At 35.8% G+C, this 69,903-nt stretch overlaps 5 protein-coding genes across 5 annotated transcripts; 1 reads left to right on the top strand and 4 right to left on the bottom strand.

Moving 5' to 3' along the window:
- Positions 1–25,619: 25,619 nt before the first annotated feature.
- Positions 25,620–32,701, bottom strand: LOC115994996 (beta-glucuronosyltransferase GlcAT14A). Its single transcript, XM_031119380.1, has 4 exons — positions 31,781–32,701; positions 31,448–31,523; positions 31,226–31,341; positions 25,620–26,519 (listed from the first exon to the last, which is right to left on the bottom strand). The coding sequence occupies exons 1-4, from the start codon at positions 32,391–32,393 to the stop codon at positions 26,005–26,007; spliced, it is 1,320 nt and encodes a 439-aa protein (XP_030975240.1). The 5' UTR covers positions 32,394–32,701; the 3' UTR covers positions 25,620–26,004.
- Positions 32,702–38,568: 5,867 nt separating this feature from the next.
- On the top strand, positions 38,569–39,935 carry LOC115995100 (hydroxyethylthiazole kinase). The gene is made up of 2 exons (XM_031119533.1): positions 38,569–39,054; positions 39,242–39,935. The coding sequence occupies exons 1-2, from the start codon at positions 38,602–38,604 to the stop codon at positions 39,632–39,634; spliced, it is 846 nt and encodes a 281-aa protein (XP_030975393.1). The 5' UTR covers positions 38,569–38,601; the 3' UTR covers positions 39,635–39,935.
- A 1,591-nt stretch (positions 39,936–41,526) lies between these two features.
- LOC115993660 (dirigent protein 16-like) lies at positions 41,527–42,500 on the bottom strand. The gene has a single exon (XM_031117605.1). It carries the CDS (start codon positions 42,325–42,327, stop codon positions 41,584–41,586), a length of 744 nt encoding a protein of 247 aa, XP_030973465.1. The 5' UTR covers positions 42,328–42,500; the 3' UTR covers positions 41,527–41,583.
- Positions 42,501–44,759: 2,259 nt separating this feature from the next.
- LOC115949997 (dirigent protein 16-like) lies at positions 44,760–45,518 on the bottom strand (the record flags this gene model as incomplete). Its single annotated transcript, XM_031067252.1, has 1 exon — positions 44,760–45,518. A coding segment is annotated over one exon (759 nt), but the record flags the coding sequence as incomplete, so codon positions are not given.
- A 2,254-nt stretch (positions 45,519–47,772) lies between these two features.
- LOC115950752 (probable serine incorporator) lies at positions 47,773–56,101 on the bottom strand. Its single transcript, XM_031067990.1, has 13 exons — positions 56,016–56,101; positions 55,023–55,264; positions 54,857–54,933; positions 54,173–54,332; positions 53,827–53,851; positions 52,947–53,036; positions 51,909–52,080; positions 51,395–51,468; positions 49,996–50,065; positions 49,266–49,337; positions 48,566–48,699; positions 48,386–48,459; positions 47,773–47,894 (listed from the first exon to the last, which is right to left on the bottom strand). The coding sequence occupies exons 2-13, from the start codon at positions 55,261–55,263 to the stop codon at positions 47,803–47,805; spliced, it is 1,281 nt and encodes a 426-aa protein (XP_030923850.1). The 5' UTR covers position 55,264; positions 56,016–56,101; the 3' UTR covers positions 47,773–47,802.
- Positions 56,102–69,903: the final 13,802 nt, after the last annotated feature.

Here is a 69,903-nt window from a genome sequence, read left to right as displayed (position 1 = left end):
TCATTTATCTTTACGCATCAAATATGAATGCCCGTGAAAAAGAACTAATCTTTGATGAGATTCAAAATCAGGTTACTGAACCATTGCTATCTGCAGAAAAATTATCATGATTTTCACAAGTTACGGATACAGAAAATTGTTTACAAAAATTTTCAGATATTACTATGTAAAACAAACTAAAACTACATAGGAGCAAGATACGATATCATATGTACATACAGTTGTAACAAAGCCATAAGTAAGTTTGCAGGGTTCACAGCAATGTCACGATTTAGAAACACTGAAGCATATCTGAGACCATGGGTACCTGTACCTGTCGGATTGCTGAGTGCTTACTGGGAATTTTTTAACGAAATCAACCAAAATTGCAGTATAGGAAAACATACTGACCATAACATCAACCAATGTAGATTGGTTCCTTCCTAACCACTTCCCAGAACACCTAACAGCCCTCTCACAGTAATGGATATGGTGAGAAAAGGTTTTTGTAAAAAGACCTCTCAAGGGTTTAACAATGGAGAGGAAAAGAGTTGAGAAATTTGAAGAGTCTCTTATGTTAAGATTGTGGATGAATCAATCTTGTTTTACTCTAAGGTTTCTCTCTCAAAATTCTCTCTGGAAGCTCTCTTTCTTTTGTGGGTATAAGGGGTATTTATACTGAGGTGAGAATGGAATGTGAAGAGTCAGGTTTTTCAAAACAGGGCTGGCTCGCGGCTTGGCCTTGCGACTTGACTGAGTCGCGAGATCCAGCCGCAAGATAACAGAATGGCCAGTTGTCCTATTTTGTCCTGTAGTACTCCAGCTAGCATGACGCTTCAACTTCTGGCATGCTTGGCACGTGTGCTGCTTCTGGCAGCTTGAAGCCACGAGTCACCCGCGAGATCCAGTTGCGAGTCTCTATTTTCTTGCACACTCTTGAGCATTTCAACACTCTATCTCACTCACTACCCTTACAACAATCCCACCTAAATACAGAGTTACTAAATGCTGAAATACAAGCAAATTTAGCATGGAATAAAGCCAACAAGATGGTTGATTAAATTCAACCTTACAGAAAGGAAGAAAAGAGAGAGAAAGAAAGCGAATTAGGAGAGCTAGGGAAGAGAGTAGCACGGAGAGGAAAGCAAGGGCGTTTACTAGGGTTACGGGAAGTTAAAGTGTCACTCAGAGTAGAACTACCCTTAGTAGGAAACACTAGGCCCACTCTATAAGTAAATTGTGAGCCCAATTCTAGGCCTTGTCCCTGAGCTAGAGGTTGGGTGCCTACAATTGGCGCTATCCATGGAAATCTCCTACGTAGCTGTGGTTCTGCTGAGACTCTTACGGGGAAAATGTCCAAAGGTCAATTAGGGAGCTATGCTGAAAATGGTTCTGGGAGATCTTTTTGAGGATCTACTTGGCGGGAAAGGAGGCAGAAGAGACGCGAAGATAAAGAGTATGAATAGGAGGAAAGGCAATCTGGCCTCGGAGAAAGGTTATTTCAAACGCACCGAGCATTGTCAGGCACTTCGGGGTGTGAGCGTTTTGATAGGAGGGATGAGGAACTCGAACACTTGCGTAAATTGGTAAGGGATTTGGAGTTGGAGGCAAGAGGTAGACGTTGCAGAAGAGATTGCGAAGAGCGAGCAGAGGGATTTGCTAGTGTGGGAGGGGCTATGGAGAAACTTCCCACCAGTCCGGTTTCCATCGACACTAGGATCGATCTTGGGAGTATGCGGACTGGGACTCAATCTGCCTGGAGGGGTGATGACCCCAGAATGCTGCCATGGATGCCATGAGCTGAGCATTGCGAAGAGCTGCTCGATCACCATTCTCAGGAGACATAGAACAGGCACCGATGCCGAGTAGATTTACTAGACCCCCATTTAGCTTTTATGACAGGAAAACGGATCCGGTAAAACATGTAAGCCATTATATCCAGATGATGTCCTTGCACACTCATAATGATGCACTAATGTGTAAGGTATTTCCTTCGAGCCTCGGGCCCACCGCTTCGAGGTGGTTCAATGGATTGAGGAAAGGTTCGATTCATAGTTTTGCCGAGCTGATTCAGAAGTTTGGTGTCCAATTTATGACCTGCAGCTAGGTGCCACAACTGGTGGACGCGTTGCTATCTATGAAGATGGAAGCTGGGAAACCCTTCGTAGCTACACTAGCCGGTACAGGGAACTATATAACGAGATCGGTTAGGGTAATGAAAAAATCGCAATGAGCACCTTTCGATTAGGATTTCCCAAGGATTCTGAGCTGCAAGACTCATTGACCAGGAGGCCTCCTAAGGATATGAGGCAGTTGATGAGACGTATCGAAGAGTATAAAATATTGGAGGATGATCGGCAGCAGAATAAAGGCAAGGCTCTGGTCACGAGTCAGCCTCGGTAAGGGGGTTTTCAGTCAAGGCCCCGAAAGGACTTGAGAATCCAGGAACTGAGCGCACAGGTAGGGGAAGTGAACGTGACGTTCAAGGAGTTGGTGCACAGGATTGTGGATCGAATTACGAACGAGCCATACTTTCTGTGGCCAAACAAGATGAGGGTGACATGTCGAGAAGAAATCAGAATTTGTACTACACTTATTATAGAGATAAGGGGCATACCACTGAACAATATAGGGTGTTAAAAGATCATTTAGAGTAGTTGGTAAATGCGGGGTATTTGAAAGAATTTGTGGTGGACTTAAGAAATCAAGAAGCTGGGCAGGGTATCCGACCTCGGGGGAATCCTCTCCCGCCTTTATTGGGAGTGCTAGAGGTCATCCATGCAACTTCAAGGGGTACCCTGGTGACCAAGAAGAGAGGGGTATTGGTCGTGGTTCCCGTAGAGAGTTGTCTGGATAAGTAACCCTCCAAGAAGAAGTTGAAGTTCACTCAGGAGCCCATTGCCTTCAGTGATGACGACCTAGAAGGGACGATCCAGCCGCACGACAATGCTTTGGTGGTCACAGCTCGGATAAATGGTTTTATAGTGAAAAGGGTATTGATAGATCAGGAGAGTGGTGCTGAAGTGATGTATCTCGACTTGTTTAGGGGGCTTGTCTTGAAGAAAGAGGATCTCTTTAAGTACGACACACCCTTGGTGGGGTTTGATGGTCAGATGGTGATCCTGAAGGGGTAGATTTCCCTCCCTATAAATATGGAAGGCAAGGAAGTAATGGTGACGTTTATAGTAGTTGCTTCATTTTCTCTGTATACGGCGATTCTTCGAAGGCCATGGATCCACGCAATGGGGGTAGTTCCATCTACCCTGCACGTTAAGGTCAAGTTCTGCACTGAGCATGGTACTGCCATAGTAAGAGGAAACCAGCAAGTGGCCAAGCAATGCTTGGTGGCCATTGTTAACCAGGAGATGAAGTAAAAGGAATCAACTGAGGGGGTTCCCTTATAGCAATTAAAGGAACCCCAACCGATTGGGGGCTAGCTACTCCGGAGACTTAATAATGGTGAAGATACTGCCAGACAAGGATAGAAGTTTTCAGATAGGAGTAGGCATGAAGGACGAGGATAGTGTGGAGATGTTGTTATTACTGATACAGAACGTCGATGTGTTTGCCTGAAGCCTATATGAAGTGCTTAGGTTGGACCCTGAATTTATAGTTCATAAACTTAATGTAGACCTGTTATTTCCTCCTAGGAAGCAGAAGTTGAGGAGATTGACCAAGGAGCACGTCAAGGCAGTCAAGATGGAAGTCCAGAAGTTGAGAGAAGCAGGGGCGAAAAGGGAGGTTTTCATTCTGAAATGACTTGCAAATATTGTGGTAATGAAAAAGAAGAACGAGAAGTGGAGGGTTTGTGTAGATTTTACTGATTTGAACTGGGCATGTCCGAAAAACCCCTTCCCTATGTTGAAGATTGATCAGCTGGTAAATGCTACATACGGGCACCTGAGGATGAGTTTTCTAGATACTTTTCAGGGTTATCACCAAATTGCCTTGGCTGCCGAGGATCAGGAGAAGACAACGTTCATTTCCCCTAATGCCAATTACCACTATATCGTGATGCCATTTGGCCTGAAGAATGCTGGAGCCACTTATGACAAGGATGTTCAAGGATATGATTGGGTGTACGGTGGAAATATATATTGACGACATGATGGTTAAAAGCAAACAAGAGAAAGGGCACGTCAGTGATCTCGAGGAAGTGTTCGAAGTGCTCCAGTGGCACAAGCTGCGCCTTAATGCTAACAAGTGCGTTTTTGGAGTGGAGACTGGCAAGTTCCTTGGGTATATGATCACTTACCATGGAATAGAGGTCGATCATGATCAGATTAAAGCTATGGAGAGCCTCAAGCCACTAGGTAATCCGAAGGAAGTCTAAGTGCTGACTGGCATGCTAGCCACCCTAAATCGGTTTATTTCAAAGTTTGTAGACTGATACCATCCATTTTACCAACTTCTAAAAAAATGGAAGGGATTCCAATGGAATGAAAAATGTGAAAGGGCTTTTCAGGATTTGAAAGATTATTTGGTACGGGCACCTGTGTTGTCAGCCCTAGAGCCCGTTGAGAATTTATTTATGTATCTTTCGGTATCCGAGCATGCCGTGAGTGTCATAAGACTAAGGGATCAAGGTGTGTAACAACCCATATACTATGTTATCAAAACTTTGGACGATGCCGAGACGAGGTATTTGCCCCTAGCGAAATTGGTGTTAGCACTAGTACATGCTACCAGGAAGTTGCCCCATTACTTTCAAGCCCATACCATTTATGTATTGACTGAGTATCCCTTACAGTCATTATTAAAGAGGTCTGATTTCACGGGTACGATAGCCAAGTGGGGGACTCAATTGGGCTCTTTTGACATTAGGTACAGACCTAGGAATTTGGTGAAGGGTCAGGTTCTCATAGATTTTGTTGCAGAGTTTTCTCCGAGGAAGGAAATGGAGGTGGTTTGTCATGTGGAGGTTCACCCGTGGAAGGTATTTGTGGACAGTGCATCTAGTGCAACGGGGGCTCGAGCTGGAATTGTCATCATTACCTCGAAAGGAATAAGATTGGAACATTCTTTTAGGTTGGGGTTTAGAGCTTCCAACAACGAAGCCGAGTATGAAGCCTTGCTTGCCGGATTGAGAGCTGTTTTGGATTTGGGTGCTCGGGAAGTTAAGGTTTACTCGAATTCCCAGTTGGTGGTTAATCAAGTGCAGAGTAGTTTTGAAGCTAGGGACTCCTGAATGATGGAGTACTTGCGGTTGATAAGGTAGATTATGAACCAGTTTCTGAAGGCAAAGGTGGTTCAAGTGGCCAGGGGGCAGAACCGGCATGTTGACTCTCTGGCCAATTTGGCGTCATCACTAACTGAAGAGGTACCTTAGTTAATCAAGGTGGAGCTAGTGGCGGAATCGAGTATTAACGCAGGGGTAGGTGTTTCAGTGGCAACAATGTTCAAGTTGTGCTGGATGGATCCAAACATTGACTTTTTGGTCGAGGATCAAGTGCCAGATGATGAAAATGAAGCAGGTAAGGTGCATAGGGTAGCTACTCGATACTAGTTACCAACAGACCGTAAGCTGTACCGAAGGTCTTTTGGGGGGCCGTATCTTCAGTGCTTGCGCCCTAATAAAGTTGATAAGCTCTTGACCTAACTCCACGAGGGGGTGTACGGTAGTCATGTTGAAGGACGTTCATAATCACACCAAGCAATGACCTAGGGATTTTGGTGGCCACAAATGCAGAAGGATGTTGTTGAGTATGTGCGGAAGTGCGAGCAGTGTCAAAAGCACACCCTGTTGATCCATCAACCAGCAGGAAGTCTGAATCCTATCAGTAGCCCATGGCCCTTTGTGCAGTGGGGGCTAGACATTATTGGTCCATTCCCCCGAGCTACAGGAAATCGCAGGTTTGTTCTAGTGGGCGGAGGTTGAGGCATTGGCTAATATCCAGGACGTAGATGTCAAGAAGTTTGTCCCTATCGAGAATGATGAATTAATGGTGAAGTAGCTGGACCTGTTCGAAGAATGTTGGGAATCGGCAACCATACAGCTAGCTGAGTATCAACAAAAGCTTGCTTGGTGGTACAACAGGGATGTGAAGAGGAGGGAATTTAGTGTTGGGGACTTGGTGCTACGGAAAGTAGTAGGAAACGCAAGGGACGTCAGTGCAGGAAAGTTAGCCCCGACCTGGGTTGGGCCGTACAGAGTTACTGCCATTGTTGGAGCAAGAGCATACTATCTGGACGATTTGCATGCAAGACCACTTCCCTAACCATGGAATATGCATAATTTGAAAAAAATTTACCACTGATCGTTGGAATGCAGTAACTCAGGTTGAATTCATTGTCATATGTGCACAATGTATATGCATGCATATATATTCACACTCCTGGCATCGTCATTATTGATTTATTGACTAGTTAAGGACAAAAACCTGTCCCCGGTTTGATCCTTATCACCGGACAAGTGGAAACCTAATTCCTATTTTATCTAAGGACAGAAACCTGTCCCTGGTTCGATTCCCCAGTTCGATTCTTATCACCGGACAGGTGGAAGCCTCATCCTTATTTTATCTAAGGACAGAAACCTATCCCCGATTCGATCCTTATCACCGGACAAGTGGAAACCTCATCCCTATTTTATCTAAGGACAGAAACCTGTCCCCGATTCGATCCTTATCACCGAACAGGTGGAAACCTAATCCCTATTTTATCTAAGGACAGAAACCTAACCCCAGTTTGATCCTTATCATCGGAAAGGTGGAAACCTCATCCCTATTTTATCTAAGGATAGAAACCTGTCCCCGGTTTGATCCTTATCATCGAATAGTTGGAAACCTAGTCCCTATTTTATCTAAGGACAAAAACCTGTCCCCGGTTCGATCCTTACCACCGGACAAGTGGAAACCTAATCCCTATTTTATCTGATAGAAACCTGTTCTCGGTTCAATCCCTATCATCGGACAGGTGGAAAATTAATCTTGACCTCTATTTAATCCGAAAGTAGAAGCCCTTTTGATCTTGATTGTCAGACAAAAGAGCATCCTAATTCAGTTAAGCAAAGAAAAACGTGGCCGAAGTAATTCAACTCCAAATATATTACTAAAAATTGTTCACGAAGGCAAATATCTATAAAACTTGTCCACGGATTTAAACAAAGCTAATGTTTTGTCACCATATGCTGGTGACTATAAGTATACTAAATAAACAAGGCAGAAGATAAAATAAAACAAGTGTTTGGTCACCACATCCTAGTGACCATAGGAAATCAAACAAAATGAATTTAAAAGTAGACAAAAGAAGGAATAAGTAAAATCTTTTAAATGGCTGGATCATCAAGCTGACTAGGAGTAGTGTCGGCAGCGTGCTTGGCTTGGGCATCCCCGGTGGGCTGAGTAATAGGATCTGGATTGGAGGACGGGGCGTTGTGTAGCAGGGCATCTGGGTTGCTAGTGATCTCGAGATCAACTAACTCCACGTGAGAGTCAATTGCCTCCACCAGCGCCCTCAGTCTGGGGGTGTCTCCTTCCTCAGCATCTATAGGATTTTGAACTGGAGGGAGAGGAGGCTCGGGGTAAGGTATTTGCTCGGGGTTTCTTAATAGTGAATCATGTGGTACCCCCATTACTTGTAGAGCAGCCACCTACCCCTCGCCGAACCTATGGCGCCTCAATTGGTAAATGATAGGCTCCACAGAATTTTCGGCATCCGTGAAGCCTGTATTGTACCATTCGTCCTCGGCTGCTACAAGGGCTGTCTTTAGCTCCTCGATCTTGGTGGCCTGCGCCAGATTTAAGCTCTTCATCTCGGTCAGCTTAAGCTTTATCTCCCCTAGTTTTTCACCCGTCTCTACCAAGCTCTGCCCAGCCAATGCTTGGGCTCTCTCATATTCTTGTGCTTTTCTTTCGGCATCCTTGGCAGCCTTATCCTTGTCCTTTGCTGTGACCACTGCTACGTCCTTCAAAGCTTGCTCTTGGTCAGCGTCCTTGGCGGCCTCTTTTAGCCGGTCCTCGAGCATGTAAGCCAGTTGCGCTGCCTGTAATAACAATGTCAACAAGCGTGAAGGAAGAGTATAAACACTTACCCATAAACAAAAGAAAAGTAAAGTGCATTACTGCTATGGTGTGCCACTAAAGCCGGGAGGATAAGGATTCATCTGCACCACTCGAGAAGAAGTGCACGTCTTCCTAAAGCTGCAGGCCCTGGCCCAGGCTTTGCGCGACCTGTGCACCTTTGCCCTAAGCCTAGGTTCTCACACTAGCCGTCATAGGGAGGGGCTCGTTCCCAAGCCTAAAAATAGTCTGCCATTCCACGACTGAGTGTGTAGAGGAAGACGCCACATTGGATCCGAGTTACCGGGTAGGGCGAGCTCCACCAGTGGGCTCCCGAATAACTAAACCGCCTGTCACAGCAACTGGGGGAGTCCTCAAGGGGGCTTCTTTTTGTACTCGAGGAGGATCTGTAATGCGCTACCTTTTCTGAGTTCGGGTGGTTGGAGGATGTTGATCTCTACCCGGGGCCTGCTGCTGTTGAGCTGATGGGCGTGCACTGGGAATGAACCTTTCCATCGTCATTGTCTTTCTAGTCACCATATTGCCCTCTTCCTGTTCGGCTTTTACTTCAGAAGAATTTATCGACTTGACCTTTGCTTGTTCAGTTGGTTGAACCACGGCACCAGCCTCCTCAACGGGTATATGGGCAGCACGACCTTGGAAAATGGAGTTGGCCGATGCGTCTCTCACGGGAACTAATGACTCCGCTCTTGTCAGTAGGGGGCCGAGGTCCCGAGCTTTGCCTATGGTTAGGTTGGGAAGGAGGAAGTTCGGATGGCGTACATCAATGTAAAATAGTAGTGGGCTATCTACTAATAGAGCTTGTCTGAACGGTTGCCAGGTGGAGTAAACTAGAGTGCAACCGAATATGAGGTGAGACACTCAGAGCTGCCCGTTAAAATTCACGAAGATTTTTTATTGGAGAACAAAATTTAAGTCCCTTACATGTACAACTCTGATGTCCAACTTGAATCTCTTACTGTCTGCATTTAAAAATAAATAAAAAAAACAACAACAACAACAAACAAACAACACATTTTTAGACAGTAACAAAGATAAACAAAATACAAGTACGAATAGTTAGTTATGCACGGTATCGACCAACTTCCTGGGGCGAGGTTGGGTAGGTGAGCTCGTTGGCATGCCAATTTCCGCTCCTCCAGAAGTATTCTCCTACTGAATTTTTGTTAGAATTGGGCAGGAATGATATGAGCTGTACTCGTACATCCTTAACTTTCAAGTAATAATCTGTCCAAATGTTACCACATAGACTATACATGAAATTGATGTCATGGTGATCTAGCTGCAATCTGTATAACTGGGTTAAATGGCTGACGCAACTCACTACTCGGTAAAAATTGGCAGGGAGTTGGTTGGGACTCAACCCTTAAAATTTAAGCGTCCTAAGTATCAAAGAGTCCACAGGAAACCTGATCCCTCCTTCTAAGATGGCCATTAAGGGGAAAAACACTACCTGAGGGCGCCACTCAAAAGCGATGTTACCCTTATGACAGTAAGCTACTTCTACATCCTTAAGAACACCATAGGTCACTCTAAAGTTAGTTAGAGACGCCTCAATGTTAAGAAGGTGAGAGTACCCCAATTCTGAATCTAGAATCAGAGAAGAAAAAAACAAAAACTTTGAAAGAGAAGAAGGATGGGCGAAGGAACTTACTGTAGGCTCTAGAAATTGGAGATCCTAGTTGAAAATCTATGCTCGGAAGAAGTATGCTTGGCAGAGGAAGAAATTTGAAGAGTAAGGGTAAAGAGTGGTGTGATGGGTCAAAAGGTACTATTTATAATGGGAAGGAATTTAATGGGAAGAAGCGGAAAAAATCCTTTAAGCTTCTTTTTGTAACTCCCACACGTGTGGCCTTGGTTCACAAACCACCAAGCCATGATTACGCTCACACTTGACAAGCCGTCATAGTGCTGCTTTCGAAAGGGCATTAATAATCGTCCTGCTCATTTAATGAATGACGGTTGAACTTCCCGAGGAGTCTTTGGCACCTTTTGGGTTGTTCTTGATTCGTTCCCAGTGACCGAACATGAATCAAAAGGGGGCTAATGTACGGTGTACGGCCTCAGGCCCAATGGGCCTCGGCCCAAACATTTTCAAGAATTAAAGTTGAGCCCAAACCTCATAGTAAGTCCATATCAGTTTTGAGTGCGTGATAGATAAGCCTATGTCCGATCGTTTTCAATCTGTTCGGGATTGCGTATGCCCGGAACGACATACCTCCCCTATGGCTTGGTATGGCCTTAGCGAGTATTGCTGCCAGGTGATCTTTTGGAGGCGGAAATCAGTTCCAAAGCCACTACCACCATTTCCAAAGAGATATATTTCATGTCAGGAATAATCACATCGAACCCCACCGACACGAGTGAGACCAGAATGCAATCATGAAACCCCCACAAATCTCAAGCTATAAATAGAAGAATTGAGTAAAGAAAGGGGGTTGGGAACTCTGGAAAAGAAAGGGAGAAAAGAGAGAGAAAGAAAGCGAATTAGGAGAGCTGGGGAAGAGAGTAGCATGGAGAGGAAAGTAAGGGTGTTTACTGGGGTTAAGGGAAGTTAAAGTGTCACTTGGAGTGGAACTATCCTTAGTAGGAAACACTAGGCCCACTCCATAAGTAAATTGTGAGCCCAATTCTAGGCCCAGTCCTTAAGGCAGAGGTTGGGTGCCCACAGGTTCATTGTAACATAGATTATTGTACTACACTCTTATACAATAAAGATATAGCCCTTAAGGGATTCCTCTGTGGATGTAGGCCGACAAGGCTGAACCGAACCACGTAACTCTCGTGTTCTCGGTGTTTCTATTTTATGCTTCCCCTTTCGCATCCACTCTAGCATATACAACATGGTATAACACATCTCGTTGCTAATATATTTAATAGGTCAGTTTTTTGTAGAGCCAGTTTAACAGTTGCATCACCAATTGAGCCACTGACTTTCTTACTATAACAAATATCTATTATTATTACATAAACCATAATTATTAATATAGGTTAAAATTAAAAAGTATAAAAAGATAGCATATCTTACTAAAGCGGCTCTTATGACTTAGAGATACAGCCTCTTCTCATTCAAACTATAGGTTTCCAAGTCAAATCACCATGATAATTGCTTACTGCAATTTGCCCACTTCAAGTAGAGCATAAGATAGAGGATACCTTTGCTCTATATGCTTTATTCTTGTCAGATTTTCAAGCCTACACTATTTGACTTTCCTATTCACCAAATCCTCACTTCGGAACAACGCATTAGCAATGGGGATTGTAAAAAAGTTCTATTTTATCATCCAAAAACCTGCTTTATCTATTATACCAACTCACATTATAATACACCTTACATTCCAGTTTTTATTTTCTATACTACTATGGCCTTTCCCTGTTTGGGATTCTCATTGTTTTGGTTCAAAAATGCCCCTAGACCCTTATGTTTAAGTAGAGACAAACTAAAGGACAATCCGGGAAAAATACAACTTTAACTCCCACTAAAACATTGCCTAGAAAATAAGATCACTCTCCTGTAGTTCTATTGATTTTCAAATTGCTTTATCCACTTGTATATTAAATTCTTAAAATAAAAATTATATATATATATATAATAAAAACACAGTTTTATTTTTTTTCTACAAAATAAACGTGTAGTATTTGTTCATTTTTTGAAGCTAGCCTCATGATACTCTGGTTGTATTAATAGTTTTAAAAATAGTAATGAAAAAATGTGTAAACCTCAAATTAGAATGAATGAAAAATTATGACACTAAAAAAAATAAAAAATAAAAAAGTTTCATCGCACAGGCAAAGAGCTTGTGATGAGGCTAGTTACATATAATCGATTAAAATAATATAAACTACCCATCAAATAATATAAATATAAAGCTACTCATCTCTCTCCCCTTCCATCTCTCCTCTCTATCTTTCTCTTTCTCAACCACTCCCATCACCCAAACCTAGCTCCTCCATCGCCCACCAGCTAAACCCAAACCAACGCAACCATTAAAACTACCAACAACAACCACACCACCACCACGCCACAATCAACAAACACCACCCAAACCACAAACCCAGGGGAATGTGCAAAATAGCACAGTGAAGAGGGAGAATATTGCAAGTTAAGATGCGTTAGAAAGAAAGTTGGAAACTAGCATCTCAAGTTTCATAGACTCGATTTCAATCTACAGATCTCGAGTCTTATAGACTAGAGTTCCAAAAAGCAAAACCTCAAGATCTGAAGCAAAACAAAGGAAGAACGATTCAGAAAAATAGAGGAAGAACGATTTGAGGCACGATTTGAAGAGGAAGATCTGATTTGAAGAGGCACGATCTGGTCTTCAGATCTGCTGTTGAAGAACAAAGAAGAAGAACGAAGAACGATCTGACACTTCGAAGAACGTAAGGAAGAAGAAGAGAAACTCGAGTCTTAAAAACTCGATTTCCACAAATTTTTATCTTGGGACTCGATTTTTAGACAGCTGAGATGCTTTGAAACTCGAGTTTTAGACACTCGAGATGCTAGTTTTCAACATTGTTTTGAAACGTGACAACTAACTAAATTTTTTAATATTTAATGTTATTTGAAAATAAAATTCCCACAAACCCAAAATAACAAACCCATCCACCACCCACCACTCACCACAAACACGCCACAATCAACAAACACCACCAACCACAAACCCAAAACAACAAACCCATCCACCACTCCACCACTCACCACAAACAACAACTACATCACACATATACAATTAAAAAAAACTAAAACCCAATAAAATAAATGAATAGATAAGTGAAAAATCAACTGGTAGTCAAAAGTTGTGTTCTCTGTAAGTGTTTTCTTAGCTAAACACAGTCAATGATTGCCCACTCTCATTTCTTCATCACCGATCTTTGTATCTCACTCACAAACCCATGGTTGACAACCAATGACCATCTAAATCACAAACCCATGGTTGATTTGTGATTGCCCCCAAATCAGCCACCGACCATCACCGCAGCGGCCCAAGGCGAGCAAACCATGGCAGCCCACGGCGGGCAACGGCCCCACAGCCACTCATGTGATCTAAACCAACCCACAGCCACACGCACGATCTGAAGCCACCCACGACAATTCATGGTGATCTGAACCCACCCACAGCCACACACGGCGATCTGAACCCTACCTACAATGAGCCACGACCACCATCAGCCCACGAAAATCTGAATCCCATGCCAATCTGAAGCCTACAAATCGATCTTGAGAGAAAGGAGAAGCTTTCACTGTGAGAGGAAGAGTGGAGATAACGTGGGAGAAAGAGAGGTGAAGAGAAAAAGGAGAAGTCTAGGAGGAAGAGAGAGTGTGATTAAAAAATGAACTTTTTCTTTACAATCCCATGAACAGTGAGGTTGCATATATGCAACCTCACTGTAGTTGGGATGTAAAAATTTTTGGGTTTGCATACCTGAATGGAGCATGGATTTAATTATTTAGTTGCTAAAATAGCAACTGGGGGGTTTTAATGCTAGTGCTCAGCAGAAATTGTGCAGAACCAGACCTACCATGACCATGCCTAACCTTCTGCAAATCCATCTACACTTACACGCATGACACAATAGTGGGCATAGGAAAAGAATAACTATTACCGAGACAGTCCAAGTACCAAATTACCAAAAATATAATTTAAATAGTCTCACTTAGGGCTGTCCACCAGAAACCAAAAACCGACCCACCCGCCCAAACCGCCCGGGCCGACCTGAAAATCGGCCGACCCGACGCCAGTGACGGTCGGCGACAAGTCTTCGCCACGAAAAACCGATTTCGACGGGTCGGATGGCGGGTTTTCTTCTCCAAAACCCGATGAACCCGATCCGACCGACAAATCCCGTGAAAGAAGACTGGATCTACCTAGATCCACTTAGATCCGGTGAAGATTTGGTAGTTTTTGGTTAGATCCGACGATGAGATGGAAGTTTTCACTCAAATCTGGGCTTGAGGTGGTGTTTTTTGCTTCAATCCTGTGGTTATCACACAGATCCGAAGAAAAATCAATAGATCCGGCGAAGATCCAGTGAAGATACGGCAAAGATCCGGCGATGAGATGGAAGTTTTCGTTCAAATCTGGGCTTGAGGTGGTCTTTCTTGCTTCGATCCTGTGGTTGTCGTACAGATCCAAAGAAAAATCAGCAGATCCGGTGAAGATCCAGAGAAGATTCGACTAGATCTGACAAAGATTTGGCGATTTCTGACGAAGATCTGGAGGTTAAAACTCACTCCGACTTCAACCGACCCGATTGTTGTCCACCGGAGCCCGATCCGACTCGACCCGAGGGTGTCGGCGATCGGCGACGGGTCGTTCAACGTCCCACCCGATGTGAGCGGGTCAGTTCCGGGTTGGGCACAAACCCGACCTGTGGACACCCCTAGTCTCACTACTAGCCAAAAATATACACATAAAAAAAATACTCTAATTCCATATAAAGCTTAAATTTGACAAAGAATGAAATTTCTTAGGCTCTTCCCTCAAGTGTGCCGTCAATTATTCTCTACTTGAATATTTTGGATAGTCTTCTCTCTCAAAACATCTGTCATTATATGCTGACTTAATTGGCTTATATATAGCTATGGTTTCAATCTTATTTTCTAAAAGCTCTTTTAGTAATATTAATTATAAAATTAACCCTACAAAAAGATTTGCTTAAATACCCCTCTTTTTTTCTTTTTCTTTTTCCGGGTATTACAAATTTTAATGTCATTTTTACTGTAGGGTCACATTTTACAGCCTAAGCCCAAGATGTATGAGATCTTGGACCAATGAACCCGGTACAATAAATTTTGTAGAGAGTGGGTCAAAGAGCTAGGTTTTAGTGCATGGACAACAGTTAATATGGTGTTTATCACAGTCAAGCAAGGATGAACTGAGTTTATCAAAGAGGGTTGGTCCTCGGCACTGTCCGAGGAGCTTTTTCTGGTACCTCTTGAGTGATAGGGGTTTCAGCCCCCCTTTACTGCCTCCCCTCACCCTCTTTTATAGTAGTTTCATTCCTCCTGAATTGGGTTCCTAATGCTAATACTTGTCCCATCAGCCCTTCCCCCAAGTTGTTGGGAGTGGTTGTAAGGGCAAAAAAGTATGGTTATGTCAGGTACAAGGCACTGAATGCAATAATGACAGCTTTTCCCTTAGATATTTCTATTCTTTCTGTTGTCCTTTTTTGTTTCAGTACTTTTCCTGTTCCATGGAGTGACCCGCAGTGCCACTCTCAGTGATAAGTCGTTCCCTTTGTCCCCTGGCCAAGGAGGGATTCTTCCCATGGCCGAGGAGGGGTTCTTCCTTGGACTGGGCCCCTGGCCCAACGTGTATATTGATATGGGCTCCCTAGTCTGTTACCCCCACATTTACCTATATTAATTAGCATTTTTGAAATTAATTTTGTCTTCAACCTTTTATTTTGAACTTGTTTCTTAAACTAAAATCTTGACTTCTCCACTATTTATTAGCAAATGTCTAGATATTTATGAATTCTATTACTAAATTATCTCATAAGGATTAAACTAATGTACAATACTTTATGAGCAATACATTAGGATCCCAATTATATTCAAACGCTAACGGCATTGAATTTAGTGTGCGTATGGCATAAATTATTTTTGTAAACTTATTTTTGGTACTATTCATGAGTCTCACTGTACTTTTTGGTATTATTAATGAGTCTCACAGTACTATTTAGCTAATTTTTACCTTTATCTACAATACTTTCAGGCTTTTAGCAAAAAAAATTTAGTTTCAGTAAAATAAGTGGATCTCAAATGGATACTTAATTGTCATCTACATTGGCTTAAAAAGCCAATTTTTTAAAATTCAAGTACAGTATCTTAGGTGTTGTTCCTTAGGTTCCTCTCTTAAAATTCAGCCATATGGCTACTTAACTAAAAAATACACTTTCATCCTATAAGAAAAAATTCACATGGTAGAATCTTAGAAGGAGAACCTAAAGAACAGCACCTAAGTATTGTACCTAAGTCTTGTTCTTTTTTTATTATTCAGCTTATTTTTGCTACTATTCATGAGTCCCATTGCACTTTTTGATACTATTCATAGGTCTCATTGTACTATTTCAGCTACATTTTAGTTTTATCTATAGTACTTTCAGTAAAAAGTTTTCAGTTTCAACTAAATAAATTGTTCACAAACAGAAACGTAATCGGTTTGTGGCATTAGTTTCAACTTTTAACTTTTAGCTTTGATATTTTATGTAAACCTTTTTAAAACTTCACTTTTTCCCACATTTTCTTAGTATAAAAGTTATCAAAAACTATATCTTTTTACATAATTGCTATGCAAATAAGCTACTGAAAATTACAAGATACCCAAATGTGCACAAATATTTTAAAAATTAATTGAAAAATAAATTGTATTGTATCTAAATTTTGTCCATCCTAAAAAGCTTCAGATTTTGTTTAGTAGGAGTTAAAACAAGTGGGATGGGAAATGGAAGAGAGAAAATAGTTAGTTTGTGTGTTTGGTTAGAGGGATGAAAAATGAGGAGAAAACAATTTTCTTAGTAGGCCCACATTTTGCAAAGAGTGTGGTTTTTTACCAAATTGGGGAGAAACTGAGGGAGAAAGTAGGCTTAAGATGGGAAATTACACGTTTTCCCCTCCCCACTTTCAACGTTGGTTTCTTTGCTTTTTTCCAAGCTTAACAAGTTAACGTCCATATTTTTTTTATTATAAATTATTAAATTATTTTTATATTATAAGAGCATGAGAGTAAATTTTAACAAAAACAATTTTCTATTATCTCATTTTTGTTCTCAACCAAATAAAAGAGTTTTCTACCCATTCATGTTTCCATCTCTCAACCAAATGCACATGAGGGAAAACTAAAATATTTTCTATTCCACCACTTTTCTATCCCTACCATTTTCTATCCTCACACTTTTTCATCCCAACCAAACCCTTAGAGAATTCTAGTTTTTTTTTTTTTTTTTTTTTTTTTTTTTTTGAGGGGGAAATCTATAAATTCATTGAAATAAACCAGCTAAATCAGCCTGAAGTATATGAAAAACTTGTGGTGGGGTTTCCTCCATCCACACTAAAAAGTCTTAAATGTTAAGTGCATGTTTGGCCAAACTATGAGCTACACTATTACAATCTCTCGTTACATGAGAGTTCAGTAATTTTTCAAATGAATAGGAGTAGTGCTTAGAGAATTCTAGTTAAAGTGAAAGGAACTTCTTTTATGACATATTCTATATATATATTTTATGAAGTTTGGAAGATTAGTGCAAATTTTTTGACTTTATTGGAGAAAGATAACAGGCACAACCCAACGAGTCAATGACTGCCTCTTGCTTTGGTTTGAACGTTGGCATGATTATTTTGGCTTCACTCAAGAAAGGAAAGTATTTTAAAAATGTCGAAATTAGCATTTTCGTCCTTATGTTTTGGGATCATTTTCAATTCGATCTTCATTTTTTTTCTCATGGTTAATTTAGTACTTGTTATTTTTAATTTATTGTCAAATTAGTTCCTACCATCAACATATTTATGGCAAATGCTTCAATGCGTGAGTAACACACTTAAAGAATACGTGACTACTAAAATAATAGTAATAAATAATTTTATTTGACATTTAAAAAAATGACACATTAGCATTTAAATGGAAAAGAAAATAATAATAAAATCTCAATTTTGAATATATAAAAAAAACTAGTCGCTAACTCGTGAAAGAAATAATTTTTATTTATTAATTTTTTTGTGGGAATGAATAAGAAACCTAATTATATATATATATATATATAATATGTTGTAATATATACTAAAAAGTGGCCATTAAAAAGTCATAACTATTCAAATTAGATATACCAAAAGGTGTCTATTGAAAAGTCATAATTTTTCATATTTGATATATATTAAAGGTGCTTATTGGCCAAAAAGGTGCCTATTAAATAAAAATGTGTCTATTGACAGAAAATGTGCATATTGAATGAAAATATGCCTATTGAGGGGTTATAATTTTTTGGGTATAAATAATGGTTCACATTCATTTAGCAACTTCTTAATTTCTTCTCTTCCATATTTCTTAGAAACACAAGAAACCTGTGAGTCTTATCCAAAACTTCTAGTTGTAAGTTAATTTTCTTTGTTAAATAGTAAAAACGTCCAAAAATCAAGTCACACCAATGGTGGCAACAATAATATTGAACGATTTCTTTATTTGGTTACTTTTTCTCAACATTTTATCTTTTATCTTTCTTAAAAACATACAAAACATGTAGATCTTTTCCAAAATTTCTATTTGTAAGTCAGTTTTTTTTAAAAATATATATATATATATATTTTTTTTAATAATGAAACGGTCTAAGAATCAAGCCACATCAACAGTAGCAATAATAATATTAAATGATTTCATTACACACCTTCCGAATCCTATTCTTCTTAGATTTTTGATTCTCTTCCCTACGAATCAAAACAATCCAAAAGTATTTAAATATATTATACCACGAAAACTGATAAAAAAAATCAACCAAATTCATATAATATATTATAACAATGATTGTTATATATATCATACAATTGCAACCGTTATATAAAAGGTAAATTTAGTGGGCCATTAATAATAACAGAACATTAACGAAATCTTTCAAAAAGTTTATCAAATAGTGAAATTAGTTATCAATATGTATATATAAAACCGAAACCTCTAAAGCTCCCATAATTTTCCACGTCAACATTATTTTAAAAAAATAAATAAAAATTCTGATTTTCTTTCTTCTAAAACCCGATAATGCAAAAGCCTCAATCTTATTAGACGCAGACCTCCTTTCTTTCTCCTCAGTTGTTTGACAAATCTTCTTCATTCCCCAGAACTCTTTCCTATGCAAGTCATCTTTGTTTTCCCATTCCCAATCCGCAGGCTAACCTACACAAGCCATCTTTGTTTTCCTATTTGACTTTGATGACCTTTGCTTTATTCCTCTAATCTTTGTTTTCCCATTTGACTTTGCAAGTTTGCTTTATTCCTCTAAGCTAAGGATGAGGAGCTAAAGAAGAAGATTAATGCCGAAGCATAACACCCAAATAAATGTACTTATTGCCTAGAAGACTTGATGGGAGACACAGGACAAGCATTTGAAATTCCATTTAAACACGGTACCAAAAATTGTGTTTTACACAAAGGAAGTGAAAATCGTACCGTATCGGCCGGTATGGCCGAAAAAATTCGTACCAGTCACCAAATTGGTACCTAAAATGTCTTAAAATGTACCGATTTAAATACTGGATGTTTCGGTTGATACCGGATGGTTTTGTCTGTACCGGCCATTTCGGATGGTATTTGTGTTTCCGGCCGGTATAAGAAATGTTCTTCAAACCCAGTCGCAAGCGCCTTCAATTTCTTCTTAGTCGCTGCGTTATTTTTCTCCTCTCCTTTTCATCGGCGTCAACAACTCTTTGTAATGGTGTCTTCATCGTTTCTTTCTTTTAGCTTCTCTTTCTATCTTTTGCTTTCTCTTTTTTACCCTACTCTTTTATTTCATTGCCTAGCTGTACCCCATGTTTCAAAAAGTAAGTGAAAGTATACAGTTTACCCACTAAAAAGTTGTGGACAAATCAATGAATTTATGTGGTTTGTCAACCTTCCAGGTGGCAAATATTAAGTTACTAATTATAAGTTTTGATTTAATTTTTTTTTTCATTCTCAAATTAGTAGTTAATATATATTTATATTGAGTTTTAACACTTGGCTAGAGCTGAACATATTAATTTGGGATGGACTTCTCATCAAAAATAAATTTGGGATGGACTTAATTACAATTTTCAATATCTTTAATAGATTATATAAAATATTTATTAATTTATTAATAAAATAGCAGTAAACTTGAAACGGTACACCGGTATTAACCGGTACCGAAACATACCTTTTTTTGTCAAATCGAAACGGCTTCCGGTACGAAATTGACTCTCTTAGTTTTACAACCATTGATCTTTGTACGTCCCTTTTTATTTTTTTAATCAGGGTTTTCTATTTCTTTTGCTTTATAAATATATAACGATTAACTATTGTGTTTTACAACCATTGATCTTTATACGTCTCTTTTTATTTTTTTTTTTTAATTTGGATTTTCTAATTCTTTTGCTTTATAATTATATAACAATTAACCATAGATCCTATACCTATGATTGTTTATGATTATTTTTTGTTCATTGTTTAAAGTTTAGACCATTAAAAAATTTTGTTAATGGTTTTCCATGGATTTTTTTTTTCCCTTTTCCTTTTGTTTTTGTAGGGTTGCTAGGTGCACAAACTAATAGGTGAGAAAAAAAATTTATTTTATTTTATACAACTATGAATCACCAAACCCTATACCTATAATTGTTTATGATTCCATCTTTTTCATTATTTAAAGTTTAGACCAATTAAAACTTATTGCTTTTTATAGGAACATGTATTTCTCTTTTGAATAGTCATATATATTTTTGAATTATTTCAATAACTTCTAGGCTTTAAATCTTCTAATTCTTAATTGTGTGTGTGTGTGTGTGGCATTTTAGAAGTTGTAGCATCTGAATTTTGCTTTAGTTTTTGCAATATTTGAACATGTTTGGTAGATTTCAACAATCAATTTTTCTCTTATATTTCTCTATTATGTAGTCATATATATTTTATTTTATTTCAATAATCTATAATAAGTGATTCTTATGATTCTTTGGCCTTTCAAAAGTTTTAACATCTAGATTTTTTTAGTTATTTTTTTGTAATATTGTAATATCTAAAATTATTTGACAAATTTCAATAATTATAGCCATGAATTATTCTTTTGAGGATAACACATCTTTTTCTTATATTTCCTATTGTGTAGTCACATATATACCTTCTTCTTTTTTTCTATAATTTGTAAGCTCTGAATTTTTTGATTTTTTTTTTTTATAAAAAATTTATACCTTTTGGAATTTTTGAAAATCTTTTTTTTTTTTTTTAGATTCATTTTTTTGCAATATCTAAAACTATTTGGTAGATTTCAATAGTTATAGTCATGGATTATTCTTTTAAATTGAACTATTCTTTCTCTTATATTTCTTTATCATGTAATCATATATATGTTGCTTTGTTTAAATAATTTCTAAGATGTCATTTCAGAAGTTTTTAATATTTGAATTTTTGAGTTATTTTTTGTAAGCCATTACACATTCAAGTAATAACTTTTTTCATCAAATTGTAATACAAATTGAAGTCAGATGAGTTTACCACACAAACAGGTAGGTTCCCGTACATAGCACAGGTTTGCGACTAGTTGCTATATATAATATATATTGTGTATAGAGAAGAAAAAAATTAAGGTTGAAAACAAAACTCCCTTTACGTGCAAACACGATTTTATTTATGCAAACGCAATCACCAATAGTAGAACTTATATAATTATCCCAATTCAATCACAAAATAACTTCTCAAAACTTATTTAGTGCACAAACAGAAACTTTCCACAGAAATCACAAAAATAAATTGAGGAAAATTTGTCTTAAGATTGTTAGATATTATTACACAAATAATTTACTTTTTAATTTTGTGAATAAGATCAATAAACAATATATGCACAAATCTGATCATGTGCAAGGATGCCATGTTTTGATAGTCTTTATATTATCGATGAACACATAAACGTTTATTGGTAATATTAAAGTTTAATGAATCGTGCTTTTGTATTCTTGAAATCCTTTAATATATTTTTATATACATGGATTCATATGCATGCGAATCATATAAGCCTTTTAACTAATGCTTTGAAGGTATATCAGTTCAGGTTTTTTTTTTTTTTTGGCACTGAGAAGTATAACTGATGGACGAAGTGGCGCACAGTATATCTTTTAATGACAGTGCCGACTTTGCTAGTTTTTTTATAAGTGTTGTACACCGTCAATCTTTATATTTTATTCATGACCTGACTTCAGTCGGATTAGTTTAGATCCTTAAATTGATAATATATGCATGATGTTACTTTGAGAAGTTAACTATGTAAACATTCAAGGAATTCTCTTTTTCGGTACTGATATAGATGCTCTCATGCTAATGCTAGAATTAGATTGTTAGGATTTGTGCCCTAAGATAAATAAAGTAAAACTTACAAACCAAATGAATACATAATGTTTGATATAAAACTAACCAAGATACAATGATCAACAACATGTAGAAGAAGCACTACAATCTCCAGGCACAACAAATAGAATTGTGTCTCTCTCTCTTTCTCTCTCTCTCTAAAGATTCTTATGAATGAATGAAAAAACTAATTTTTTAAAATGAAATGAGGGATGCCTTTTTATAGACACATTGACACCGGTTCAAAATAGGTGTAATTGTGAATAGACATATTAAAAAGATACAATTGTTCAATGTTTTTAAATGTATACGTGGCATAAATTTGAGTAACCACATGGCACAATAAAAAGTGGTCAACAAAAAGTCAAACGTTTCGACTATTAGTTATTATATAGATGTATGAATATTTTCCAGCTTTTCTTACACTTTCTTGGCATCCAAACACAACAACCAAAAAGCACAAAAATTAAATATACCAATCTCTAATTCCCATGGACACAAAAATCAACCCACCTATCCAAAGGCAACTCTAGGAAAACCGAACTATTAAAAACTTAGGCAGAATTTAAACCAAAAAGAAAAAAAAAATTATATGTTGAGCAAGATTAGCACAAAATATACTCGTCAAGGTAATCAAATATTGAAAAGAAAAAATATATATATATTGAAACAGGTTTTTCTATTATGACTATATACTATGCAATATTAAAGATTTAAGAGGTAATTACACTCCCCCTTTAAGGGGAGGTCAATGATCTTATTTCATAATTAAAATTCAACGTTTTAAATTTTTAATTAAAGTTTAAAATATTAAGTGTAATTTTTGCTTATTATATATATATATATATATTTTTTTTTTCAACGGGTTATGGAGAGATTTGCCGTTGAAAGTGTTTTGGTGCTTGATAAATTTGTATTTTTAAAAAATATATATATCAGTTTTTTTACTAATCATTGTTAAACTTTTGTAAAGAAAGTTTTATAAAAATTTAATATTTCGTTACTGATATAAACAAAAGTGAGGGAAGAGTATTAATTTCTTCAAACTTCAAGGGAGAGGAGTGTTTTTTCTTTTTAAGTTTGGGGTGAAGTGTTATTCTCCCAAACCTCAAGGAGAAGAGTGTAATTACCCCAAGATTTAATTTCTTTCAACTTAAATAGATATCTTGTGGCAGGTAGAATAGTTAGGTGCTTCACTTAAGTCTGAACACCCACATTAGCCCCCGAAAAAAAAAATATATATATATATATATATGATATTCCTTGGCGGACAAATCACTCCCTAAATGGTTATTCCATCCATTTATAATAAATATCTATGTAAAATTTTCATATTGTTAATGCTTGGTTCCAGTCTAATTTGCTGTTTGGTTGATCAAGCTTGCAGAACTAATTGTTTTATCTTTGTTAGTCTGAGTAAATTTTCAGTAAGTTTTTAATATCTCTTGCTTTGGCCTGAACGTTAGCTTGAATATTTTGGGTTAATAAGAAAGAAAGGTAGTTTAAAAATCAATGATAGTGGCTTACTGAATAAGTAAATGCAACTTCTGTTCTCGCAGTTATCAACCGCAAATCCCAATTAAACATTTTTATGCATCCAATAACTGAGGGGTTAGTCTTAAAAATTGAATATAGCTGTCTGTCTACTAATCATATATGCATATCCTCGGCTGGTCATGAAAGTAAGCACCAAGTAATTAATGCTATAAATAGTAATACCCCAAGTAATTCTCATATTTAGCATCAGTAAATAATGGCTAAGACTCTCTAAATTGTTGCCTTCGTCTTTATCATCATCCTCCTTTCATAGCTTTACTCTTTTCTCACGTGGTTCCCCCACAGGTCAGCTTCAAAACTTTTCTTTTAGTGTATTTGGCATTTTTTTTCCAACTTATTCGTTTAAAAGTCATTCTTCTTGTCTCAGAATATGGCATATAAGCTAACGAAAAATATTAGATGCCAAATTCATATTCTTGTTGAGAATATATAAATAGTAGCGGTTTTTTAAATTTATTTAAGCGCATTGGTTACGGTATGGTTCAATCAATGTTAAAAGATATTAATAACTATTCAATCAATCTTTCAGTTCAAAGAATGGTTCAATCAATGTTACACCTTAATGGATAGTCATTGGTTTAAAAAATATTTTAGAAACTTCTTATAAAAAAAGAAAAATATAACTGACTTTTTTGACAACTTTTTATATTTTTCATGAAAGTAGTGTTAAAACTTTCCTAAATTGATCTATTAACAAATGTCCTAAGGGCACTCGTTAACTAGACCCTTAAAGAAATGGTGCCTACACGTTTCTTGAGATATAGCTTAATTGTGTTTATCTTTATTAATTAAAATGCTGTCTTACGTTCAACTCTTTGATTCTTTAAGGGGGGAAAAAGGTTCAACTCTTTAATAGTAATTCTAAATTCAATAATATATTATTTAAAAACCTTAGCCAATCAGTCCAAAACTAATTAATCGGATTACGCAGGTCATGATCTTGTTTAGGATCTAATAACTATAGTCTATATGTATTAGATCCCTATAAATGTAGTATTATAGGAAAGTTTTCAATTAGTAGAATTCCTTATTTCCAAATTTCTTTAGATTTGGTGCACATTCTGACTTTCTTTCAATGATTTTCTTTATGTGATAGCACATTACCACTAATGGAAGGCCAAGTCGAACTCTGTGAGCGCCCGAGCAGTAAACTTTGTCACCCCAACTTCAAATCAGGAAAATGTGAAGTTTTGCAAGGAGAAGAAGAATGCAATTAGTGGACGATGTTCTTATGTTACTGACTTTGCTTATGCATGCATATGCTGGATCTCAGCTCAATCTTGTTACTTAAATCGTAAGAACTGAAAAATTCAATACAAGTTTGCATACGGACACAACCATTATCACACCCAAGGCATAAAATAGTGAGTCACACAAGGCATAAATTGTCAGCCACTCACAATCATACAAGTCAATAAATTGTGAAATTGAATGTGTGATTAGTTGTATTTCTAAAATTATTCAATTCTATACTGGTGTATTACAATATAAGCTTTTTTTAATTTTATTTTATAATATTTTCTTGAACCCAAACCTCCGGCTAAATTACTGTATCACTGTATGACTCCACATGTTGGATTTGTTAAGGTGTACTAGATGTGAACCAAAAATATTGTCTACCGGAAGTGTTTAAGCCTTTAAAGTTCTTGTTATTGCCTCTCATTTACTAAATGTGTTTTATGAATGGATAAAAGAAGGGGAAAAAAAAAACAAAAACACCCCTTGACTTGTGAATTAAAAATTATAAGACTTCCTGTCTTCTAATTTGAAATTAATAACCCCGAAATGTCGAGAAATACCCAAATGGTTCCTTTTATCCACTTAAAAAAAATTAACAAATTTTAGTTCAAACAGATTTTTTTAGAACTATATGATGCTGAGATCAATGGCTCAAACTTGGGTCAACCTGTCGTCCACAAAAAGCAGTAGATCACACATGCTTATATCTCATCCTCATCTACGCCGAGGAGCTGCGTAACATTGTTTTGAATTTGAGAAAAAAAAAAAAAAATCTTAATTTACATTGTACTAACAATGTAAGACTTATATCGTAAACTAAACAAATGTGTACAACAAATGGGCACATTACAATGTAGGATTTATATCATAAACTAAACAAATGTGTACAACAAAAGGGCACATTTCTCTTGCAAAACGGCACACCAGATAAACCCTAATAGCAAAGTCATTCGTAAGATACATTTCACAATAATCTCATCTTGAATGAGGTAAAAACCCTGTTTCGCTAAAAAATCAACAGATTGAACTTCGTCCTAAAATCATTTGGGTATATGGCAAATCCAAGCAAGCCATTTTTCAACCTTTCAACTCTCATTTTTTCCTTTTGGGGGGGGAGGGTTTTTGGTTCTTTATAGTGAGATTCAGGACTTAGATCATTCAACTACACATTGATGAGACCGAAATGTACCATTTGATAGCAATTCAACAATTCGTTTTTCAAGTCTTCTTGCTCCCAGACTAGGCCTCAAAACATTGGAATCTCCCCAAACTGAACACGTGTGATTTCCAGACTCACCTAAGCACCAGCCACCAGGCACCACATTCCCAGGACTGCACCCCAAAATCTCACGGTCAATGCGATCAAGCACTGGATCATCTGACTTGAATCGTGTGGCAAAGGCTGCTCCGCTCTGAATCATTACCTCAAAATCATTAGAACTGAGCAGGCGAGGCTCGTCGTAAGGGGACTTGTCGAATGTGGCATATAATAAATTGTTGTTTATGACTGTTCTGTTGAACTTATGGGAATTACAAAGAATGGTAGGGAAGTAATTGGAAAGGGAAGATGGAGTGTTTGCAAAATACATCAGTAGAGTCCTTGGGAGGTTGTCTGTACCAAGGATGCAGAAGTCAATAAAGTTACGACTTAAAACGGAGAAGGATGAACCTGCATAAAAATAATCCAAACTCTGATGAGTCAGTTAAACAATTTATTCAACTTTTCCTTTGGGAAAAAATAAAGTTGTGCTCCTAAAAACTGTCACTAGCATGCAGTGCCTACTGCTATGAGGGAGTGGATTAATAGTGTCAAGGTAGCAACATTTTTACTTCTTTTTTTTTGGGGTAAAATACTATTTTGATTCCTAAACTTTACCAAAAGTTTATTTTGCATCCCTAAACTTTAAAAAGTTTTTTTTTTTTCATCCCTAAACTACTAAAAGTTTTCTTTTTTTCCTCCCTATTTTTTGCCTCTAAACTAATAAAAAAACTCTTTACTTATAGGGATGGAAAACACATTTTTAGAAAAATTTAGGAACCAAATAGTATATTACCCTTTTTTTTCTTTTACCCAATGGATCCCTGGTATTAACACAAGACTGCAGCAATTGCATGCGTTTGGATTAGCTTTTCCATTTTAGCTTATTTACTTATCTACACCATTGTAGAAACTTATTTTTTTTATATTCAACTTTCCTCTTACCCACTTTCAACAAATCAACAAAAGCTAATCCAAAAACATTTATATCAAGTGTCAGCTTATGCCATATAGGCAAAGGTCATTAGAATCTGACTTGCATACCCAAGTGTGAGACTGGAAAATTCCAAATAAAATGAAAAAGAATTCATATAGACAGAATTATTATTTGAATGGTGCAATACAACACAATTACATTTAACTAGCAATTTAGATAACTTATGATCAATACAGTGCAGTTGCACCATAAACATCCAAACAACAGTCTAACGGTCTGGGCAATAACATGTTATTCACTCGCAGAACTTCAAATGGTATCAATATGACTCACAATTGCAAATCATAGTTACAAATTAATGACATACAAGTAAAGAATGGTCTTGATATTGCTAGAGCTATTTGGTTACTTCCGTTGTCATTTTTGGCATTGCAGATCAGAAATCTCTACACTATTGGAAGCAAATAAAGTTAACGAACAGCATTTCCATAATGAGGAATTTTAGTCATTCTAGTCGCCTAGAAGCTCCATGGTTGGAGGCATGTCTAAATGGATATTTCACATACACAGCCATGTTGCTCATAAGCAAAACTCCTCAATACAATACAAATCCAATATATAATGATTCTGAAATACTAGATAGTGAAATCCTCAGCTAACAGTTTTAAACTGGATGTTTTGTGTGGGATTAATTAAGGTACAGTTTGAGACCTCCAGTATGCATCCCAATGGCATCATGTAACCATGATATTCATCAATCCCAACTCTGGCAAAAGCATATTCAACTCTAACACTACAAATCATAATACATTTTAAAAGAATTCACCTATATGTTCATGTTTAAATTTTTTCCTTTTCAAATCACTATGGATTCAACATATTTATTTGAATTCGAAATAAATGGTTTGAATTTCTGTAAGTTAGTATTCTATTGAAGTTCTCTACACCTCTTGGCTCTGTGTGTGCACGCAACAAGGATGTAAAATTTACAAAGAAACAAGAACTCTGAAAAAAGACCCATTAATATTCCCAATGCTCTTAAGCCAATCATAAGGAGATCTAATAAAAAAGGACTTCTGCTGAAGCAAAAGGGATTCCATCCCTTCAAAAGACCTAGAATTACATTTCCTTCCAACTGTACCACATAAGACAAAGAGGGATAGCATTCCAAATGTCTGCACTTTGATAGCCCTCAAAACCATCCCTCCAACAGGTTACAATGTCTGTCATCAAGGCATGCCCCACAAAAACCCAAATAACAAGTAAAACATAGACCAAAGATCCTATGCAAGATCACAATGAAGGAGAAGATAGTTGTCTTCCCCCTTTTTTTGCATGTACGACACGAATCAACAATGATGATCTTTTGCTTTCAAAAGTTGTCCATAGTGAGGATTTTACCATGAGAAAATTAAACAACCTTTCTAGGCACTTTCGTATTCAAATTTCTCTCAAAGGAAAATCCCCCTATTATCTCCATGTGAAGCCCCACAGAAACTATCTCAAAATAAATAAATAAAAGAAAGTAAAGCCCCATAGAAAGATTTTGCATCAAATCTGTGTTTCTTAGATAATACCCAATACATCTTATCCATGCCACTCCCTAAAATATGAGCTGAATAAATAGTTTCAAAGAACCTTTCACTAGTTTCAAGATCCCAATCATTAAAGGAGCAAAGGTAGGACAACAATAGACTGTAGTTGAGCCTATGCATACATTGAGCAATAGTGGTTCGTTTATCAATCAACAAATCATGCAGGACAGGGAAGACACATTTTTAAGAGGCATATTGCCATGCCACACAACATGCCAAAGCTGAATAGAACTACCATCCCTGACAATGAATTTCACATAATTAGAAAATTTACTCCATTCTTTTCTAATATAATTTCATACACTCACCCCATAATCACCCTTATACTTAGCTAAGCACCACTGGCCCAACTCTTCTCCATATGTAGCCCCACAACCGTTTTGCAAAAAGAATCCCTCCATGTGGAAAACTGCCAAAAATATTTCCCAAAAGGTGCTTGGTTAAAGATTCCAAGCCTTTGAACACCCAATCTACCACCTAATGATCTGGGAGCAAACTGTGTTCCAATTCACTGAGTGGAATTTCTTTTCTTCTCCTAAAATACAAAAAAGGTTGCACTCATTACATAAGGCTCACACTTCTGCGGGTTTAGAATAGGTGATCAGTAGGCAACTTCTCTATCCTAAACCTACACAAAAACACACCCCCCAAAAAAAAAAAATTGCAACTTTTCAAGTCTATTAGCCACTCCCATGTGCATGGGGAGATGAGATGTACATGAAGTAGGTAGAGACACTTCGGAGAGAGCTTTCAATCAAAGTGACTCTACCACCCTTTGACAGATAATTTCTTCCAACCAACTAATCTTCTCTCCATCCATTCCACAATAACAATCCCAAGTTGAACTTGTCTTAAAGGAGATCCGAAGGGCAAACCTAAATAAGGATAGGAAGAGCTCCCACATGACAACCTAATAATATAGCTATGTTGTCCACATTAGGAACAAAACCCCATTAGGACAATCTAACTCTTACCAAAATTATTTTTGAGGTCAAGCACTGCCTCCAAATAAAGCAATACACAATGGATGTGGAGAAGCTCATCTATACTCTAGATTTGATCCACAAAATATGAGAGTGTCATCTGCAAATAGTAAATAGGAAATTAGCAAACTCCATTGGAACCAATAATAAAATTAGACACAAAGCCACCCTCCACCACCCTGTTGATCATACAACTGAGAGCCTCCATCACAGAAATAAAAAGAAGAGGGAAAAGAGGATCCCCTTGCCAGAGACCCTATGAACTACCAAAGAAACCTAAGGGACTCCCATTTAAGGATAGAGAATATAACTGCAGAGTGCAAAATTCAATCCACTTCCATTTCATCCAAAAAACCCAATGCTCCATCAAATGAGTAACGCAGCTCTGATTTATGATCATACACCCACAACCAACTTCAATAAGCAAGAACTTTACCAATACTCTTGTAAGCACTACCAATCAAAATGATAGGCTTGTAATCCTTAATATTAGATGCACCTAGTTTCTTTGGGATTGAAGTGCTAAAGGAAGCATTCATGCTCTTATTAACAGAACTGTCATTATAGAAAGAATACATTACTCTCATAAAATCATCTTTTGCCACACCCAGCAACAACGAAGGAAGCTAACGGTAAAGCCATCCAGAACTGATTTTTTTTTTTTTTTTTTTTTTTATCACCATTCATCTCTTTAATGGATCCATATACTTCACACTCTTTAAAATATCTTTCTAACCAACACTATGATCAACGTTAAGAGTAAGAAGTTCAAGCACTCAACCCCCAGTCATATGTATACTGATTCATCAATTTTTTTTTGTGAAACTACATGATGCCTTCCTTCACCTCTTGATCCTCCAAAAATCAACCCCATTGATGTTGACATTGCCATTGAAATTAGACAGCATTTGAGAATTTACAAGCCCATGTAGAATCTCATATTGTTTTTTGATAGGTAGAATCTCATATTGTTATCTCCTTCCTTCAACCATAAAGCTCTACAATTGGACTACTCAAAAAACTTGGCTCCTCAAATTGACCAACTAAAATTTGTCGCAATTTTCGGTTTTGACCAGTTTTTTTCCCAACACAGTTGATTTTGATTTTGATTTTTAATATTTTCCAGTTTCGACAATCCAATTGAAGTTGTCACTCAAACCTCTCTATGCCATCGCTCAACCCCTCCCCCCACTGCTGTCAGCCAACCTCAGCCCCTCCCCACAAAAAATATTTCACTCTCTAGGTCCAATTCTTTGAAAGCACTCTCTCAAGCTCTTCAGAATTAGCCCCACTGATGAAGGTCCACAGGTTTTATTGTCAGTTGGTCCATGCAGGGACATACCTAGCTCGACGGTTGAAGATCTTTCTAGTATAACTATAGAAATTGATCTAGATATTATTTTTGTGTTCAGCCGTATTTATCATTCAATAGTTTTCGAATACTCCACACTAATTCAACGTCGTATATGTAACTCAAACAAAGTATTGGCATTAGACAATCAGCAAAGTGCACAACATAACACACTTCCTAAACAATCATTAAAACCGAATAAACCGGAAAGCAGTCAAACACCTATGGAGCATAAATATTAAATGCCAAACCTGTAAACAACCGGAAGGCATTAGGCAACTCCCTTTTCTGTGTAGCATAAAACATCCCAGTTTTCTCCATAAGATAAAGCCCCGGATCAACGATTATCGGCCTCAACTTCCTAGACCTATAGACCACCAAAAACACAAATACAATTCATAGGTGTTTGAATCTACAATTTGGGCAGTTGAATTTGAAATAACACAAATCCGAGAAGTAACTAGAACCCATACTCTTTCCAGCCGATGTAACTTGAATGATTCACAAAGTTGAGACTTTTGGGTAGAAATGACAAAATGTGAAGAAGATCTGCAAGCCCAAAAAAACCCACATAAGAAAATGAACCAAAAATACTCAGAAAATCGAAAAAAACTTAACCACAAAGAACCCACATAAGAAAATGAATCAACAACACACAGAAAATTGAAAAAAGTGCAACCCACGCAGTATCATAAAAAAACCCACATAAGAAAATGGATCAAAAACACACAGAAAATAGAAAAAAGTGTAACCAGACAGTACCACAAAAAACCCACATAACAAAATGAATCAACCACACACAGTACCATCTTGGGTGACAAGTGGGTAATCAGCGGCATTGAGAGTAACAAACCAATCCCAATTCTGCGAAAGCCGGAGCAGTATAGAGGCGCCACGGAGCGTGAAGGAGATACCAGAGGAGCCCTTTGGGTAAGCGAAATCGGCCTTGCCGACGACATTGACGTTCTGGGCAGCTTTGAAAATGGGGATAGATTGGACTGAAATAGCGAGACCATCACGCTCAGATTGTGGAGCAGTGAGGTCAAGGTGTAGGAGGTACTGGTTTTTGGGGTGGTATGTGGCTAAGAGAAGACGGAGGATCCGACCCGAGTCGCCGGCGGATCCGGATATGAGGTAGGCGATGGAGGGAGGGGAAGGGTCGGAGGAGGTTTGGCTGGTCGGGAAGAGATATGGATCGGGTCGGATTTGGGAGGTGGAGGCGGAGGCGGAGGTGGAGGTGGAAGAGGAAGAGAGGAAGAAGAGGAGAGAGAAGAGAGAAGCGGCTACGATGATGTAGAGTGTGGTTTTGTGATCTTTGGGATTGGGAATTGGAATGGTGGTACAGAAGGGGTGTTGTGTTGGCGGTGAAGGTGAGGGTGAGGGTGATGGTGATGGTGAAGGTGATGATTGGTTTTGCATTGTTTCTCTGTTTTTTTTTTTTGAATTTCTGGATTGGGTTTTGGGGAATTTGGCGTTAGATCATAGAGGCGTTTGCCAGTTCTATTTTTGAGAAGAAGATGTAATAAATTCCTTTGCCAGTTTGATTGTGTGTAGTAGAGCTCACTCTCATTTTGATTTTACAAGTTTTTGTTTTCTTTTCCTATTACTGTATTTCATTCTCCTCACCAACGACAAATTGTGTTGCTTTTGTTTTTTCTTCTCAACATTTTCTTTTTCGGGTACAAATCCGATTAAGTAGTACAAGCCTACAAGGTAAGATACCAAAACTCATCATTGGGCCAAATGCACACAAGATGGAAAAACTTCTGGTTATTTGAAAAAGAGAAGTCTTATCTGCAATATTTTCAAAACACTTACAAATCATAAATGGTAATTTTGTATTGGTTCTAATTTTAATTTCTTTCTAAAATTATATTTTTACTCATTAGTAACAACTAATAATAATATTTCATTTAAAATTTGTTGTGAAAGTGTTATGAAAATATTATGGATAAAAAATAACTAACTTATTGATTGTTACTAGTACTTGTAGAGTTAGAAGGTTAATATGTAGATGCTTGTTGAGTAACTTGAGTTAGAAGGTTACAAAACCTCTTAAATTTCACAAGAGTAACTCACAAGATTTCCAAGAACTTCTGAAACATATTTAGGGTTTTTCTTTTATACCTAGTAAGGGTCATTAAATAACCCATGGCCCACAGCTCGACCCAGAAACCTGACGGCACACCGGGCTAATAGGCAGCTCGACTCGTTGTTATTGAGGCCCATGGGTAGTCCACTATCCTAGTGGATGAGGCCGTGGGCTAGTTTTTATGCCCATGGGTACCCAGTGGGATAGCCAAACCCGTTGACCCAGCCCAATAACTTATAATTCATAACAAAAATATATAGGAAGTGTATGAAGGATTGATCTTAAGATATTATAAAGGAATTTCTTAAGAAAACTCCCCTAACCACTAAGATACTCAAAGTAATTGTGCTAAATTTAGTTTACTAAATATATATTTTTCTAGCAGTCTAACAAATTTGAATTAACCATTTGACTTCTTTTTTTTATTAAAGATAAAAATAAAAAACTATTTTGAGCCTTAATAAAAAAAAAAATTAAATAGGTTTCCATCAACAAAACAAAAAATTAAATAGATTTGACTGAAAAAAATTTGTAATTAAGTATTAAATTCTTTAATTCTTTCCTTGAAAAAAATAGATTGATTATTCCTTTATAAAAAATTTATTTTTTCCTTATAAAAATAATAAAATAATATGCTAACACAAGCCCATGGGTAGCCCATTAGGCCTAACCTGATAGTCCAGCTCGCTAAAGGCAAAATGGGCATTGCCCATGGGGAGGGTCATGGGCTGAGGTTTTCTCTTTCGGTCCAGCCCGACTCAACCCATTAACTAGTTAATAGCCCATTATGCCCAGCCCATGAGCCAAGTAAAAATAGGCCGGGCTAGCCCGACTCGACCCATTGATGACCCTTAATACCTAGTAGTGTTGAACTCAAACCCTAAACGTTTTCGCAAGCTTTGGGCCTAATTTAAATTCTGTAGAATTCGATTCTCGATTGGTCGAGCCTGTCTCTTGATCGTTCAAACCTTGCAGATTTTGAATTTTTCTTTCTGTAGCTTGATTATTCTTGAATCTTGACTTAAACCAGCATGAGAAATGTCTAACACTATTCTAAGATTTAGAAATCTTAAACTAGACATGTTTTAGTCTTCGATTTACCAACTTACATAAATTTAGAAGTTAAACATTTATTCCTAAATATTTAGAACCTAATAGAGTAGGCTAGAGACGCCGGCAGCACTTACGCTCCAGGCAAGTGGGGTTCTCGCTAGACCCTTTCCATGAGCCTTACGCTGGTTATGATCACGTGCTGCCAGGCTTATGGTTCTGTCAATTTCACGCGCTGCCAACAATCGAAGCCCCAATCATCATGTCATGGCTAGCAAGAACGAATCATTTTGTACATTAGAAATCATGGTTATGGACTAGAATCCATTAGATCTTCACGAAATTGCCACATATGAAATTGAGCACAATTTTGCATAGAAATTTTCCATTTGTTTTCTCGAGAAAATATCATTTGATTGAATAGTTAACCCAACTACAATAGCAATTCCCCCACTTGTGTTGTATCAAATTCAAATAAAAAGAAGAAATTATTGTCCTATCATAATAACCACTATAGAGTATCTACATCAGGAATCTTGAAATTTTGATCAAGTCATATGAAAGAATGATTTTCATTTGTCAAAAAGCAATTTTGAAATGATCATTAATGCATAGAACTAAAATTAGCTAATTTTGATTAGTCTAAGAGGAATAATGAAAGTTGTTGGGAACGTTTTTGCAACAAGGGTCAAAATGCTAGAACGAGCTCAAAATTCCAATATTTGACTAATAAAGGCTAATGATGCATTACAAGAATGAAATCAAAGTGCAAAACAACAAAGAGATGGAAAGTATGCATATTACATTAAGTTTGGAACCGTTTTGCACATATAGCAGTAAAAGGAATTTGAGATAGGTGGTGAGGGAGAGAGAGAAGACTCCTTTGTACCCCTATTTTCACCCCTAGGCTTAGAATCATGTAACTCCTTGATGACATAATGGACTTTAGATATGAAGTTATGGTTTCAAAGGCAAAACATGAATAGCTTTGTTTGATATGAATGAGGAGCTTTTATATTGAGCCTTGGGTGTGCTAAATGACTAGTTTTTGGTTAGAGGCTGAAACTTTGGACCACCAAGATGTTGAATAAGGGTAATTTCTCAGTTGACATTTGCTTGGGTAGGGCCATAACTTGCTTTAAGCACAATTGGGGAAATTATTTGACTAATTCTGGTTAGGTGTTCTTCCCCAATCATTTTAGCTCATTAGGAAGTTATTCTTAGTGGTGTCAAATCACCAAGGTCAGCCCAAGGGTGTCAACCAAGCTCTAGGGGCTAAAATGGGTTGGTCATAAAGGGTGAAAATTTCGGGTATTAGACTCTTTCCATGAGCCTTAAGCATTGCCAGCGTCCCTAGCCCACTCAGCAGTTTGAAGGTTAAAGGACAAAAGAACCATGTGATGTGCGTGCAAACAAATATTGAGTAAGCTTTTATTAAGATTAAGACATAGGACACATAGGAATTAAACTCATTATCCCCAGTGGAATGTGGACGTAGGGGGGGGGGGAGTAGCCACCTAGTTTTTGCAATAGTCTAGGAACCATATATGTAGCGCCCTTTTGAGGAAAATCCTTTTGATTTTACTACTAGAGATATGGGTTCAAAGTTAAGGTATCGTCTTGGGAAGGTGTTAGGCACCCAAAACCGCCCAACCCTAAGGTTGGCTTCGTATCATTGTGACTTATGTCTTAACCCTATTAATGGCACACTCAACATTGGTATTCTAACTCACACACACACACACACACACTAACATTCATCTAACAATCAACATGGCATCAAACATCCCTAACCATTCATCTATCATGCTTGTCAAACAAAAGCCTACCATTCATCTAATCACGCAAATCAAACAACCTAACATTCATCTAATCATGGCATAACATATAAACTCTAGCATACATCTAAGCATGCTTTATCATAAACTTCATGTTATTCATCCAAGGCAGCAATCAAATCATGGCAAATACTCAAACATAGAAAGATCTAAGCAACATGTGATTGCACCTACACATCTAAACAAGCATATTCATCTCTAACAACATCTACCATCTTACATAGTTCTCATTCTCAAAAAAAGCTTACATAGTTCTATTACAATACAATTGAGGACCGGCTTATATTACAACCCACCAAGCAGACTCAATCTCATCATTCCAACATTCTCACTTGAGCCAAAACATGAAAACAACATAACCAAAATAAAAACCATGACAGAGTTAGTGCAATTCTACACTTTCTCTCTTACTCTAAAGCTTTAACTGCTATCTCCTTAGCTGAATAGAGGAAGCTCGAAACTTTCTCTCCCTCTCAGTGGCTTTTGTTGCCCTGTCTTGAGCAATTTCTGCCATTTGGGTAGCCTTTGCTACTGTCTGGGTAGCTGTTGCTGTTGTCTAGGTAGTTGCTCTTTCCCTTTCATGTGCAAGTTGCAGCTCACTCCGCAGTAAATCCAACTTTTGTTGCACCAAATGGGCAATTTCATTCCCACGCATACAAGTGGGATTATCAAGCCATTTAAAGAAAGGGCACTTGGGACCAATTGTTCATAAATTGAATTAAACACATCACATTCCAATCTCACGTGAATCAACTAGATTAAGTAAAAAGTATACTTACATTATATCGGCTACAACGTAGAAACCTTCTTCCAAAATTATCCATTGTCAAACTTGTTCTCAGCACACAAGTCTCATATGTACACATATGCCCACTTGAACTCGAGTAATTTCCACTCGAAGAAGACATCGATTATCAACTTCCTGTGAATCAAAGCTACCATCAAAATTTTAAACCCCAAAACCCACATAAAGCAGAAATGTCGTACCTGGTGATGATCTATCTTTGAATATTCAATGCCTCAAGACAACACAAAGTTAGAACCTCACCCTCACATGAAAGCACGATCAGAAAAATCAAAACCCCAGCTTAATACAAGGGATTTTCATGTTTCTAGGGCTTGTGAGGAAAAGAAGAGGGTTCGTGTCTTTTATCCGTGTTATGTTCTGATTTTGAATAAAAATGTGTTTTTCTAACGTCTGATAGTGAGGTGGGTAACGGATGGGTAACAGATTGAAGTTCAGGTAGGCAAAGTGTAAATGATTGAAACACAGGTAGGCAAAATGAAAATGGACCATACCACAGGTAGGTTTACTGTAATTATCCTTTAATTTAAACTCTAATAACATAATGATATTGACATAGGGATGGCAATGGGGCAAGGCAGGGCCGAAGGATAAGGTCTTCACCCTCGCCCCGCATGATTTTATATTGCCCCATCCTTGCCCCACCTCGCATGACGAGGAAAATTTTCTTGCCCAATTCCCGCCCTATCCCGTAATACTCTACTTCTTGTTAATTTGCTCACAGCTATTACAATTTTTTTTAACAAAAGTCTATTTCATTAATAAAAATATACTTGAAATTACAAATAAATTTTCTCATCAAATCAAACTAATTTTTAGCAAAAACTAAAATAATATTATTCAAGTGTTTAACAAGACAATGTCACAACAAAAACAAAAATCTCATAGTATAAAATCAATGATTCAATAGTATATAAACTTGTTTCTAATAAAGACAAAAGAAAACGTTAAAATTGGTACTTTATTTTCAACATTGCTAGAGAGAAAAAAGAGGCGGAGAATCACGTTAGGTATAATAAAATAAGCTGATAATATATTTATTTAAATAGTAGGGTTTTAGGGTGTGGAAAAATTTACAATTTAACCCTTATCAACACGGGACGAAATGGGTCTAAAAAATCTAAACTCATCCTCGCCCCACTCTATGATGTAGGGCTAAAATCTCACCTCATCCCCCCACCACCACCACCTTTGCAGGGTAGAAAAAACTCACGTGAGACGAAGTAGGGAGGAGCGGGTTAAGTAGGATAAGGCAAAATTGTCATCCATATATTGACATATTAAATAAAGTAAAAGGGTATAGGACAAAGTTTGGTTTCAAACATATTTGAAACTTTAGACTTTAATCCTCAATAGAAAAATGACATGTATCTGTATCATTCTTGTAATGTGTAATACAATGCATAAAAACACATAACCCAATCAACTAAGTGAATGCACATGACACAAACATATGTCATCTTTCTATTAGGGTTGAAGCCAATCAATCAATCAAGCATATTTGAAGCCAAATCTTATCCAAAAATAAATTAAGAATTTTATTAATTGACTTTTTCAACGAGGACTATACTCACGCTTCAAGCTAGAATGACATGACTAATTAACCAATCTAGGGTAAATGGGCTCTTCTTCCTCTCACAACAATTTTTTTTTTTACTTATTTAACTTATTTATTTCTTTATTTAATGGTTAAAATTGTATTAAATTTATTCTTATCTGAGTTAGTAACATAAGTTGACGTGTCTTTTTAGGACAGATGTCACCTAAATATTTGATTGAAATTCCAAAGCTAAGATGTTGGAATTGGTGTATCTGAAATCAAGTCTATTTCTTCTATAAAGAATGGAAGAAGACAAGGTGAGAGGAAAAGCAGAGCCAAGCGGGTGGCCCGCGAAAGCGTGGAGCCTTCTGTCCGCAACCCGAAGCGAATCGCCGCTTATCCAATGCATCACCAACTTTGTGTCCATGGATCTGATGGCCAACACGCTCCTCTCCGCCGGTGCATCGCCCGCCATGATCCACAGCGCAGACGAGATTCCTGACTTCACACCTCACGCCCGCGCTCTCTGCATCAACGTCGGCACTCTCTCTGCCGACTGGTTACCGGCCATGAAGCTCGCTGCCCAGTTCGCGTGTCAGTCCTGTAAGCCTTGGGTTCTCGACCCCGTTGCTGCTGGGGCTTCCGGTTTCCGGTTAAAGGCTTGTTTGGAACTCGTGGAACTGAAGCCCACTGTTATCCGAGGAAATGCGTCCGAGGTTATTGCTCTTTCCAAGGCCTCTCTAGGACCCAGTAAGGTAATTTTCTTTTTTTAATAAAAAAATATGGAATTTAAAGTTGGTTTTTATGAACACAAGTGCCAGCTGAGCTCAAAGCTCAAAGCTCTTGCTATCTCAATTGCCAAGTGTTTGACTGGTTTTTATAGTCATTAGTTTTTCTATTGCATTTATTTTCCAATCTAAGACTTGGTTTTTGGTTTTCAAGGGTGTAGACAGCTCCCACGAGTCTACTGATGCTGTGGAAGCAGCAAAGTCATTGGCTCAAGCAAGTGGTGCCATAGTTGCTGTATCTGGAGCTGTTGATATTGTTACAGATGGGGAGAGAGTTGTTGGTGCTCACAATGGGGTGCCCATGATGCAAAGAATCACAGCAACAGGATGTTCAGTCACTGCTCTTATTGCTGCCTTTGTTGCTGTTGACCCTTTGCACGCTTTGGAAGCAACAGTTTCTGCATTATCCATATTTGGGGTTGCCGGTGAGATGGGAATGAACTTGGCCAAGGGTCCAGCTTCCTTGCGAATGCACTTGATAGATTCTCTCTATGGGCTTGATGATGCTGTTGTACATTCTCGCGTTAGCATAACCAGCTTTTCATAATTCATGGGATCTGTATCTATGGTATGTTGACTATCACTAGACTTCTTAGAGAAATAGTTTGAGCATGAAATGGCAGATCAATTGGTCGGCGTGTTGACTGCTACACAGTTTTGTTTGGAAGTATAGTTGCTGAACTACATTTTGTTTCAAGAAAACTTTAGGCAGTTTTTTTTTTTTCTTTTGGTGGGATGTAATATACAGGTTTTGTTTCTCTCTTAACTATTATTTCCCACTTTTTGTTTCACATGCAAGAGTGGAAAAGAAATAAATATAAAAAACCATAAATTTTTAATCATTTCAACCAATATTTTGGAAGTCTATAATTGGTATGCATTTGAGTTGTAAAGCTTTTATGACTTTCCTCTCTCCAATTCTATAGTTTTCATCTTTTTTTCTTTTTCTTTTTCTTTTTTTGCTTGTAGCATGTTTTATTCTGATCTAAACCAAGTAGATATGAATCTATAACTTGTGCATACCCCTGTTTTTAGAGAAATAGTTATAAGCGTAGTTCAAAAATTCACATTTTTTTATTCACTTATTCTGTTACTTGTCACAACTTACTGGACATTCACTACTTACAAATATTTATTTAAATTTTGAGTTAACCTGTCTCATGCATCAGCTTGTTCTTTACAAGAATATACCATTTTAAAGGTTTCTTCAGAATGGTTATTCCCACTTCTGGCCCAATAGGGTGTCAAGATTAGAGTAAAATCTGATTATTTTCATGAAAAATGAAATCTGTAGAAAGTATATTTTAATCATTTGGTTCATCCAGAGTTTCCCAGATGTCCCAGTTTCCACTTTTATTTTCTAAACCTGTGGTTTGCCTATGCCAAATAAATCTAGATAGACTTAATCTTATGAGCACAGCCTATAGATTCCCTCTTATGTTCCCCTTTAAACCATGCCGCTTTTGAAAGTTTCCAGCTATTCATTTGGCATGCAACAGCCTCAGAAATCTCTGGAAGCCAGCCAGCTACTTTTTTTTTTTTTTTTTTTATTAATCTTTTATCCTATGAGCAGCATCCTAGATTTTCTCACTGCCAGAGAGTTTCCCTCAAGGCATTCAACCCTTGGGACCAAAACTTACTCATCCAAAAAATAAAAAATTCTCAAGGCAGTGAGGGCTGAGTTGTATATTTGGTTAACTTCTATCATTGTTGATGAGATGTATCACGTTCAGGGATTGAATGAGATTTCTTGTCAATTCTTTGCTATTATATCTCTTCTAGACTTCTAGCCATGCTTAGCTTTGTAGGATTGAATTTAGTTGTTCCTTTTTAAACTGACTAGAAGAGGAAGACCTCATAAAGACACCGGTATTGGAGTAAAGCATAAGATCCACTAGTGAGGCTGCAAAATGTGTCTAGGCGGGCTTTTACCCATGGGAGAAAATTCTTTACCCGCCAGAGTGGAAACTCATCAATAACTATCAAGTTATGTAAACCTGTCTCCCCTAAGGATTTATATGCATAGTTTAAACCTCAAAGCATGTGTAGTTGATTTATGATAGTGGCTGCAATTCTGACCGTAGCTTCTGAATTTACTTGCCACTAAACATTCAAGTAAAAAACAGATTGTTGTTTGAATGAAATGCAGATTTTAAAGGCATTATGTGGAACAAAATTGCTTACACTTCAACTTTTCATTGCAAATATTTTATCTTATTTGATATATTGACTGTGAAGTATGAAATCTGATTTAGGATAATCAAGATTCTACTTTAATCATATTCCTTTTCTATATAAGGAAATCGAGTAACAAGACATTGTCTTTCATATGCAATCACCGTAAGCATAAAACTTTAGAAGTTATGACAAGATTACAAATAAAAGATATATAAAATTTTCAACCATCTTGACTTATAGTCATTACATTAAACAATACAATACAACATTACCACATTCATTTCCACACAAACAAACCAGATGTTTTATCAAACAATCTCAATATTTTAGATGGACGATGATCCTCAGCAGTGTCTCTGCACCATCTATGACATGTTGACCAGAAGATAAGAGTGGTCGTACTTCCGCAATCCCACAAGCATTCTTAAACTTGCCAGTCCCTCCTGTCACTGACAAATATGACACGGCATTCCCAATCTTGTACACTCCATAGAAATTGAGGTTGTCATTATATTCCCCTCCTTCAATCATAGCAGTAAATGTCATCATCTGTGTGGTCCCATCTGCAGAGCTTGCCACATAAACTCCTTGAGCTTTCCCCAGTGTTTGAGAGCCCAAATCAGGACTGGAGGTCAATATGTCATCAATAACGGTGATTGTTCCAAAGCCTAGTCCCAACCCATCAGGTCCCAGCTGGGTCTGAGGTGGGTTCTGATTATTTCCTGCAGAAGCAGTACCACCTAAGCCGGTTCCTAGTGGGAGACCATTGACACCATTGACGGTTGGAAGGGCACCATTGGCATTGGGGATGGCAACCCCTCCTTGTGGAGGGATAAACCCTATCTGCTTTGCAAAGGGCACTTGACCATCATAGATGTTACCTAACAAGCCAGTGATTGGCCTAGCTGTAGGGCTACTTCCCCCAAGAATGTCATGCAAGTATAACTCAAGTGTTGGTTCTTTGCTGTCTACTGCATGATTAACTGCAGCAATGACGCTTGTCATTTGCACAGTTGCAACTAGCATTATGATGAAAATGAATGGTGGTGATTGCTTGAACATCTTGAGGTGTGTATATTGGAGGATTATTGATTCTGTAAGAATTGAAAGATGAAGGTTTATGGATGATCATGCAAATGGCCTCTGGATCTTCTCATATATAGAGGAATGGCCAGCTTAAGATGGAGTTGTTGGAGAAGGTGAAGCTGTTGAAGTTGTTTTGTTGCAAGTGTATTAGTTATTGACCATTTAGGAGAAAAGAAAATACTTACCTATCTACCTCAATATTTATATGTACGTATGTACATACGTATATATGAATATATGGTTTATATTTATATGTATTTATGTATGTACATACGTACGCATGTATGATTTGATGGGATAGAGAAGCATGGTCTAATGTTTGCTGGGTTCCACCAGATATTATTCATGACAAAATTGAACTGACTCATCCCAACTGTGTGTAACTTAGGAGTCTTTTCCTGCAGCTAATAAAGATTTACTTTTAATTAATAGAAGCAGCAGTTTGCTGGGATAATTTTGGTTCATGGTGGATATACTGGAGAAACATGGAATCTACTACAACTTAATTTTTTGATAATTCCTGCAGCTAATACAGTCTGACATGCTACCATCCTTGGACTCTCCTAAATCATCTCAACCATAATTTTACATCACACCTATTAGCGCTACATGAGCTACTAAGACTTTTCAAGAACCGGAACAGGTTCCTATTTTTCTGATATACTTCCTAATCTTTCTCATGTTGTTACCTCAACATACTCAGCTGTTCTACTCTACACCTCAAAGCTTATTGGGTTTAAGAAAATAAAAATTAACAAAAATAATTTCAACATGTTCCATGCAATAATGATTTGTAATTATGAATTAATGTTTCTTCAATACAGTCCAACCACTAACTTCAATGTTACAGGTATGCCTGTAAAATAAAAATAAATAAATAAAATGTGGATGGTATGAGTTCCATTTTAAATGGTAACTCTTCTTTGAATAAGAATAGAGTAAAAACCAAAAATTGAGTTTCAGAACTCATTGGATGTGCACGCAACTTAAATTTTAAAAAATGTAAGTCAATTTTTAAAATTTAGTAAATTGTGGAAGTCATGGGGAAAGTTCAAAATCATGTTACTGCTACAATTTTATCAAGTCTTGAACAATGCTACATCTTTTGGCACAGGTAAACCTCAAAATTTATCTTTATTCAATTTTGGAAGTCATGGGGAAAGTTCAAAATCATGTTATTGCTACAATTTTATCAAGTACTGAACAATGCTGCGTCTTTTGCTCTGAATCACCTTTTGCTATGCCAAGCTCCATTGAATCATTTTCTAGAAGTGATTTCTTCTGTGAAATATGATTTAAGCTTTCTTTTTTCTTTCGTTTTTTGGCTGAACATAATATAAGCTAGTGCAGAGCAAGATTTCTGGAACACAGCTGACTTGTCTAGGTATGACAGGTTTTGAAAAACACATATAAGAGGAAGGTAACTTAGGAAATGAAGCTTTTAAGGAGACATAATCTTTCACCATTTGGAGTTAACAGAAGTCCCTTTATTAAAATGGAGAAATTTGTCATTACTAATAAATGGTTTTTTTTTTTTTTTTTGAATCGTTACTAATAAAGGTTATTTAGAAAATCCTTTTTGGCTGGTGTTGGTGATTGTGAAAACTATTCTCTTAGCATTGTGTTGGATATACAATCTACAAAAAAATTGAATTCCAATCATTTTCCATATCAACTTCTGAACATCTTGGACAGCCATTGTAGTAACCACGTAGTTCTTCTCTTTTGGCCAGTTCTTTCCATGGGGCATTGTAGAATTCATTGTAAAACATAGATGTGCTCCAAATGTTAACTATAACCACAATTTAGAACTGGTAAGTTGATTGAAACTTCTACAATTTCTTCCAAGCGCACTGTTAATTGCAAAAGTAGAGTTGCTCTCAGTTTTACAAGTAATTTGGAAATCGCCAAATTGCCTTTATATTCAGTTATACTTCATGACAAGGATGTATATTGTGTTTTTTCCTTAGTAATTTTTTCTTTTCTTCGGACAAAAATTCTTTGCTCAATGAAATGACACCTTGAAAGATATACAGATGTTGCGTGGTGCATGGTGTATTGATGATAAACTTTTCCTTGTTATAGGAGCATTCAGTTTCATTATTTATGTTAGGAAAACACTGCTGGAAACAAATCATGAAGGATTATCAATTACATTGCATCACCATATTTCATCAGAACAACACTTTTGCTGTTTTGGCCAGTGTTACAAATGAAAAACTGAAGAAACTTATCCAAAAAAAAAATGAAGAAGAAAAAGAAGAAGAGAAAGAAAGAAAGAAAGAAAAACCGAAGAAACTTACAAAATCAATTTTGATTTACTTCAACCAAACTGACAAACGAAAAACCATGCCCAGGTTCACCTTCAAGAAGCAATTCACATTTTCTCTTAGATTTTCATACCATTCTCAGTAGCTTAGATGGACTGTTATCCTCAGCAATGTCTCTGCACCATCTGTGACATGTTGGCCAGGTGGGATAAGTGACCGCACCTCGGCAAACCCACATGCATTCTTGAACTTGCCAGTACCACCAGTCAATGACAAATATGACATGGTGCTTCCTGTCTTGTATATACCATAGAAGTTTAGGCTGTCACCATATTCCTCTCCTTCAATCATGGCTGTAAAAGTCATCATCTGTGTAGTTCCATCTGCTGAACCCGCCACGTAAATTCCTTGAGCTTGACCAATTGTCTGTGACCCCAACTCAGGTGCAGAGGTCAGCACATCATCAATGACAGTAATTGTTCCGAATCCTAGTCCCAAACCATCAGGTCCCAGTTGGGTTTGAGGTTGGTTCTGACCATTTGTATTTCCCGCAAAATTTGTACCAGCTAAGCCAGTTCCTAGTGGGATGCCATTGAGACCATTAACTGTAGGAATGGCACCATTGGCATTGGGGATAGCCACTCCACCTTGAGGGGGAAGGAAACCTATTGGCCTTGCAAAGGGCACTTGACCATCATAGATGTTACCCAGCAAGCCAGTGATTGGCCTTGCTGTAGGGCCACTACCCCCAAGAATGTCATGCATGTATAACTCAAGAATTGGTTCTTTTCCAGTGGCTGCTACAGGGTCAACTACAGCAAAAACCATCCCCACTTGTACTAGAGCAACTAACATTGTGAGGAAAATGTAAGCTGATGACATTTTGAGTTTGTCTATTAGAAAGATTTAGGGTCTTCTAGGATTAAAAAGCTTATGGGTTTTTGGATGAATATGAGATAGCTACAAGCCATGCTATATATATATTATAGAATGTCAAATTCAAAGGGAGTTGTTATGAGGCTAATCTGGTGTAGTCATTCAGGCCTTGAGGGTAATGTTAGTGGAGTGTGAACATTCCATTTTAGTAAATATTTGTTGGACATTATTTCTTTGAAGTCCTAATGGCATTCAGGGAGATAGTGGGGACTGATGTTTATGTAGGTTCCACAGAGATCATCCCCAGGATTCGGTGATGTTTGTGTCAGAACCATCCAATTTTTACCATGTTTTCTCCTGGAAGCTGAATTGCTTGTAGGCAGAGGTTGGAGATAGAAAGTAATCTCAGTGTAGCGGGTACAACTAAACCAAAACCATTTCATAACATATATAATCCGGAACAGCATGAAAATGATTTAATATATTTCAAGGTCAAGGAAAACTAATTATACAAATCTACACAAAGGCCATTCCATTCATGACCAAAAGTAAAATTAGTTTATGTTGTAACCAATTATCTTGTACTATGTCCACATGAAAACAGGGATTTCTCTCTCATCACTTTGACTATTGGAGGCAAGATTTGATATATATATATATATATTGAGGTTCCTAGTGCATGGCATATTCTACAAGTCTTTATCTGGAACTACACTAGTTCATAAATAAAATCTAACACCATCAAGAACCTATTATTTTTGGGCATTAAGTTGCTACCACTGAAGATTAGATGGGCATACGGCATACCATTTCACTGTAAATGAAATCAGGAAAGAAGCCTGCCTTCCTAAAATGGGGGGGGGGGGGGGGGGGGGGGTGTGTGGAATTTGCATATCCTCGTGATATCAAATCAGTGCGTTTGCAACCTCTGCAAATTTGGCATTGAGTTTTTTCTTTTCCCCTCCATTTTATATAATTTTGTAGATCCTTTTTTTTTTTTTTTTTTTACTTAATACCGAAACGTGCCTCAAGCTAATAATGGAATATTTTGCTCTTTGTTATAAATCCCATCATGCTTGATGTTAGTTTGGGAAACAAAAGCTTAGCAATGATTGTTGTGCATTATCAGCAAGAGCCTTATAACCAGGGGCGGAGCTGTGTTGAAGAAATTTTGAAATAATTATATATAATTATTTTAATATTTTCAAAGTTTAGTTTATAAAAATAAGAGTTGACCCCCCAAATATTTGAATTAGTCCAATGATGCTCTTAAAAAAAATAATTGGTCAAATAGTTATAGAAATATAACTTTATTTTTCTCAATTCTATTTTTTATTATAAAATGTGCTCTTACATCTATTAAATATTTGATAAAGTTTGGCATTAAATATATTTAAATTTATCTTTTTTAACCCGTTATGTGGCGATTAACAAGTCATCGACTCATTAAAAAAATCTTGTCACTAAAACTACACATGAAATGTGTCTTTAGTTGACACATAATAGGTTAGAGCAAGATAGTTTTAAATATGTTTGAAGCCTAACCTATTTTAATGTCTTTAGTTGCATGTTTTTGAAATTTTCATTAGTTCAATTGAAAGATTTTTTACTTTAATATAAAATTTGATCATCAAACATAACTTTGATCGAAAATGCTAAGTTTTTTTTTTTTTTTTTTTTTGAGTGAGTGTATATATATAACTTATCAAATAAAAAAGGCATGTATATATGTGTGTATATATAATAAAAAAATGTGTGTGTATATATATATATATATATATATGTATATGAGGGTTGTCTTGATAAATATACTAGTGCCGCAACTTAGTCCCCCAAACAAAAATTCTTGATTCCGCCCTTGCTTATAACTCAACTAGTTCGCATAGTTTCAAATTCCCCCTTCCCGTTTTTGGCACTTCGACATGCAACAAATGCAACTCATTATTTAAGGTCATTGTACGGTAGTGCAACGTTGTATTGCACAAGTTATTCCCTAACAATGATCTTTGCCAGGACAGCGAACCCATTGAGGAAAGAAGCCTCCTGGCTTAATTAATTATTTCAAAGCTTTTCATATGCTTAAGTCCATCACTAAAGTAAGATCAAATTTTTTTTTTTTTTAAATGTAAATAAGAAATAGGTAATCTCTATTGCCAGGCATCTTGTTCTCTACTTGCTATACTAAGAGTCTAAGATTTGCTTTCTTTAGTGAATGTTTGACCTTTTTGTTGGTTGAAAATTGACAAATGAAAGAAAGAATGATTACAAGGGAAAAAGCTAAAGCAAGCCCCTTTTTTTATATATATCATGGAATAGCTGATTCATCTGTCTGCTGCATAGGCTCATCATTGTCCATGACCTTGCTCTGTATCACAACAGGGGAGATCAGGGTCCATACTGCATAAAGATTATGGATTAGAAATTAAGCAAAGAAGAGCCAATAATTACATCACAATCATGTTCCAAATCCTGGCTCCCAATTTTATATCAAATCCTTTCGCAAGCTAATCCACAATAGTGTAACATTCTTAAAAAATAATAATAATAACACTAATTTATATCATGGCGGTCAATGTTGAATTTCTTAGCTGAAACTGGTGGAATTTCTTAGTTTACTTGCCTAATTGCATCAGTATTCATATATTAGCCAAATTTTCAGTGCTATTGAAGGTGTTTAATTGAACAAACCTCAATGTAGTGGGTACAACCAAACCAACACAATTTCTTAGTTGACTTGCATAATTGCATCAGTATTCATATATTGGCCAAACTATTGCCTGATTCTAGTGCATTGCATCAGGTACTTTCAATAGACTCAGTTCTACGTGCTTAAAAAGTATAACATGTTGCAAAAGTAATTGCAGCAAGAAAAATATGGATTTACTTACAGTATAATGTTGCTGCAAACCACTCGTTGACTATTTTCACCCATGTACTTGCCCAGCCAACATCAATGCTCCACCTGATTGTTCTAAAGGGCATAAGCATATATAGTATATACATCTGATATTAAAGACTCCAAATGGAAAATGTTAAAGGACAAAGGCATGAGTTATCAGGTTGCTTACTTCCTGGCTGAGCTATTTAGGTTCCAACTGATAAATAACATTGCAAAGTACATGGCCCCCAAAGAGAATACCAGGTGGAAAAATCCGTACTTATAAGGAATATCATCCTCCTGCTGGACTTCATCTTTGCGAAACTAGAAGGCATGAGAAATTCTTATAAAACTTAGCAAGTAGACAAAAATTGAAATAGTGGTCAGTTTTAAGAGTGATTAGAATGTCCCCAAGGACATTCTTAAGTAATTTATGTTTACCCTCTGAAAGATAGCAAGGATAAGAAGACATGATTTCTTTTGTGTGTTTCTTTTTTTGTACTCATATCCAGAATATCAAAATCTTACCTCAACCAGAATATAAAATTGTATTATATACTCACACGAGTCAGTGTTTTCATTTTCCAGTTGCTTAAATAATGAACATGAAATTGAAATAATACATGTAATCCTGCCTTTTCTCAACAATTAAACAAGGTTTATAAGAAAAATTATTTGAACTAGGCCATGCAGTGAAAACTAAGTTGCAGTTGTTTAAAGTTCTAACTAACACTTAAGTAACTTAACACTTTCAGGTGAGCGAATACTGTAGCCAAAAAGGCTTTACTGAGATGGTAGAGTTTACTAACCAGATTTTAGCAGTGACTAAATTTTGTAGTTTCTTGAATACCCCGAGGATTGGTAATAACAAATGAGAAAAAGAAACTGACCTGAAATGACTGTGAATCAATCCCAGTCGAAAAGGTTGCCATGACAATTGCACATATTGCCATCAAAAAACTCTGGGAGGACAATATACCATGTGAGGAAATAAACATTTTTTACTAGATAAATCAAATTCCAAGTTCTGAGTGTAACACTTCCTACTATACATAAATGTTTGATGCATTGAACAATAAGATAAATAGTCGGAAACAGATGTTTTTAATTGTTAAATCACCAACACTTATCAGACAGCCATTTATGGCAGCAGTCTTTGGATGTCTCAAAAATTTCCATTCTAACTTATTGAGTGCTTGAAACAAGTTACATTTTAATTTCTGCACATTAGGCTATCGATATTATTTTAGAAGTTTCATGAAATGAAGCTTTTAGTTTATTGCTTGATTCATGTTGTTGCCTCAATTTAGAATGATTCTGCTACAAGATGTGGATTGTTTCTCTGAACACAACAAAACACACAAGATGGATCATTATGATCGTGTGTTTATGTACCCCCTTAGACTTCATTATATAATTGAAAATAACATAGGTGTATTTTTTTTATGGGATGAGGGTTGTATCATCATGATTATGATGATTGTTAAGAAATGCAGGCAATCGTCTAAACGAAATTAGATGATTTCAACAGCCAAAAGAATCATAAAGCACAATTGTCCACAATGCACACTGAAATTAGACAGGATCAACTATTACAAGCATCATGGTTCAGTCACTTACAAGTATGGTAGTCCAATCACCATTTCCATTCACTTGCTCTTTTGTGTAGCATTTCTCAGTGGCAGGTTCACTGAAAATCCAATTTTAAATTAGAATGAAGTTATATAGAAAGATGTATGATCTAACAGACTTACTGGAATCATGACCAGATCAGGACTTAAGCCAATGAAAACTACAAATTTAATTAATTAAAAACTGACCATAATAATAATAAATTTTAACAACAACAATAATAGCAACTCATACGAGAATTGCAGAAACAAAATGTCAGGGTAGTGAGCAATGTCAATAGCTACATGCCTAAATGAGAGCATGAAGCCAAAAAGCAGAGGGACATGGAGGAAGCAGTCAGGTCATCAGAATGAAGAAAACTAATATGGCACTCCTTGCGATGTTGTCATTTGAAAGTTTAACAGGTAAAGCTTGGTTTGAGATATTAGGACAACTAGAGGCTAAAGAAATAACCATCGATCATTAAAACCAAATGACATACTCCATTAAGTTGGCCCAAAAAAAAATGACATACTCCCTTAAACTACAATCATTAAGAGATTTTTTTTTTTTTTTTTTTTAACCCAAAAAAAAAGTATAGAGAATTCTAGAAAAATGTATTGAATAAATTGAAATTTCATAATAAAAAAATCATGTTTTAAGTTCAAAGAAACTATTACTATTCCCAGTAGAACTTATTAATCTCAAGTACTTGTATCATTTGATAAAAATTATTACTTTTCATACAAATGTATTACTGATACTCCTTGATCAAATGTCTGTCCAGCAAGACCTCATGCCTGCATGGCATATACTAGAGAGAATCACAGGTGGATTGATGTCACTAGATGGGCTCTAAATTTTTAAAGCAGTACTTCAAACCATGGAGATGGTGGTAAGACAATTGACAAAAAAATTTAAATATTAAGGATCTTATATTGCAGAGTCTACAAATTAATTGGCAGTACTTTTCTTTTTTCTTTTTTTGTTTCCAGGAACTGATTAACTTTTTCAAGTTTCCAGACGTGAATGATTTACAAAAATTAGCAGATTTTATCTCAAAACAACCAAGCTAGCCTTTCTAAAAGAAAAATTAAATTGAAAAAAAAAGTTAAAAACAGGATGCTTCATCAAGGTTTCACATCCGAAACATGTGTAGTTTGTAAAACTGTCCTAGGGACTACTGTATCAAACATGTTTTGGAACATTCACTTGAACTTCTGATGCAATCATGACAAGGCCTTCCTTATAGATGCATCAACCTATGACATCAATATATTCCTATCTGATTTCATTAGAGCATAGTAAAGAATACTGACAACAGGTTAGAGATACAATCCAGCCCCCCCCCAAAAATATTCTAATTGATCAAAGTCAGTCAGTCATTATATGAGCATGTAGTCCTAACCTTCTGATCGCAGACCAACAGAGGAAAACAACGTAAGAAGCCATAATCCCTGAAGATAAAAGACCTCGGTTGACCTGCAACGAGCATGTACATAATAATATTATGAAAGAAGGTGAAAGGGGGAACAATCACTTTATAAAAGCCTTGATACAACAATAAAGCTTGAACACATAGAATGTCACACAGAATCAATCAACAATATATTGTTAGGACCCATAAGCACTAGTTTTATACCCACCTCAAGAGGATTACTTTGTTTCCTAGGGTATCTCAAACACCTGTAAATTCATCCTACCCTCCTCTCTCTTCCCCTCATTTGATAATAAAAATAGACAGTACTTTTAAATAATATCCACTATTCCTCTATTACTTTGATAATTGTAACCATCGATACCACAAAATAATGGCCTTATCTGATCTATAAATATAAAATTTGAACATGATTTGACCACTTCCAGCTGAAACACTGATTGGATTAGACAGTACTTTTGAAAGAAATTCCTGAAGGGCATACCTTTGAATGCAAGGATACAACCATCATCACAATTAGCAGAATTGCGGTCCATGTGATGAAAAATATGTTGAGTGTGCATGACGTTCTTCGGGCATAGAATGGGTACATCACCACAATTCCACATATGGAAGCAATGTAGAAAAGTGTTGATATGAATAACCCAAAGGAGCAGCTGTAAAATACAAAAGAAGATTCTATCAACAATTAACTGATAATTTGGAGTACCCAAAAAAAGAAGGTGGTCATTTACTAGAGAATATGTTAAATTCATCAAACTAGAGCACCTTATACTTTTAGAAATCATATGCCTTTCTTCCAAAATAAAATGTAAGGATATCACCATAGATCATATCATAAACTTGGGATGAATAGTTTGCTGCAATAACATGTTACACAGGCAAATTTTTCCACTTAAAAGTCAAAACAACATATTAAGGTTTTATTACATATCCATAAAATTTAAATATAAATAAATAAATAAATAATAATAATAATAATAATGCAGAATCTAGAATAGAATTTTAAAAAGCTTAGTAAATATGTAAAACTTTATTATGGAAACTATTAATTATAGAAACAATGATAATCTGTAAAACCTCTAGAATAATATGTTAGCACATTTGTTAGAATTTTAACCTGCCTTAATTTCTCAAAATCAAGAGATGGACCCTTGCTATATTAAACAAAAGGCCTATATGGAATACACTATTAGACATCTGGAAAGAGAAATGTTCAAAAGACACTTTTGTAGTCCAGATGTTTCGACCAATCTTTTTAAGTTCTTGATATGAATGGCATGGACCCACATGCTGCCTAATAGTGACTCGTATATGATTCTCTCCATCTGAAATGGATATATTTCAAGATTTTAGATTAAATATTACAAATTTAAAAGTGTATCCAATGCCATGTCAAATCCAAGAAACATGTTGGCTGTACACTGTCAGATCTAGGAAATAAATTCTTAGCCCTAAAATAAATCTTATTCCAAGTGACTCTTGAGTGATATTGTCATTTGCATTGAGCAAGAGCTTATACCTTTGCTTTCTTTCCTTATCAGGCATCCAGCAATTATTCCACCAATTGATAAACTGGATGACACTTACAAGTTGGAGGAGGAGAAAAACCCTATAACAAATAAATCATACTTGATGTTAGTGATAATGTAAATTCAAGAACTCCAACAAATTCAATATGGGGTATGTAAGTTATCTAACAGATTTTTTTCCCTTCTATCTGCTTCTGTTTAATTCTCAACTAGTACAAGGGAAAGAAGTGCCAGCAAATTGAGTCCTCTTTTAAGATCTTCTAGTCACTTGTTCGTTCTGAGATACACACAGAATCTAAAATAGCCAGAAGAAACTCAATTCTTATGTGGAAAATATAACCATATTTTCTTTTAAAATCTTATTAGACAATGGCAGATTGAGTACTCTAAATATGTGAAACCACTATTTATCAGTGTCCATCAAGGTCTTATTGGATTAATTGCTCTCAAGTTGGGACTGCTTTTGTTAATTCCAGTTCCCAGAAACATCAAAATCTTAGAATTTGGTTCTATTTTCATATTCAGTAAAAATAAGGATATGCTTTTGAAACAGGTGAGCCATAGTTAATATAAGTTTGTCTTATTGTGTTGAACATAGATGCACAATGGTTCCAAACTGCAGTACTGATTCTAAACAGAAAAAGATTCAGTTTGCTTCAATGTACAAGATGGTGAAAAATAATGTGAATTCTGGCACATTTTCTCTGTGCGAAGATGCCTGAAAATTTGGTTTTCTATGACTGCAATAGTAGAATCAGTATCTCCTGAGAACGTTGAGATAATGCATTGTAAACTATTGAACCCTAGATAGGAAAAAAAATTGAAGCAACTATATTTTGATTGATTTAGATAGAAGCAACTGAAGATTACCCTGCGCCAATGCGAGCAAATTCACCTGCAAGAATATACCAACAAATGTATTGATTTCTGGTATCTTTTTTTCAATATAGAGCAAGCAAAGATTCTGCTATAGCTTTTAATTTAAAGGAAGAGATGAATATTAAACTGTCTTAGAGTTAAAGACCCCTTTCATAGAGCTCAAAGGGTAAGTTTCTATGCTTGAAGTAAGTGACTAGAGCTACTTTTTCTTTGACCATTGTTATTTTGAGAAATTGAGATGGTAATAGCATGATCCAGACTCAAATATTCTTTGTTTCTTACTGAAATTTGAACATAACATAATTTTCTTGTGAGCAAAACAAAATGTTCAACATACCATATAACTGAATAAAATCTGAAGACAAGAAGAATGGAACTGCCACTGATACAATGAACAGGAAAAACTTAAATGCCCACCATCTGGAATGCCAAGTATTGCGAGCTTCAAACAATTTCCTTGTACTAATAGTACTAAGAAACATAAGAAAGAAAAATATCTGAGATTGTGTCAAGGATGTTGATTCATGAAGATGGAAAAAGATACTAACAACTTAATATTATAATATACCTTTATGAAACTATATAATTACCCTGCATGAAATCATCTGTGTTTCATATATTATGTTAGAAGTATACTGGACTTTTACAGTTTCGATTTCTGGTCAGATTCAGATTAGAGAAAGGAAAGGCTCAACTCTAAGTTGACATTTTGAAACCTGGATTTCGGAATATAAATCCATTTTTCACTCAAACCACTTCAAGCAGACATTGTTTTGTTTTGTTTTGAGAATTACATTGAGCTGTTAACATCAGATTAAAGAACATTAAAACTGTTAGTTATGTGCAACCCTTATGGAATCTGGACTTCAGAAAGATATCATAATAAAAGGCAATCATGATTAGCTTATGAATAAAAGGTTCCTGTACAGCTATTAGTTTTATTGCCACAGGTCTAATAACTCAGATATAGTAGAAATCCTCATTAAGCAAGTTGCTTCTTCAACTCTTAGGGAAAAGATACAAAACATCCTAAACTCACGCGAAGAACTCCCAATGTTCGAAAACAATCATGTCCCTCAGTTCCACAAGCTTTTGGATCTGCAATTAGATATCCATTTCATTATTTGTAATTGTTTCTATCAGGTATCTACAAAATGGAGGAGATGGGAGGAAGAACATTGACTTACAATGAAGCTGAGGTAAAAGCCTTTGCCCATAGTCACGGATAAACCATGCAATAAGATTTGTTACCAAGAAGATAATGCCATATGAATAACGGGCTTGCAGTGACTTCTTTCTTTCTGCTGAGTAATCAACAAGGTTCTTTTGCTCTAATGACCCAGATACTTCTTCCTGAGAAACAACTTCAGAGTTTATTGGCCTAATATTTACTTCTGCAGCTTCAACTGCTCCAGTGGACACTCTCATTCTGCCATTTCAGTCAGTATAACATAATCAATTACCCAACAACATTACACTTTTTCTCCAATTACTGCATCTAAAAAGAAAACTAAAATATCTGAAAATAGAAAGAAAGAAAGAGAAGGAATAAAACATCAATGTACTATAGAGTTAACCAAAATGTAGATTTTTTAAGAAATAGAATAAATAAATTCCTATATTACAAACTAAGTAAAAGAAACTAGTCCACATAAGTAATAAAAGTTTCTAAGATCATAGGAAAGATTGTTGAATTTAAATTACACACAATGTATTCTCTTACTTTACTTTTACCCTCTTTTTCCATAGTATAAGGAATAGCTACAAAAATAGATGTATTTTTTGGAGAAACCTTCAGTGTTATAAAAGAAAAAGGTATGTAGCCCATATCAGATATGTCAGTTTTTCTAACAAATCTCCAAAATGAAATTGGAATTTTCTCTGCATTAGAAAATTGCATTGAAGTTAGATTCTCCAATGTACCTCCACAGGACTAGAAAATGGATCTCATTGGTAGTACAAGTAAGAAAAACAGATACATTTAGCTGAAGAGATAGTACAGAATTTGCTGTGAATCTTTGGAACCAACTTCAAAGCTATTAATAATAAGGAGAAAAAATCATATAAATGGGATCCCAGTTATTGAGTGCATAAGCAAATTACATTAAAGATGGTAATATGAATAAAAAGAAAGGAAAAGGTTACAGAGTAGCAGAGTGAAGTTGAAAGTATAACCATACTTTCTTTGGTTTTGCAGTGTTGTATGAGCTTGAAGAGCAGAGCAGGAAGAATGTGAGATAAGCTCTTTGTAGTATGTATGTATACTTAGAAGAACTTGTGTAGCAGTAGTCTAAAAAGCTCCATAAAAAGCTGGGAGTAGGAATATGATATTAATTCAAATTGCAACTGGGATTCGTAGCCGTTGGATCCCAATTAGAACCATTTTGTCAATGTCCTTTCTTGTGATATTATGATTCCCACGCTGAACAACATAGAGACCTGTTCAATATAGTATACTAATTTGGAAACAACATTAATAGTTTATTACATGCATGATCATGATCAATTACAACACACCGTTAGTTACATTAGTTTGTCTTCTTCAGTTGTTTTGTTCCTAACCTTTGTTTTGACTCTCTCTCTCTCTCTCGACATGGTCCTATTAAAAGTCCACCAATCAGCACTATGGTTTCACACTTCCATGAGGAAAATGTGGACAATTTGACCGCATTGTACATTACACCTGGGGATGGGGTGGGTAGAAAAATTTGAGATAATCTCCATCATTCCTAACTCAAATGAAAATTCTCCTTAACGTGTAAGGAGTGGAGTGGAAGCTTTTTGTTTTATAACTCAAAAAATTATTGTATTCAATCTGTAAAGATTTATAATATAAGTCCAGCTGTAAGGAGACATTGTCACAAGAATTGGGGAATCAATCCTATTTAGTTCAAATACACATTCTAGATTCACAATCCCGTTCACATAACTTAAACAACAAGGCTTCTTGTGTAGTTGTGAATCTTTTTCTCTTTATTTTTTTTTTAAGGATTAATCAATGTAACTTTCACCCTCACTTAATTTAATTTGTATTTTTCTATTATAGTATTTATTAGACTACATGCTTGGGTAGGCTCATACTCATATAATTTATTTGATTTGATGTGTACTCATATTACTTGTACGTACAGCACTCATATTATTTATATGACATTCTTATTACGTGCCTATATATAGGTCTCTCTTGTATAGGTGAATAAATATATAATCGTTCTTACATTTTCACTCCTCCCATGTTCAACTTTTAGTATTTGCTTGTAAAAAAATGCCAGTCATCATACCATGTTAAATTAAGAAAATATTTATTTAAAAAAATGTAAAGGGAATAAGGGAGAAAACTAATTATAATTTATAAATTAACATGTTAAAGAAGCATAAAGATAGAATAATAAGGGTTTGTATTTTGATTTGCTTCCTTGAAAATATTTCAAAATATTTATATATTCAAACGTACATACGTACGTATACTGATAAAAGTTTGTTTACAAGATAACAGATACCTATACTATTGTATTTAGATTACATGAGAATTCCCTAAATGCTATCAAAATGCTTTGGAGGTATTTGGATTAAAAGAGGTTTGGTGAGTCTCTACAAGTTGATCTTTGGAAGAAAGGAAGCAGAGGAATTGATCATATAATGCCTTGATTTTAGCTATAGATAATGTTGTCTCAATAAGACATACATTTACGGTACAATTAGTGTTTGTTTAGCAACTTCCTTTAACATTTTGAATTATTTGTTTATGTAAACGTCACATTTTCTAAATACAATTACACTTCAACAAATAATGAATCTAGATTAGACTAATATAATGAGTCTTTGTCTAGAATAAAACAATCCGGCTTGAATTCGTGAAATCTCTAACATTGCCCCCCCCAAACCCCATCGTCGGAAAGCAAAGGCAGAGTTAAGTTGAGTGAGAGTGACTCACACATTACTGTGTGGGCATTAATCAAATTAGAAAAGTTGTAGTAGGAGATGAAAGATGGTCTTAATTATTGTTTGATTATATATGTACTGTTTATTTAGACAAACAAGGCTAAAGACAAGACAAGGTTTGTGGGCCAGTCACGTTTTCTAGAGTATGTGGGCCCAATTCTATAAACGCAGTGGCGCGTCCTCGTAGACTATTTGGTATTTGCAAGGCTGTGAACCATATTCAATTAATAAACAATCTTTTAAACATGATTCTGATGCCAATAATAATAATAAGAATTGTTGGGACTTTCATTTTTATATATGTATAAAATAAATAATATAATATGATAGAAAGAGATGAAAGGTATATAAAATTGTTTCAAAACTAGGACCCTAAATGAACCAAACCGTTCATGAAAAACTCGGGTTTAGTTTGATAAAAAACTCGTTCATGTTCTTTTGTTTATAAATAAGCCAAGTTTGAGACTTAGTTTTAGGCTTGTTTGAGAAACAAGCCGAGTCCAAACAAAAAGAAAATTATTTGTAAACAAGCTCTTGAACAATAAGACTCGATAAAAACATGTCGAGCTTAGACTCGTTTATAACTTGATATATGTTTACTAAATAAACTCATTATTATGTCATTACACATATGTTTTAGAATGTTAATTCATAGCTTTTTTATTCATATATGTTTTGAAATGATAATTTATTTAGATTTGTGAAGATTATAGTTGCATGGATGACAAATGTGGATGTAAAAATTGTATTTTGAACAATTACAAGCTATAAACAATGAATGATGAATGGATGGATTTAATTATGTAAAATTGTAATTTGAACAATTTCTAATCACGGGTGGAATTAGAAGCATAATAAAATGAGAATATTATTTTTTTTGTTTACTTGATTTTTGGTGATATAAGCATTTGATGATGCAATTTTTTTGGATCCCAAGCTAAAAAGCTTGACTTGAGCTCGAGTTTGAGCTCAAGCTTTTTGGCATTCTTACGAGCTCGAGTTCAAACATTATTTTAGGTTTGTCTCAAGCTCGAGCCAAGCTCAAGCATTTGAATTTTATTGACAAGTCAAGCCCAAACATGTACTACTCGATAAAACTTGACTTGTTTACAGCCCTATTCAAAACCTTTAACAAATGGTGATCTAGATTTTGGTTACCTTCCACAGAAATGAAAATCCCATTGTCTTTCATATTTTGGATTTATAAATTACTCCATGTATCACTTACATTTTTTTATATATTTAAATAGTTCATTTCCTCTTTCGTTAAATTTTAAATAAAATAAATATTAATTAAGAAAAATTTTGAATTACTTAATTTTAATACAAACTATGAAATTTATTTATATGAGGCAGAGAGATTAGTTAAGTGTTGAAAACATAAAACCAACAAAAACATCTAATAGTATTGATGGATGGTTGTTCACTTTTTGGACTTATATGAGAGAATTTTTTTTTTTTTTTTTTTTCTGGGAAAAGGCTATGTGATTATTTTAGTCTTATCATATCTCAGTCTTTGTGTCGACCCTAAAAATGAGGCTCCTGCTCAACAAAGGGAAAAATAAGAAAAAACAAAAATCAATACCTAATATTAAGATTCTAACACAAGATTTACAACAAAAAGTCATTACATATATTCGAGGTGTGTCTAGTCTAGTCTACTATCTAGACTAGAGAGCTAAACTCATCCTTAATATTAATAACCTATCACATTAACAATTGAACTAAGACACCTAATCTAACTATATTGCATTGCATTGCATAAGCGTAAAATCAAAATGTACTTAACTAAGAACAAGGTAATCCATAATGGGCGCTTCCTTCTTAATTTCACAACTAACTTTATAGCTAGTCTCATACATTTATTAATTTAAGCTGACTTTAGTGTTCCACTTCCACACCTTAGTCCTTACTATATATATTTTGCATTTACATGCCGCTGCAGCTTGATATCTTAATCACCAAGTTAATTGGTTTGTGATTATTAAAAATGTTCAGAGATTCTATTTGGTTTATGTTTGTTTCTTACTTCTCCTCTTTCTGCACTCTTTGATTTCACATTACTAATTCCTATGTCTACCTGTGAACTTGAATCTTCAATATATAATAATGTATATCTTTGTGCTGTTAGGTTCCTCATCATTGGGTTTAGGTGTGTCCTTTAGAGTGAGTAATTTGAATCGTAGTGTGGGTTAGGTTTGGTGAAAGTTGGCAGGATTGCTGGCTAATGCATTGCCTGAGTAAAGCCCCATCTCACCTCCTTCTACAAGTTTCAATTTCTTTTTCTTTTAAATTTGTATATGAAATTTTGTTACAACGAGAAAAATCCATTTTTTGACCAAGTCAAAAATAGTTATGGTATCTGAATTATTCGAAAAAATCATCCTTCCTCAAATAACTAAATTCATAAAAATGGGTAATTCTTTTTTTTTTTCAACAATTTCGCCTACGGATAAAGTTGGGCTACTTCAACATTTTTCTTTTTTGTCACTTTATCTTATTTCAATCTCTTTCATATTTAATTGAAGATGATTTACAGTGTCATGTTCAATTTCATGCCTAAAACAATTTTCTTTATTTATATATAGATATAATGGTGATAATAGCTATTTAATTATATATAAAAAAATATGTTGGTTTCATAAATCATATTAACATTTCTTTCCCTCTCAATCTTTCTTCTCCTTTTGAAACTTATGCTTCAAAAATTTTCCTCCTTTCTTACCCTAACATTACTAAGCACCGGAGGAGAATGTAGTACTGTCGTAGTAGTGTGTAGTGTGATATTGATCCAAAACAGAAGGTGGGCCTAATTGGATCTGTGGGGGAAATCAGATCTTGTTAGCGTTATTGGGCTAGCTCAAAAAGATAGAATTAGGTGCACGGGCTGAGCATGTAAAATATTAAATGAGTTAGGACACAAATTGGGCTTTCGTGGCAGCCTTCAAATATAAGTTAGAGTTCCTGGCAGCCCTTGACGTGATTGATAGGCCTGGAATTAATAAATTAAATTATTGGGATAATTACAGATTATCCACATGTAGTTTAGCTTGAATTTATCTTACCCATCCGTAATTTTATTTTTGACACTTTACCCACTTAAAGTTATTTTTGTTTAGTTTTTGTTACCCACCTTTGTAAAAAAAGATGGGTAAATAAGTTTTTTTACACCTATTTTATGTCTCTCTTCTCCATAAACAAGAAAAACAAGATTAAAATATGATATTAGTTTCTCACAATTCACGAACATGAAGAATGTTGGGGTACATTTCTTTACACCTAATATTATTTAAATAACACCTATTTATTTCTTTTCAAATGTCACAAACAAATTATTGGACATGTCTAAATATTTTCTGATTATCATTATGATAGCCCACAATCTTTCTCCTCTCTATCACAAAACTGGGTTACAAATGCAAAACGCTATGAGACCCAATATTTTCTCATAAAAGCCCGAATTATTTAGTAAGTGAGATAAAATCTAATCCTTTCTAAGGCCCAAGAATTTTATACTTAACAAATATTCGAAAAAACCCATGATGCAAATTCATGGTAATATTATCTTGTCCAAATGGGATTCAACCCCATGATCAAAGCCCATGATTCAAACCCGTGGCAAATTATTCATCAAAAACCCAATTCTCACTGGTAATATCAAAAGTCCAATCTTCATTGACAATATCAAAAATCCAATTCCCACTGGTAATATCCAAAACCCATTTTTTATTGGCATTATTTTATCAAAGAGCCTAAGATTATTAACACTTGGCAAAAAAAGAAAATATCATGGTATAATCATTGCTTAAATATTGCTATGACAAATCGTCTTATAAAAACTCATTAGGAGTTATCTTGAAGATTATGATCTCATGCTATAAACCCATGAAGTGCATGATTACCATTTGTGTCACAACATCAACACTCATGGTAAATATTCAAACCCACAAGCTCAACATTTAAATTATGATGCGGTTATTAGAAACCACGAGCATTACTTACAATGCGGAATTCACGGTAAATGATTTACAAAGGCATTTTGAAGCTTGTCCTATTGTTTCAAATATTACAACTAATTGCCCAAAGGCCCATTGCAAGTATCTATGAAAAAACCCAAAGTATTCACCAACAAAAGTCCATGAGGAATGAAAACCCATGGCAAACATGTGTTGTTAATGTCCATTTTGTAGGATGCACACAACCTGGCCCAAAGGAATCAACCCATGTAAGCAAGCCCAATCCAAAAGACACCAACAAGAGACAAAGGATTGAGAGTGGACAACTAGCCCTTGTTCATCCTTAACCAAAAAACAACTAGAAACCCCTACAAGAGAACCAAGCCTTTGAGAATGAACTAGGGGCTGTCCTATTAGTTTTCTGCCACCCTCTACCTAACATGAATAGCGCCCAAGGGCTGTCATATTAGCTGAAGTCTGAAGGATGATGGAACTCCATCATCTTTCTCAAGATTGTATCTCCAGTGGAAGGGGGACTGAAACCAAATTATCCAAATCTCAACAAATTGATGCTATAAATGTTAAAAACATTTAAGACATGATTCATGTGCTAAGCCCATGAATCCTAAAGGGAAAAAATTAGGAACATGTGGTTAGGAGGGCATAAAGGGATCTCCAGCGAAACCCCCTGAAGTGGACTTAAAGCTTGACACCTGGATTGGGGTGTTAAATCTTACTTCTTGGGGGTCCAAATCTCAGTTGCAGCATTAGGATTCGTTCTTGATACACGCCTTAATCACATTCATTAAGCTCAGCCCCAGAAATCCTAGCATTTAATGCAAAGCACTCTAAAATCTCATCATTACCCAAAGAAGTAAGGCAGCCCCTAAAGTAAATCTCCTACTTCTGACCAAAAATCCCAGGAAGATTAACCTTGATTCACTACCTCTGATTAGTCCTACATTTTTTGGATTCTTGTTAATTAATGCTTCTCTAAAACTCCATTATAAAAACATAAACACCTCAACTCACTGGAGGACAGCTACCCTATCTGAAACTCTGGATTTGTTTACTACTTTGCTCATGGTTTACCTTTCCTTAAGCTCACCACTCATCATCTTTAGCCCACACTCATCTAATCTCAGATACTCTTTTCCCCCTTTCATACAATCACAACTCATAAATGTCTCTCAACGAGTCACAAACAGCCTACCACTCACAAAAAGCCTTAACCTTAGCATTAATTCTATCTCACTCACTCAAAATAGTCCACATTCACCTCATTCATGCCTTATAAATACACATTCACCAAAATCTTAGTTTAACACTTGCTGCACTGAGCTAGGATCTCTCTCTCCCTTCACACCATGCCAATTAATCCTTCTTTTCATTTTCCTATGGAACCTTTAATTTTTACTTTTTATTTTATAGTTGAAGGATATGATATATTTATAACAATCGAACTATTCCCTCACATTGATGTAATAATGGCCAAAAGTACAATAAGTTCCTCTTTATCGAGACATACAAGGATCCCTGGGAGTTAATATTTTCCTAAATTTATCTAATTATTGACTGTTGGACTGTGTAATTTCACCCCTACTGTTGGACAATTTATCTTTTTGGACTTAAGTGTAACTTTACCCTTACCGCTGGAGAATTTATTTCCCTTGAACTATCAAAACAGGATCACTAATGTACTAAATATTGTAAAGTATTTTTCATTGGGCTTCTGTTGCTGTTTTGTTAAGTGCAGCCTTTGTTTTCTTGCTTGGATAGGCTTGTCATCACACCGAAAGCTTTTGGATATCATCTCAAGAGCCCATAGTCGAGTTTTGGCTTGACTTTCCAACATTTTATTCAGAGACATCAATTTCCCCCTCAACAAAGAACATACACAAACATAAAGAACATATACCCAGAAAACTAATACAAATCAAATCAAGCAATACCATCAAAGTACAAACCATAGATCTATCAAAATACAACCCCAAAACCCAAGTCAAAATATAAACATCAACACACCCACACACATCCAAACCCACAGATCCATCAGTAACCATGCCTCAAATCCTATTTTTCAAACCCCAATAACCAAAAGAAACCAATCCCTAAATCAAATAAACAAAGAAGAAGAAAAATATAGCACAACATTTGATCCCACGTTTTATACCAGATTGGCTTCAAAATTAAGCCCACTACTTTTTTGAGGTTACCTATCTCTTGGACATGGTGGTATTCTTGAATTACAAAGCTTTTTCATGTGCCCATGGGCCCATGGTGACATTAGAAGGAGACAGATTTACTTGGCAGTCTAAATTTGGGTTCATCTCCTAAGTACCCAACAAATGCCTCACTTACAATTTCTGCAACTAAAGACGAATTTGAACATGCTTTGCTTGGTTTTTTTTTTTTTTTTTTTTTTTTTTTTTTTTTTTTTTGTGATTTTGGTATGGGTTTCACAATGGTTTGTGTGTTTGGATTTGAGTTTTTGGCTAGGTTTAGATCTCATTGTTGCCGACGTTGGATATGTTGTGGTGGATCTGCTGGGTTTGTGTATTTAAACATACAAGACATCAATTGAAAAGGAAAAAGTATGTGTGTTTTGGGGGAGAGAGGAGTGTTTGATTTGTTTTGGGTTTTGTTTTTGTTAAAAAATGTGTTAGAGTAATGTCTGAAAGGGAAGTGGGTTCCGGAGTAGTAACGGAGGGAAGCATACGTGAGTAAAGTATCAAAAATGAAACCATGGGTGGGTAAGTTAAATTCAGGCTAAACCATAGGTGGGTAATATGTAATTATCCCTAAATTATTCAAAAGACTCTTCTTCACCACTATTCCCTACCTTAACTAAGAGCACTAGTATTGGGGGTGTAAACGATGTAAACACCCCCAGTTGCTATTTTACAACCCAAGTCACTTAAAACCCACTCCATTCGAATTTGTAAACTTAAAAAAATTTGCAACCTATAAATAGTAAGGTTGCATATATGCAACCTTACTATTCATAGGTTGTAAAAAACTATATTAGTTTAATCTTGTGATTGTGTATGAAGAGAAAAAGTGAGTGGGAGGAAAAAGAGAGAGAATAATACTTTATATTCTTTTATTAGGTAGTTTATATTATTTTATTGGGTTGTATGTAAAAATAAAAACTAGGATGTAGGGTAAGTTGTAAAATGAGTTGGTAAAATAGATAAAATAGTGTTTGAGGATACAAAATAGGTTTTTTTAATTTTTTTAATTTTTTTAATTTTTGTTGGTATTCATGATCATAGCATTAAACTAAGTAGGAATAAGTCTATTACAATAAGAAGCCTCCTTATCAGCAAGTAGAAGGCTAGCCATCACAAGCGATGGAAAAAAAAAAACAAAAACAACAAAATTATAAATGGAGCTCCCCCCAAATCTTGCCAGTGCATCCGCGCAATGGTTAGCCTTGCGGAACGTGTGCACAATCCTCTTGTTGGGGATGGCAGCTAGCAAGTTCCTGCAATCAGATAGCAAAGGTTTCATTAATAGATTTGTCGTATTATTATTCATTAGCATGACAATGCTCAAGGCGTCCATCTCTACAATCAGGTTGTCTATTCCAAGCGCTTTGGCGATTTCAAGGCCATCTCAGAGAGCCCATAACTCAGCTATGGAGCTGTTGGTGTTGCCGTGAGCCCTTGCATATCCTCTGACCCAATTTCCCTGGTGATCGCGAATTAATCCCCCTCCTCCTACCTTACCCGGATTTCCCCAAGGCAGACCCGTTGGAGTTGAGCTTCATTCAACCCATAGGAGGCTTTTCCCAAGCCACTTGGATCATTTTCTTCATTCTGTTGCACCGAACCTTAGCCCTTATGGAAAAAAATTCAGCACTTTCTCTAATGCACTTCGTGTGGATCTTTTTATCAACAACTCCCGATCTGAACAGAAAGTTGTTACAAGCGATCCACAAATGCCAGATTCTCATAAGGAAGATAATCTTCCACGGTATGCCCATATGGTCTGAAATAACCCCAGCTTTACAGTTAGTCTCCAACCACTTCTCTACTGGTTGGTCAAAAGAGTATAAAAGTCCTTGAGGCACCTTGAGTCTTCGCCATAACTCTTGAGCTACATTACACCTTCGCAACAAATGGTCCACCAATTCATCACCTAGGTGGCACATAGTACATATCAGGTTGAGGTTTAAACCTCTTGAACCTAGGACTTCTCCACTAGGCAGGCTGTTATGCGAGCACAGCCAAATGAAGAATTGAACCCGTGGGTGTGTTTCAGCTTACCAAATCCACGCCATGGAGGGAGTATCCAGGTTCAAAGGGTTTAAGCCCCTTGTTAACAGATAAGCTAATTTGAGCGGAAAAAAAAAAACCATCCTTCGAGAAGGCCCAAGTGAGTGAATCATCGAATTCTTGGTTTAGCGAGAAAGGTATAGCCTTGATTAAGCTAAGGACTTGTTCCAGAAGCTCGAAGGAGATGTTGCACTCATTTCCATTGAGTCTTGGGTCCACATATTGCTGCACAGTCAGCTGGTCTTCAACCCGGGTTAAAGGTCCTTCAATGAGCTTACGATCAAACCACAGGGCAGCCAAAAGTCCTTCCAGAATTTTATAGATCTTCCATTGTTCACGGTCCACTTAAGCCCTTTAACATACACTAGCCCTCCTACCTTGCAAGTAGCCCATATTCTTGAGCATGACATCTTTCCTTTATAACCACTATGTTGGAATTGAGCTACCTCAAAAGGTTGGATTAGTGATTTGTAATTAGAAATTTAAACATCAACTCCATTACCACTTGAGTCTATGATGTATAGAAGTTATGAATATCGTTTTGGACCTTATTTTAGTGTGTCCATTAGAACGAAAAATTTCAGTATTGACGTTATTGCTAAATGATATTACCCCACTTAATATTTTTCTTATTGGATGTGAATTTTGACAAATCCATCGTTGGATTATATTATCTTCATATATTCTCCTTACTTGCGAAATTTCAAGACAATCAAATATCAATAACTAGGTCATCGATTAAATATTTAAAATGTAAGTTTTTGTAGTTTAAAATTATGCATGAAATATAAGTTTATGAATTAAATAGTAAATAACTTCTAATTGGCATGAAAATTAGCATGCATGTTAAGAACATATAAAACATATAAACCAACAGTTGGATTTTCAAATTATTAATCCAATAAAAAGTTAGTAGGTAGTATAATATTACTTAGAGTTATACCACATAATATTTTCTAATTAGATGCAAATTTTAACAAATCTACCGTTAGATTACATTATCTTCATGTATTCTTCATTCTTGCAAAATTTCAAGGAGATCAAAGATCAATAGTCATATCATCAATCAATTGTTTAAATTTAAGTTTTTATAGTTTAAAATAATGCGTAAAAGATGAATTTATGGATCAAACAATAAATAACATCCAATTGGCATGTATGTTAAGAACATACAAAACATGTAATCAAACGATAAGATTTTCAAAATATGAATTCAATAATAAATTATTGGGTAGTGTAACATTGCTTTAGAGTTACACTGAGTATAAGTTATACGATTTTAAGACGATAGATTTAAAATAGATTTAATGGTTTAAAAAAAAAAAAAACAGCATTTAATGCTAATTGCTTTATATCTCATTCACCTAATTAATAGCAATACTTTTATTTCTCTCTCCTTATTTATTATTTAAAACCTCTTTTGTTTTAGAAACTTTATTATTTAAAACCTCATTAAACAGCACCCATCCATTATTTTTGTTGAATCACTTTACAAAATAGCACACCGAATTTACAAAAAAGTATGTGTAAATAAAGAGTTTACTCATATACTTTTTTTTTAATTTTTTTTTTATGAATGACTTTACAAATGTATTTGCAATACTTCTTTTTCTTTTTGTTGAGTTTATAAAACTCTTATCTTTTTCTTTTCTTATTTTAAGTCGGTAATACTCTTATCAATTGTGAATATAGTTACGTTCTACCTTCTTATAAAATCAATAAATAAATGGTTTGGTGTTGTTTAACAAGGTTTTAAATAATAATTTAAAAAAAAAATAATAAACAATGAGAGAGAAACAAAAGTGTTACTAATTAGGTGAATGAGGTACAATGAAATTAGCATTTAATGTTTTTTTTTTTAACCATTATTTCTATTAGAAATCTACAGTTTAAAAAATATATAACTCTTGTCAAGTTATACTAGGTGTAACTTGAGTTCATCTCAAATATATATAAACTTGAATTTAAAGTGATGACATGGCTATTGATCTTTTATCACCTTGAAATTTTGCATGCACTGAGAATATACAAAGATAATATAATCTAACAATGAATTTGTCAAAATTTGCATCCAATTTAAAAATATTGAGTGATGTAACATTGCTTAAAGTTATATTAGATTTAACTTCTTATTTAGCTTTTTCCCGAAAGTATGCTAAAGTATACTTATACTTTGAAAAGTGGAGTTCTAAAAAAATTGTACATAAAAAACCATGTTTACATATGTTTAGGGTTTGGAGTTTAAGTGGCTACAAAAAGCCCATGTTGGTGCCTTTTCACAAATCTAGGTGTGAGGTGAGCTCCTCTAAATGCCACATTGATGATCTTGCTCAATCTAGGTGTTCACTAGGTGACCGATGAACCTCTTTGAATGAATCTTGCTCAATCCAAATTCTCCAATACAACACATTGAATAGAAACTTCTTACATCTCTCAATTTTACACCCAACCCAATTACAATTGATATCAACTAAATACATGAAAATTTTGCAATTACAAATGACAATTTTGATATGGAATTTGCCAACATTAAAATAATCCTAACACAAGACAATAACCCAATACCATTAGTCTTTGGGTTAGAGTGGACACCATAAGTTATAATTATATCGTGTATAAAAAATAAAAAATAAAAACAAAAAGAGGAAAGACTATGGCTATGTTTGGTTCCCTTAACACTCATATCTCACTTCTTATAACTTATATCTAATAACCTATTTTATCCTAACTCATTTTATAGTTTGTTCAGGGTGCCAAATTCTTTTGGTTTTCTTTTTGAAAATGGTTATTTAAAACTCATTTGGTGATACCCACAAATCATGATGGCTATTTGCCTTATAACCTCAAAACCTACGTGAGACACAAATTGTCATTTCTTTCTCTCCATAGATAACCAAACCCACAGTGCTAAGACAAAGCTAGAAACCCACAGCAAACCTATAAATCCATAGCCTAAACGAAGAAGCAAAACCCACACATGCTCACAAAAGTCCTCTACCCTAAACACATAGATCATTAGTCGTTGAGACTCTCCCCAAACTATTGGCCCTTTCTCTCTCCCCTACAGTGTGGATTTCTCCTTTCAATACTCTCTCTCTCTCTCTCTCTCTCTCTCGTCGTATTCTTTGTATGGTGGCTTCTTAATTTATAGGTTTTGTGTATGTTGGGAGCAAAAATTTTGTTGCGATCTTGTATTTGGAGAAGAGATTTGTGGATTTTGGGAGGATAAAAATTGTTGTGGTTTTGATTGGAGTGTTATGTATGTGTTTGTTGTGGGTTTTCTCGTAGTGTAATATCATAACCCCTGCTTACTTAGCTGATGCACACATACCATGTAAAAATTTTAGCTTAGACTCTATTTGACCAATATAGTGTTGATTAGTAAATTATTCTATGCTATAAGCTTAATTTTGGGTTGAATATCAATATTATATAATTATACATTTGTTTTTTGGTGCTTAGTTTTGGAAAGAAAAAACATAAAAAAAAAAAAATTGTTAAATATCAGGAAATAGCAGGAATGACCATGGCTAGGGGTGTCAATGTTTGACATGACTTGCGAACATAACACAAATACGATCATAAATGGGTCGACCTAAAAGCGACGCTATAAACATGTTATGAGTGGATCATCTTGATTGACTCTCAGTTGACACATTTAACATGTCAATTTATTTGTGTTAACTTGAAATGACTCATTTAATACAAAACATTTAACTTGTATAACAAATAAATATTCAATTTATTTTTAGATTTGTCAAAAACTCCTTACATCCAATCTATATTTTAAACTTAAAAAGAAAATAAGAGAGACATAAACTATGCTATATTTTTTATACTTAACATTTGATTAGTTCTGTGGATGTTATTTTTTTGTTGAACTATGTTAT

The sequence above is a fragment of the Quercus lobata genome, chromosome 6 (assembly GCF_001633185.2).
Source record: "Quercus lobata isolate SW786 chromosome 6, ValleyOak3.0 Primary Assembly, whole genome shotgun sequence".
NCBI classification, from domain to species: Eukaryota; Viridiplantae; Streptophyta; class Magnoliopsida; order Fagales; family Fagaceae; genus Quercus; species Quercus lobata.
Note: the sequence above shows the minus strand (reverse complement) of the source record. Positions and strands in the feature narration are given on the sequence as shown.

What these genes read in the sequence shown, in the direction of transcription:
- LOC115995100 (XM_031119533.1), top strand. Translation starts at nt 38,602, where the DNA reads ATGGAAGAAGACAAGGTGAGAGGAAAAGCAGAGCCAAGCGGGTGGCCC. An exon ending in CCTCTCTAGGACCCAGTAAG is followed by an intron (nt 39,055 to 39,241) that starts GTAATTTTCTTT and finishes TTGGTTTTCAAG; the next exon opens with GGTGTAGACAGCTCCCACGA.
- LOC115950752 (XM_031067990.1), bottom strand. Translation starts at nt 55,263, where the DNA reads ATGAGAGTGTCCACTGGAGCAGTTGAAGCTGCAGAAGTAAATATTAGG. An exon ending in CTAAATAGCTCAGCCAGGAA is followed by an intron (nt 48,460 to 48,565) that starts GTAAGCAACCTG and finishes TAGAACAATCAG; the next exon opens with GTGGAGCATTGATGTTGGCT. An exon ending in GTTTGCAGCAACATTATACT is followed by an intron (nt 47,895 to 48,385) that starts GTAAGTAAATCC and finishes ATCTTTATGCAG; the next exon opens with TATGGACCCTGATCTCCCCT.
- LOC115994996 (XM_031119380.1), bottom strand. Translation starts at nt 32,393, where the DNA reads ATGCAAAACCAATCATCACCTTCACCATCACCATCACCCTCACCCTCA. An exon ending in CCCACTTGTCACCCAAGATG is followed by an intron (nt 31,524 to 31,780) that starts GTACTGTGTGTG and finishes TTGGGCTTGCAG; the next exon opens with ATCTTCTTCACATTTTGTCA. An exon ending in TGCCTTCCGGTTGTTTACAG is followed by an intron (nt 26,520 to 31,225) that starts GTTTGGCATTTA and finishes ATTTTTATGCAG; the next exon opens with GTTCATCCTTCTCCGTTTTA.
- LOC115993660 (XM_031117605.1), bottom strand. Translation starts at nt 42,327, where the DNA reads ATGTTCAAGCAATCACCACCATTCATTTTCATCATAATGCTAGTTGCA.